At 46.0% G+C, this 60001-nt stretch overlaps 1 protein-coding gene and 1 long non-coding RNA gene across 2 annotated transcripts; one reads left to right on the top strand and one right to left on the bottom strand.

Annotated features, from left to right (window-relative positions):
* Positions 1-2625: 2625 nt before the first annotated feature.
* On the top strand, positions 2626-22430 carry LOC119377378 (histidine ammonia-lyase; the record flags this gene model as incomplete). The annotated part of the gene is given in 14 exon segments (XM_037646873.2): positions 2626-2652; positions 2885-2959; positions 3081-3153; positions 4021-4087; positions 4172-4209; positions 5295-5420; positions 8979-9118; positions 11493-11540; positions 11649-11700; positions 12232-12327; positions 12695-12790; positions 14287-14426; positions 14962-15437; positions 22151-22430. Coding segments are annotated over 14 exon segments (1665 nt in total), but the record flags the coding sequence as incomplete, so codon positions are not given.
* Positions 22431-28590: 6160 nt separating this feature from the next.
* Positions 28591-33489, bottom strand: LOC119377377 (uncharacterized). Its single transcript, XR_005180807.2, has 2 exons — positions 29016-33489; positions 28591-28856 (listed from the first exon to the last, which is right to left on the bottom strand). It is a non-coding gene; the product is annotated as an uncharacterized LOC119377377 (long non-coding RNA).
* Between the last annotated feature and the right edge of the window lie 26512 nt (positions 33490-60001).

Below are 60001 nucleotides of genomic sequence, written 5' to 3'. Positions count from 1 at the left end.
CACTCGTTTTGAAATTTTGTCACGCCGAATCCTTCGATTGCTTCCTCAACAGCCTCGACAGCCACTTTTTGTGGTATGCTGTAAAACATGTCGGTAACATCCACTGAGAATGCACATATCGGGTCGCACTCTTTCAGAAATAGCACAACTTCTTCTGAGTTGCGAATTATGAACGGGTCTTGCACATCGAGTTTTACCAGGTGTTCTTGAAGGTACACCGCGAGTGCCTTCTGCCATGTGCCCTTGTCCTCAACAATCACCCTGAAAGGTGAACCAGTCTTGTGGGTTTTTGCCGTAAAGAAAGGGCTTAGCGTGGACGCCTTGCTCGCCCTTACTTCCTTCGCTGTTTTCTGTAGACCTGCTTCCTCACACAACTTTGCAGTCACGCTTTTTTCTTTTGACAGCTTCTTTTCGGTGATGTCATGGATAATTTTGAAGTTCTTTCGCATGGCTTCTTCAGCTCTGGAATCGTAATCATCTTGATTCATGACCACGAACTCCCCTGATTTGTCTGCCGCCAGCAATTTGTGTTTGTTTGACTTCAACCATTCAATGGTTCGTTTTGGATTTTGTTGCCTACGGTGGCCTTTCAGTTTATCGAGCGCCGCCTTTGCACATTCCATTGCGTCGCCCACACATTTTTCTTTGATATCCTCTGGAACCTTGTTGCTCAGCTCGTGAGCAACCGTGACCAAGTCCACCGGGTCAGGCTTTGGTTCCAAGGCGAACTTTGGCCCCTTGTTTAGGAAGGCTTCAACATAAGCAGGCAAAACGTGCCCCGTCATGTTTACTGCGTTTTGAGCCTGTGTTGCTCGATGGGTCTGCTTTCTTGGTAAGAACTTCAAATGCAAGGACCACAACGTTTCACTTTTTCTGTGTGCCAAGTCAAGGAAGAACTTGTAGGTCACTGCCGATTGTTTAGGCGCTAGGCAGCTTGCACATGTGGCCTTAACGTTGAGCTTGAAAAACCTTATCTGTCTCCATGCCTCGATTCTGAGCATCTTGCACAATCTTCTACTCACAGCCTCGGTCGGCGAAAGCCTTCCAAAAATTCCTCCTACCGTTTCGGGCGCCACACCTTTGTTGAGGGCGTACGTCATGGTTCTGGCTCTGCAGCTTGCTTCAGCAATGTAGTCGATGAATACACACACACGAGGAAGAGGCGGTAAATGATTCACAGGTAGGCCCGATGAACTAGAAATGTACTTGAGAAAAACTTGGCAGTGGGCTAGTTGGTTAAACATTATCGATGATTTTTGCGCAAACTTTACAAAAAGTGACTGGGGACAGAGAAGGACCACACACACGGCACATATGAGCGCAAACTAACAACTGTTTATTAGAACTATGGAAAGAAATGTATACGGTGACCCACGCATGCGCAACGCTGCCCTAGCTACGACGCCCCCTGCTCTCCTTTATCATCTTGATTTCCATATCGGTGAGCGCAATAGAAGGCGCGCTAATACACTTGCCCTCTGCTGCCGTTCTGATAATGAAGGCCTCGACGACCTCTCTTTTGGTGCGCTTGCTCGACGTGTGCAAAATGTCCGTTTCTTCAAACAAAGGATGACACGTGCACCTGCTGCAGTGTGTCGCCAGATGCCCCGGAGCTTGCAGGAGGCCACAATTGTGTCTATGTTCCTTCAGCCTTTCATTGACACACCTTCCCGTCTGCCCCACGTAATGAGCTCCGCAGGACAGTGGAAATTTGTATACCACGTTTTTCGCGCACTCGACGAACCTATTTGCATGTTTGGTCAAACACACTGCTTCCTTGTCCCTGTCAGAGTCGCCGTTCACTTTTGCGCATAGTCCGATGAGCTTTCTCGGCGCAGTGAAGACCGTCCTCACGCCGTACCTTGCCGCAACCTTCTTGATTCGGTGTGCCACCGTGTGCATGTACGGCATTGTAATGAAAGGAGGCCTTTTGCCATCTTCTAGAAGTTGCTCCTTTGTATGCCTTTAACCACTTTTTATGCATGTTCGTGCGTGTGTTTGTATGTGTGGATGTATGCAAAATTGAAAACACTTGCAAAATTGAAAGTTTTCGAGAGGGGAAGGTTGCCCCCCCCTCCCCCGGCTACGCCAGTGTCTGGGTAGTTCTTGCTGCGCTATCGTGTGAGGGTCTGCACTAGTGTACCAGGCCGGGAATTATCTGGCCAAACAGCTTATATATGTCTAAACACAACCGCCATATTATTACAACCTGTCGGCGCGGGAGGTGCTTGTTTCCCCGAGGGAACTAGCCATTATTTGAAAGGGCAGGCACCATCTAGATATGGCAACTATCCAAATTACTCTGTTGTACTCTGCTGAAGGGCAACCTGGTTGAATCTTACTCATACTTGCTTCCATGACTTCCAGAAACAGTGGCAGTTGTCGCTAGGAGTCGCCATTAAGGCTATTTCGACGCAACTTCGAGTCGCCAATTTAAAAATATCTGTTTATAGTACGTGATTTCTAAATAGCTCCGTCCCGGAACATTTCTAACAAAGGATATTTTCAGGTGGTAGTGTAGGATTCCTGCGATCTTAAACATTTTGTGAGACAGCGCCTAAGCCATCAATGAAAGGGTGTATATCGAAAGACTGCTGCTAAGATTCCTTCACATACAACCACAGCCCTGGAAAGTTCAAGCCACCAACACAGGTACGCTAGTCATTTTCTATACGGGCTTCTGCCAATTTCCTCAATTCATAAACCGGCTGCGAGTGAGCAAGACGAGCAAAGTGCTTTATTTTAAAAGTTCTTTTTTTTTTAAACAGGAACGAAGTGCGTTTCGCATGGATTAATCCGCGAATATTTCAGTGCCATTCAGTCTGAGTGGGCCTATTGTCAACTCCTTTCATACGTTTATTTCCTCTTGCGTTTACTTTTTCAGATGATCACTATAGATGGAAACAACCTTACTCCCGGCGTTCTCCTCGAGCTTGGCAAGGGGAATTACAAGATTCAGGTGCGTACATAAATACGCTTCTTTTCATTTGCGTCGCCTCTGAAGCGAGGAGGTTGGGACAGTTCGCGGTGTCATATTATTGCTATCATTTATCACTGACTGCTGTTATTTTTACTCGCAGCTGAGCAGCGACTCTATCGAAAGAGTCAGAATGGCCAGAGAGATGCTGGAGGCCATTCTGAAGGAAAACAAAGGTAATTTGATAGCTGCGGCCGCATTATTTGCATTGCACAATAAAAAATGTCGGAATATGCGTTAAATAATTATAGAATAATGTTTTGAATTTTAAGGCGTCGCATGCCTCGTGCGCGTGGATTCTCATCAATACAAAATAATTGTGGCGGAAAGTCGTAAATGTCATGTACACAGCGGCCCACTGTTAAAGGGAACATGGTAGCGCGTGGCATCCGATCGGTGCCAACGCTAGCCGGTGGCTGCAACAAGTTTCGCGCAGGCGCAGAGAGCACTGTCGGTTGTGCTCTTTCGTCGTGCTGCCGCACTCCGAACCGTCGCGAAGCAGGCTGTTCATGCGACGAAAGCCCACCGCACCCGGTGCTCACTGCGCTGGTGCGAAACTCGCTGCCGCCGGTCGACGGTGGTGCCGAGTGGATGCCACGCGCTACAATGTTCCCTATAACAGTGGACCGCTGTGTACGTGCAGAATGAATATGTGTTCAGTCGCCGTTCCGCAGAGGAGAGTGATAAGACAGCTTGAGCCTGTTCATATTAACCTATTACCGCATATTAACCTATTACGCAGCATGGTACAACAGAGATAAAACTGCGTTGTCACATAAGAGCGCATGGAGGTCGAGCCTTTGCAGCGAATGTCTTCAAACTGCTCGAGTTCACACAATTTCATTTTTGATCTCGCTTCGTGAGAGATTCAAAGCGCACACTCAAGCATGGGTACCCCGCAGCGCCCAATAAAATGCAATAACCGTTCTAACCGTTCTAATTCGAACCAAATGCTCTTGGAAAACGGCAGCCTGCCAATTTTTTTTACAGTACGGATGTCGAGAAGAAAACATTACATATCAACTTTTTTTTTTTTTTTTCAGTGGCATACGGCATAAACACGGGCTTTGGAAAATTCGCCCGAGTAGTTATTCCTGACGACAGCCTCAAGTAAGTAAACGACAAGACTGCGTTCTCTCTGAAGTTTTCATTCCAATGAAAAATTCTTACAAGCATTCCGTTTCGTCTCCCTAGGGAGCTGCAAGAAAATCTTGTTCGGTCGCATGCGGCAGGTAAGGTCACATAAACTCTCTTTCCCACTTTCGTGGTTTTCACTATTCTGAATTAAATACGTGCAGATTCATATTTTTATTAGAACACGTTGATACTAACTGCTTTCATAGACTAGTTTATTAGACATTTGTTTACATTTTCATTTTGCAACATTACTGGATTGCATCATTCATTTTGGCTTGCCTTCTACAGATCAAATTTAGCTGTGAATAATCAGACTTTCACACGCGGTCACGTTCATAGCTGCAATCGCAGCTATGAACGTGACCGCGTACAAAAAACAACGTACGAAAAAAATCCCAGAATGAAAATGAATGAAGGGGCCCTTATTTTGATAAGTTTTCTGTCTCCTTCCACGTTTCTTTATCATTTTTCCCCCAACGTAGAATGTGAAGCCTAATCCCTCATTCTCGCCCGACGCCATTGGATGCACGCGCAAATTTCAACGCGGCGCTATAGAGCGTTCGCGAAGCACTTGTCCGATGCTCCGTGTCCAAGCCCGCTAGGTGTTTGCTCGTGTCTGAGCACAGCCGCGGTCGATCAAAATGAAGAGTTGAAAACGCGGACTGCGTCCGCCACAGCCATTGATTAAATAATGGTGCAAGTCGCTCGCGGAGATCCATGTGTGCGGTGCTTTTCACTGGTGCATCTAGAGAGAAACGTGGAAATGAGCACAGGTCATCCTGAGGTAATAGTCGTCTAGCTACTCAGACGAAAGGGGAGAAAAATAGGGGTATGACGGCGAGAATAGGCAGTACATAGGATGCCACTAAATACAAGATAAGAAAGAAGCGGTCGAGGCGGTCCTGATCACTGCAGCGATCCTCAAATCTGTAATGTGTCCCTCTATCGCGCAATGAGAAGCGATTCTGCAGAATTGGGTGGTTGCGGTTTTTTCTTGAAACTATAAATGTTTCACTCCTACACTCTATAGGTGTAGGTATCCTCACGGTTACATGACCCGAAAGGAGTCCTCCGTACGAATTGATGCAAACGTGTTGTAATGCTGTATCGTTTAGCGCCTGACACCACCTGTGTGCGCCCAGTCGCATCGACAACACGAATGTATCTTTCCCTTGACCAGGAGTCGGCAACCCTTTGTCTCCGGAAAAGACGCGCATGCTGCTCGCCCTTCGCATCAACGTGCTCTCCAAGGGATACAGCGGCATATCCTTGGAATGCCTGCAACAACTTGTGGACGCCTTTAACGGTGACTGCAGCCCTTCATTTTTTTTTTTACCCTCTTCTACTCCACGAGTCAGTCGTGGGCCATGCCACGTCACGTTCGGTGACTGATGCGTCACGATATTCGCGGTAGCTGTTGACTAGGGGCGCGCACAGTTTGAATTAGCTGAACACATTGGTCATTACGGACGCGGAAACGACGCATGCCAGCCCATGAGGGCGCACGTGTGGGCGCAGAGATGCAGCAGACGAGCAATCCCGGCCAGCCTATGGCCGAGTTTTGTATACAGTTCCATAAATGTTGAGGTTGTGCAGTCGTTTTTATTGAAAAAGACCCCAAGAGTAAATATTTAGTGAGTTTTTTTTTCTTTTCCCTAAGAGTTCCATGTTAAAAATTGACGGGCTTCTCCGCATTTATGATGGTAATATCATGCGACCTATGACTTCATAAATTCGGTCATTATTCCTTGAAGCTTATCAGAGGGAAAAATCAATATTTACAGATAATGAGGTTGACGGTACAAGAATCGGGCTATGCCACAAATCTTTCTCTTTTTTTTTTTCTGCACGAAGAAACTTATCTACCTGCCTTATAGAAGAATGGTTACAAAATATTTAACGATCACGAGTTCAGCCCACTCAGATATTGTCTAGACGCTCCTTTGAGTACTAACTTTCAGATCAGCCAGCCACAAAACGGACGCGCGTCTGGATAACCTGGCTGCCTTTCCCCTCTTTTTGTTTCAAGGTAGACTATTGCACAGCAAAAAATGGAGTCACGTCGCCGCTATGACAGCTAAAAAGACTGATGCAGCAGCGGTCCAGGCAGTTTAGGATTTGGAGGAATACTTGCATATCCTTATTAGTGTGGAAACTGTACATGCTGCTGTAATATAAACAAGGAGAAAAGACCAACACTCAGAAGATTATCATATGCTCGCTTCACCGCAATATACAAGATGTGTATTGCTGCAAGGTATTAGTCACAAGGCGAGCATGAGCCATATAGTTTCTGCGATTGACAGGTGTCAAAGCATCATTGCAAACAGAAATAAGAGCCTAACCAGAAAACCAGCAGCCTAACCATTAAAAAAAGGAAAAAACGTCGTTGCGAACGAGAACTTTTGCTTTGCGATTGCCTGCGTGCACCGTACATTCTATCATCACCCCAATTTACTATGGCTGATACTCCACCGTACTGAATACTTAAATGCTTTTAAGGGCGCAAATAATCACAGAACGCGTTGGTCTAACGCGGGAGCAACTGTACGTATACGCGCTAGCATTGATCGCAGAACATGTATCGCGAGCCCGCAAGCGCTATCGGAACGCTTCACCGCAGTACATACACACGCATTAAGGTATAGCTTTGCAAACGGCATACCGAAGACAGAACTTCAGCGGCGTCTCCGACATGGCTACATTATACCGTGCGCATATTGATTAGCCAAATAAAAGTACATGTCTTCCTCATCAAGAGAAATGGGCTTTTAGAAAAAATGCCGAGCTGTCAACAACACATAAGTTTAAACGCACGCGTGGCGGCATCGATACGTTTAACCAATAATAAGGAAAATCGCGCCAGTTCCACAGTGAGAACTGCACAAACTGCGGAGCAGAGCTGAGGAATACTCCGTTGACGCTCGGCTTGTGTTTGTCCGAGTCGAAGCTGCGAGTTCGCCTGTCTTTGTGGGCGCTCAGCTTGCGTCCGAGGCTGAGGGGCATCCGCTGGCGTTTTGCCTCTGCTTCTCTTTTCCGTGGACCTGCGTCTGCTGGCGTTTCGCTATCGCTTCGCCAGCTCGGGCCCTTCGGCGACGCTGACGGGCAAGCAGGCGCTGGTGCTCCAAATGAGCAGCCTGCTCGGCGTCCATGGAGAGAAAAGAAACCTTCATTTTTGATGCCCTCTCTTGACCTATTTAGCATCGTTGGTAGAACGCATTCGTATGCTTCAGGTCAATTCACATTGGGCAAGCATCAACGCGTGGCATAGTGTTCAAGGCACTCGCTTTCGGATCGGTGGGACCCGGGCCCAAACCCCGGCCTGAGGAAGAAAACTTGTACTTTTATTTATTTTCTTTGGTGCACGCTAGATGATTCCTATTTTGGTACTTTTTTGAGTGTGACGCCAAGCGACGACATGAGACGACAGTTCGGGACCCTAAAGTGCTCTGCACTTAAAAAGTGCATCGGTGAAAAGAGCAAGAGGGAAGGACGTCCGCGGTAATATGGAAAAGCTGTTGGTATGTTTGGTGCGACATATTTTGGGTCATAAACGCTTCACTACCGTGTAAGCAGGCGGAATAGTGAACATTGGCGCAGTTGGCGCAAACTGCACTTGAATGGGCACAGTTAAGCGCAGAGAGCTAAATGGTGCAAATGTCGCATGCAGTTGGACCACCACTGCTGATGGGGACTACGAATGAAGTACTGAGTCAAGTAATTTACTTATCGGTGTCATACCTCAAGCGCATACCTTACGTAACCCATGCACCACGCGGTCCTCAGCAGTCACACTTTTATTTACCTAATAAACTGAACATTTTCACTTGACGCACTCCTCGTGCAAACCTTGGGGGCGTGCTGTGATGTGTGCCCACAACGATACACTCTCATCCATTTCCTCGTAGCCAGCGCCATGCGTCTCCGCTTGCCCAGCAGAGCATTACTCCTTCAGCTCTGGCTTTGCAAAACGTTGCACAGTCCGCCTTTTCATTTTCCTGTGCTGCCCTCTACCGGTTCGATAGGGGGCGGGGACGGGGGGAGCTTCGCGGAGTGATCCGGGACAATCGGCCCCACCAGAACAGATGCATCTGATATCGAAAGGCGTGCGAAGACACTACCACTGCGTTTCGCGACTTTCCCGCCAGGGGAAGGGCGCATGCGCCGTGGCAGCGTGAGAAAGGTGGATTGCCCCTTAGTATGTGGACTAGCCTGCATTTAGACAGGAACGCCCGATACCTCGGCACGCAGCTCTACCAGTCGGTCTGGTTTTCTCGCTGGGGTGTCGTGCGTAACGTCAGCACCACAGCATCATAAGTGTTAGGGTTTAACGTCCCAAAACCACGATATGATTATGAGGGACGCCTTAGTGGGGTGCTCTGGAAATTTTTACTACCTGGTGCTCTTTAACCTGCTCCTAAGTCTAAGTAGACGGGCCTCTAGGATTTCGCCTCCATCGAAATGTGGCCGCCGGGGCCGGGACCCGACCGCAGCATCAGAACAGTAACGAGGGTAATGAATACATCGACTTACAGAAATGGCGACGCGGCCTTCTGCATCATTACTGTTCGGCGAAAAAAAAAAGAAAAAAAAAAGACTTCTTCGCTTGCAAGTACCAGGGGGACCTAAAGTGTGTATAATTGCTGTCGTACGCATGACACGTTTGAATAACGGCTCAGAGCCAATTCTGCTTGTTTTGCGAGCACTTTTTTTTTAAGCGTATGCATGGTATACTCGCACCGACTCACATACGAACATGCATGACGCGACGATGTTGCAGAGGTACCGCAGCTCGTTTACATTGGAACTGCAATGCTACGCGCGTGAGGCGAATGCATTATTGTTGTGTTCACCTGCGATGCAGCATCCTGCCTTTCGTGGGTGCCTGAGCAAGGCACAGTTGGCGCCAGCGGTGACCTAGCGCCCTTGGCTCACCTGGCACTCGGCTTGATCGGCGAGGGAAAGATGTGGAGCCCGGAGACCGGCTGGGGCGACGCACAATACGTGAGTAGGAAATTCCTACGCCTCACCTTCTCCTTTCGTCTCCAATTCTGCTCGCCTTCAATGTCCGTTCATAGCGGGCCACGCGTTGACCGATTAATGGCGAAAGCATGTTACAGATTGGGCAGCAGGCCCTTAAATCCTCTCATCTTTTTTTTCTCTCTCACACACACACACACACACACACACACACACACACACACACACACACACACACACACACACACACACACACACACACACACACACACACACACACACACACGCGCGCGCGCGCACACGCGCACGCACACACACACACACACACACACACACACACACACACACACACACACACACACACACACACACACACACACACACACACACACACACACGGGAGAGCGGCGGGGCAGTTACTTGTAGATATTTATTTGTTTACTTGAGGCAAACATGAAAAGGGAAAAGTGGACGGAAAATTTTACCGACGACTACGATACACCCGATGCGAAATTTTAGTGCCGCTGTTTAGGCATTCTGAATTCGCGATACTGTCACGTAGTTGTGACGGTGAAGAACACGAACTCAAGCAGGTAAACATGAAACACTTTAGTGGGCGAACCTATGCCAAGAAAAAGAAGCAGCGCTCACAGTGCATCGATAGCGTCGAGCACGATCGTCGGTCGTCGATAATACGATCGTTGGTGAAACGCGTCCACTTTTATACATGCAGGATCGAAGGTTCCAGCATTATAGTTGATAGTTGGTGCCCGCGTTATTTCCCGGATAAACTCGACTACTCGCGCCGTGCGCGCTATCTTATCAGAGAAGAATGAGCTCGCAGTGAAATGCAATGCATTGGCGTAGATGGCTGTACAGAGGCCAAAAGTCTCTCGAATAATAATGCGCAATATATAAACGTATTAAAAATATCACTATGGCTAGTGAGCTCAGCTGTGTACATTAATATAGATATTGATGTACTGAGGCAAATAATTTGAGAGTAACATGCGCAGATGTAGAGTTGTTTTCCACACATAGTCGGTCTTCAAGGCACATTCCTCTTTCAATCCTTGATGGTCATCAGGGCTGAACAAAGATACTTTGCAATTGTATCGAGATACGATGCAAGATACCAAGATGATAAGTATTGAACATACAGACCCTTATGCTTTATTGACTGGGACGGGCTGTGGCACTTTGTCAGGCATTAAATTGCCTTTTTGTCCACCCTGCCCCATATCTTACATGTGTGATCAATGTACAGTACACATACTCTGTCACTGATTGATGATTGAATGAATACAAAAGGATACAAGATACTAGCAGAATAAATGTATCCAATACGATACATGTCGTTTCTATCTCAAGATACTTCGCTACATTACTTAATTCCTCAATATAGCTCAACTGTAGGCGCTGTTGCAAGTTTCCCGTTGTTTCCTTATCGCAAACTTCTCTCCGACAATCGGAGCTTTCTCATGCGCTAAAGACATGAACGGGGACAGAGAGAGACGTTGATAACTGATTCCATCTATTGCGCTCGTCGCATTGCCTTAATCGCCAGCAGAAACGGTGAACAGCCTCCAAGCAGCCTAATGTATCGCTCCCCCATAGGCCGCATTAATTTCGAATATCCTCTACTTACACGTGAAAATGTTTTCGGCGTTCCAACAGCATATGATATTGCCGTTGCGCAGCAGTCTGCAGGGTCTGGCGAATTTCATAATATCAGTGCAGGTATGCTGAACAATCCCCAATGTTTGCTTGCTGTGTTTACAAACGGCACGATGTGCCGATATTCGATTGCGATCACAAACTGGGTTAATTTTTACTAGGCGTTCGCTTCTAGCTTCGAATCAGCGAAATCCACGCTGACTAGACAGCAACCTGCATGTACTTCGGTTGAACCTTTGCATCTGATTTATCTCTGTCTTTCTATGTGTAATAAAATTTATTCCTCGAAGTATTCGCCAGTCGACACATTCATAGCAGTAAGGGCAAGTGGGAGAAAGTGGTGTGTTCCCCACTTTGACAGCGAACGGAGGCACTTGTCCCCCACCTTGGGCCTATGTGGCTGAGTAAAAAGACCACCTGTAATGTTATGCCGCAGAGACGGAGGAGTGCAATGCTATTGTCTCATCGTCTGCGGCGTATCTAGGAAAATACTTCCAAGTATGAAAGAAAACACAGCTTTCGTCAACCCTCAGCTGCAGCTGAAAGAGACCTGAAGTATATTGTTGCGGCCAATCTTCCTTCTCAGTGTGATAGTCACAGTAGTACGAGAAGCAGTAACGTGTTAATAACGCAATGCTTCTTGGCGTAAAACAAGAGAGCAGTAAAGTTTTCTATTGCATGCAGTACTAAATAATAATCTATACTGCCGTTCTTTTTGCAGGTGCTAGAATCGCACAAGCTAAAGCCGATTCAACTCAAGCCGAAGGAGGTACGTGAGACTATATTTATGGTCTTTCAATTATGTGGTGGTGGTGGTGATAACAACAACGCAGTCTGAACATTATAGAAGCTAAAGACGTGAACATGTGTTGCGCAGGGTCTTTGTCTTCTGAATGGCACTCAACTAATCACATCCATCGGTGCTGAAGGTAAGATAATGGATGTTTATAGCTATACTTGCCGACAACTTTTGTTGGTAATGAAGCGAAGGCTATACAGAGCGAAATTGCGCGAGTGCTATATATATATATATATATATATATATATATATATATATATATATATATATATATATATATATATATATATATATATATATATATATATATATATATATATATATATATATATATATATATATATATATATATATATATATATATATATATATGCAAAAGTTTCGAAATAGAAAGAGAGAGATGAAAAGCGAGCGAGAGCACAATGTGGAAGAAAAAGGAGGAGAGAAGGACAGCAGGGTTGAAAAGGAGGGGGGGGAGTGGACAACAACACCGGTCTTCGATGCACAGTATGCAGCTACTTGCATGACGTCGATGTGGTAACTACGCTCAAAATCAAAATTTCCGCCCGAGAGCAACAAACCTTTACTTGGTCTTGAATATGTCGTAGTCATTAGCAGGCGCAATACGCATGCATAATTCTGATGGTGTTTGTGTTTTCAGCCGTGCAGCGCGCCACCGTACTGAGCCAACAAGCGGATGTGGTGGCGGCGTTGACATTGGAAGTCCTCAAAGGAACAACCCGCGCGTTTGAGAGCGGTAAGCTTTACACTGACCTGAAATATTTGCACTCGCACATTGTGCGCGATAATCTGTAAGAAAAAACACCCGGGAGTCGTGAAGTGCTTTGTAACGGTTCAGGTATGTGGGAATTCGAATGAAGTTTGTAGCACGCAATCGCTGACGATAAGTATACAGGGCGAGACAGCTATGCCCACTTTATTTGCCACTATAGTGGCAACTAAAGTGGGCATAGCTGTGCATAGCTGGGCATAGTTGACATGGCGATCTAGCTGCGCTATAGCGCAGCTAGATCGCCATGTTCACCTCCTGTGCAGGCAAACTATATCTGCAAGTCATGTACTATCAAATCAAATCAACTCCTTCTGCGTTCTTTCCATTGCAGACATTCAGAAGATTCGGCCACATTGGGGCCAAAGTCTCGTCGCCAAGAGGCTGCGCGCCCTTCTTCACTCGGACACATTTCCCTCTGAAATCGCTGGTGAGAACGTAACAATGAAATGAGCTAAGACGCTTTGCTTAGACATTTGAGCATGCTATCAAAACCTGTTGATGTGCGATGGTTCCTGCTAAAGCACTCTGCTAAATCTTTATACGCCCAATATCGTATATGTACATAGTGCTTCTGATTATTTTTCTCTTTTTTATTATTTTATTCGTTCTAGTTTTTCTTGTTTTGTGTGTTTCTTCAATATAACTATCATGTTGATGGGATAGCCGGCTCTAATGTAGCCTACCTTCGTATGTTTTTTTTTTTCATATATAAATTTAAAAAAATGCTAACGATTACTTGCAAGCCGAGTGTTGCCATACTCCCGTCCCAGCACTATTTTATTGCGAAAGCAAGTGTATGGACAGTCTCGACGTGTTTTTGCCGTCGCCGTCGCCGTCATGTTCCTCCCGTATGAAGTCCAAATTGATAAGGTCCCCCCTCGCATCGTATGTTCTACCGCGGGTAAAAGCGTGCGAGCGGGGGCGACGAACGCGGCCGAAGCAGAGATCAAACGAGCCGGCCCATTTTCGTCGCTCCGAGGGTGCACGCAATAACATCACCCCGCTCGAGAGGCCTGCCGTCGAAGCAGACAGGAAACGCCCCGCCCATCTTTAACGCGCCTGAAAAGAGGCGAGGGGGGGGGGATGTCGCAATTTTGAACCTTGAATCTAAGGACGCGGTCGTGAAAGCTGGCGCGCGCGCTATGTCTACAGCCATCACAGCGGTCGGCTCGTATACCCTTCCACGTCCTGCCCTCTGAACGCGAAGTGATTATGCGGAGAGCATCTCTCCCTGGAGCGGCCGTATTCCCTTAAACCATTGTTTTGTAGTTACTGGAGATCGGATACAAAACAGTTAGCTGCCAGCCTCACTTCGTATAACACTACAATTTGTTGCTATCGCATTCACTGCTTCGCCCTTGCGGTGAAACTGTGACTTTTTTCAACACGTCATCTTACACCAACAAGGTGTAATGGGGAGAGATAACTAGGAAGCAAGCAGTCGCACCCTCCTCTCCCCTTCGATATTTCCTACATACACATAAATGGCGCTGTATTTTTTTACCTACAGGCCACTCGAGATCCACACAATAGGCTAGCATCCCGCTTCACGTCAAGTCAAATTACTGTTACGCCGTATAAACAAGTAATTTTACACTTTATTACGCTTTGTACACGAGCAGTGGCACCTACCAATTATCAGGCATTGCCCAAGAATACCCAGTGATCAAAACTGTCTACAAGGCAAGACAGCAACCGCAAGGAGGTAAGGTAGAGAGGAGGTAGTGCAGAGGAAAACAAAATTTCGCTTAAATACATTTTTTGCTCTTTTGGCACGCTTATCGTATCCATTTCCTGTTTCTCGCTAGTGCATTTTCTTTCCTTTTCTCTTTCTCACCGCCTGTTTCGCCAACTTATAGGCACGACCCGCTGTAGAGATTGCATCATACAGGCTTAGTACACTGGCCTGTGTTTGCCTTACAGAGAGCCACCGGTTCTGTCATCGTGTGCAGGATGCCTACACGCTGCGATGTTGTCCGCAGGTGCATGGCATTGTCCATGACACCATAGACTTTGTCCGCGGCATCATCACTACTGAAATGAACAGCGCCACGGACAACCCCGTATCCTCTTGCGGCAGCAAAGGTCCGTTATCATGATGGCAGGTAAACTGGGTCTAGATCTGTGGCGTAGGTTTCCCGTTTGTCCCCGGGAAGGCGGGCAGGGAGTGGAAGCCTGACATTATCGAGAGTGAGGTACAAATATCATTGTTGTGATCAAAATTGGGAAGTTTATGCAAGATTCACTTCAACATTGTACTACATGTCTATAGAATGAAATGCAGCGGCTTATTAGGGCAGGTGAAGTATGTGCCCGGGGAGGAGGGGTGCAGACCCCGTGAAGATCACGTGACATGATCACCTAACTTATGCGAACGTGTCGTGGGGTAAAGCTGATGAAGGCCGTGCGCGACGCACAAAAACGCCAAGCAGGCGACCGCGTGCGGCCTGCTTGCGTGATACTAGCGCAATCGTCCCAGCCAAGGGTCAACTGCACGTGCGCTTAGCGTACAGTAATACGAATGTGCGGTAAAGGCTTGGCTGGGGTGGTTACGACAAAGCAATCGCAGAACATCGATCCTGAACTGCGCGTTGTCAGCTGGTGTTCTGCGAAAGAGGAGAGATCATCTCTGGCGGCAACTTTCATGGCGAGTACCCGGCCAAGGCGCTGGACTATCTGGCCATCGGCGTGCACGAGCTGGGCAGCATGAGCGAGCGGCGCACTGAGAGGCTCATCAACCCAGCGTACAGTGAGCTGCCGGCCTTCCTGGTCGCGGACGGTGGCCTCAACTCGGGCTTCATGATCGCTCACTGCACGGCGGCCGCGCTGGTCTCCGAGAACAAGGCGCTTTGCCACCCTGCCTCAGTGGATTCGGTGCCCACGAGTGCTGGAACTGAGGACCACGTGTCCATGGGCGGTTTTGCGGCGCGCAAGGCGCTCCAGGTGGTACAGAACGTGGAACGCATCATTGCCATCGAGCTGCTGTGCGCGTGCCAGGCCATCGAGTTCCTGCGGCCGCTCAAAACCACTGCTCCCCTGGAGGCCGTCTACAAGCTGGTCCGCATGTTCGTTAAGTGAGTGACTGCTCAAAGCGCGAATTTCTACATATACGGTGACAAAACAATGTTTGCTGCGTTAACCTCGATTCGACATTATCTTGCTGTACACAAACAATTCTATAATGCGAAGATACGTCCTAAAGAGTGCCATTCCGTCACTGAGAGATTCGGATAATTAAGAACATTATCTTTAATTTAGGGAGATTTTGATATAGATAAAAACAATGCGTCCCATTTGCCAACGGCAACAGGAATTTGCTGCTAATAGGAAGGAAAAAAGAAAGCGAAATCCTACAAGCATTTTAACTGTCTTTCTTCCCTGGACACCAGAACTACTGTCCAAAGGTCATGAAAAAGGGCATTTGCCCGAAAAATCTAAACATTACAGCTAAATCCCAATGCATCGATGATTAACATTTATATAAATTAATTTACTGCACGTACTAGCCGTCTACATATTGCAGCCATCGAGTTCGCAAGGCATGTTCGTTTGGAGCATATTATAAGGATGGGACCACATTTTTTTAGATGTGCATTCCCAAAACGATTTTTAGCTTCACTGCATTCCGTTAAAAGGTAAGTAAAACAAAGTAATTTTAGATGCTTGATGGCTCTTATCACAAAACCGGTGCTAATATGGTCCAAGACCGAGGTCTCAAACACGCGGCTCGCGGACCTTTCGACAACGGCCCGGCCCGCACGTGGCTGTTTTCGTTTCATTTTTTTTTTTCTTAATAAGTAATCCACGGGCCTTCAACCCACAGTCGACAGCTGCCCACACCAGAAAGAAACTTGGCGGGCAAGGCCGACGGGTGTTTAAGCGAGCTAGTTTAAAACTCTGGCAGTAATTTGGTGCTTCACAAGGAAAAAGTTATCTGACATTGCTAAATGGTAGTTGCATTATTTTCCCGACTATTGTGATTGATAACACTTCATTCGGGTAAGCTACACAGACGTGACTGGTCTCAAGGATTTTTTTTTTTCGTGAGGCACCGCATGCGGTCACCATTTGTTGAAACATAACCGTGGAACAAAAGCTCCATATTTCAGAATCGGAGTCCAGATTTTAGTCATTCTTGAGAATGGTATCGACATGTTTCTCGATTCCTGACGCCAAATCCCCTTCAGAAATGACCCACATGTATGAGATTTGGGAAAGGCCTATTAAATGGGCAACATTAGCGGACATTTCGTTCCAGCCCAACACCCCCCCCCTCCCCTCCCACTTCAACCTTTCAACCTTCTTCATTGTTTCGGTCCTTGCGGGACAAAGTTTCGTGCGGCCCGCTAGCTGAGGCGAGTTTGAGACCCCTGCTCTAAGAATTCTCTTTGACTCGATGTGCCTTTGAACTCACACGAGTTAATGTAAGGTATATATATTTGTACATGTGCGCATACATATTTGTATTTACGTATATAGCCTACAAATGATTATATATATACAATAGAACCTCGGGATAACGAACATTGATATAGCGAATTATCGGTTATAGTGAACGAAATACAAACTTCGGTTGGTCACGCTTCATTTCAGTGACATTTATTATTATTATTATTGAATAATGGAACCGTAAACGCGACAGCCGCCGCGATATCGTCTGCAACGAAGAAATATTTGGTTAGCGCAAGGCTCGAAACTCGAGAGGTAGCATGACAAGCAAAATAAATATTTAAATACAATTCACAACAACGTTTCTTTAATGTGGTTGTGACGTTAAAAATTTGGTTAAAAAGCTTGCGCGAAAAAAATGTAGGACAAGACGAAGAATGCTACAGCTAGGGCAAGCGCTAACAACTGAGCTTTTATTGAAGAAAACGAATATACATACAAAGCAAAAATAAAACACGTCTTCACCACGAACACAACCAAAAAACCTCAGATGAGCGCATCCAGGTGCCTTATCTCAGCCCTGTTTAACGAGAGAAGAGGCTTTTCCACACAGTTATCACTAGCTTTCAAAATTAGGAAAGCTTTAACAATCTCCCATGCCGTCTGGTCCCCATGACGTGTGAGCACTTTGACATCAAATAGGAGTAGAGTGCAACAGTGATGCTACCGCGGACTTCTGCTTTGGAGCAATTTTTGGAGCAGCAAAATTTCCGTTTTGGAGCACTTTAGAGCAGCAAAATTTTCATCTTGGAGCACTTTGGAGCAGATAATTTTGCATCTGGGAGCACTTTGGAGCAGCGAATTTTACATCCTGGAGTGCAATACAGAAGCATATTGCATTAACATTCAAGCACCTGAGTATTATTATGGGGCTCTTATGAAGGCTAGAAATATTTCGATTCATTGCAAATCTCATGGAAAAAATCATCTCAGGAGCATAGGCGTGCACACAGGGGGGGGGGGCGGCCCCCCCCCAATCACCTAAGCGGGGGGGGGGGGCGCAAAATGTGCCCCGTACATTGACCCTTGCGAAAGCAATTATATGGACACTCTCGGCGGATTTTTGCCGTCGCCGTTGCCGTAATTTTCCGTATAAAGTCCAAATTAATAACATCACCACGCGCATTCCAGCCGCGGGTAAAAGCTCGCGAGCGCTGGCGACGAACGCGGCTGAAGCGGAGATTAAACTAGCCGGCCGTCTGTCTCCGCCGCACGGACAGCGCATGAGATAACATCTTCCCGCGTGCGGGCCTGCCGTCGATTGCTGATCAAACAGAGAGGAAACGCCCCGCCCGTCTTTCGTAAGGAGCATGAAGGGACACCAGGGGAGCGGAAGGGGGGTGGGGGACCGCATCTTTCGAAGGGCGCAGTCGCTTGCGCGCGCGCTATCTCGAGGCATCAGGAGACGGCTCGTAAAGTTGCTGTGCTCTCAACGCTTACTTCGCGTTTAGAGAACTCAGAGCAAGAAAACGCTTCGGTTCCTGGAGGGGCCATATTCCGTTAAACCAGCGTTTTGTTGAGTTACGCGAGATCGGATCCAAAAGAGTTAGCTGCTAGTCTTACTTCGTTTCACAATACAATTTTTTGGTATCGCATTCATTGCTTCGCTCTTAAGCGAAACTGAGTTTTTTTAACCGTTAGATATTGACCCCCGAAAGCGAGGGGCGGACGCGTAACATGGCGTAGCCGCTTCACTGTGGGCCCGCTACTGACAGCTGCGCATTTGCGGCTGCTCCGACCAGGAGATATGATTTTACTAATGAGATGAGATTTTTAAAAAAGCAAGCAAAAAATTCGAATTGGAACCCTAGCACGTGAGCTCGAAGGGCAGCGCCTTTTAGGGGGTATTTACCGCAGAGTGATTACAAACTCGGACGTGCTGGCGGAAGGAATTACGAAAAAGCTGTTCTGGATGAAGATTCATGAATAAAGTATATCTGAGGAAAAGTGTCAACGCGTTTCCACCGTTCGCGTGCTCTTCCATAAACGCGAAGCAAGGAAAATTCGATATTGTCCCATATATATCTACTGCGAGCGATTCCAGATTTCATTCCGCGATGTCCGGAAACAGAAGTGACAGACATTTTAGCGGCACTCATGTGGTTATTACTGAACATTGCTTTCCTTACGTTCCGTGCGACGCTTGAAACGAGCTATCAGCAGCGTTTCTGGAACAGACGACGTCCGCCGATGAATCGCCGTCGCACTTTCTCGCTACCGATAGGCCTAGACGTCACGAGCCTCTGCGGAGAGCGCGTTTTGCTGTCGAGCCGACTTGCAGAACAGAAGCTGCGTCGTCACCGTGCATGGCATCGTGGCTTACTCGGAACGCACGCGCGAGCGCTATTTATTCAGCGGAATAATTATTGGTCCATGATTGCGACTTTATTGGCAGCCCCAAGATCGAGCTGCACATGTTCTGACGCGCCGGCGGTGCGATTGCCGGTGATAGACGCCCCCAAACCCGAGACTTTGGCGCAGTTTGGCGCAAATTTCGTCGATATTATCAGGATGGCGCAGTAAATACAATTTGGCGCACTTTGGCGCAGGAGTGGAATCACTGGTGCAACTACAAACACTGCAGTGCAGGGACAAATTCGAAGAAGGCTGACCTTTCAGAGATAAGCTATGGTCTCTCAAGCGGTCGTTCAAAAAGCGGCCTGTCTCTCCTATACGTATATAGGGCTCCGTGTTTTCGGAGTTTATTTTTCTTGAAATTCGGAGGCTGTTTTTCAGAGTTTATCTTTCTGGCGGTAGGTCCAACAGACTTTAACAGGTTTATCATTCTCGTCATGGAGGTCTAACAGACTTGCGACAAGTGATGTGAAGCAGGGCCGTAGCCAGGAATTTTTGAAAGCCTTGACTATTTGAGAAAAACGCCTATTTTCATTATTTATTTTCGGTAAAACACCACGTATCATAAAAATTTCGGGGAGGGGGGGGGGGGGGGCGCCCACCCAGCCCCTGCCTACCTGCCTATCGCCCCTGCCTACGGGCCTGATGTGAAGACCTCAGACAGGTCACATCATTGACCGAGGCATGACCCATCTGTGCGATGGGTGAAGTCTACGAGATACTGTTGACGTGAGGTAAAGTTTATATCGGCCAAACTGGCCGACGTATCGATGACCGCTCGCAACATGCCCGTTCAATAAAGAACGGAACAGGGTAATGTTGGCCGCTAAAATCGGAGTTTATCAGATAAATACGAATTGTCAAAAATTTTACCGGCGAGTGTCTATCGGATTTTTTCGGATTTATCCGAATACACGGAGCCCCCGACTATATAACATTTACCGCACGTGAAAGACACTTAGCAAACAACTCCCTTTACCACACTCTGATAGCCTGTCCTAGTGCTTGACCTTGCACTCATGCCACTTCTGCGCGGTCCTGCCACCTTCCTTTCAAGAGAAGCGCATATTAGCCCAGCTTATTCTTTGCCGAAAACACAACGTCAACATCATACCTCGCACCAACCTTCTTGAGACGATGCGAAACACTGTGCGAGAAAAATTTACCGGCAAGCGGCTTCTTCTCGCGAACCCTTTCATTTTAAACCGAGCCTTTCAGCTCTGATTTGAAGCTGCCAAGAATCCTTTCACAGAGGCGGCCTAGATTACTAACAGGATAATGCACCTCTCGGAGCCTAGTCAAACTGCTTAGTGAAACTTTCGCCCTACAAGTGCAGGCACTCATCATGTATTTCCAACTCGCCCAGCAATCTATCCTTCTAAGTAGTGCGGACTTGGCCAGGAGACTGAGTACTACTTGGAGAAACTCGCTGAAGCAGCAAATCGTGCGTGGACACTGTGGAAAAATTCAATCCGCACAGCGCATGCGTTTTTGTATCTAGGATTTTTGCGTGAGGATTGGCGATTTGTTGGAACCGATTTCTATCACTACTGTTACAATGAATATCGAATATAACGAACTAATTTATGGTCCCCATGCTACTTCGTTATAACGAGGTTCGACCATGTATGTCAGACCCGTAGCTGCCCCCCCCCCCCCCCGAAATGTTTTTTTGATACATGGTGTTTTACCGAAAATGAATAATGAAAATAGGCGTTTTTTCTCAAATAGTCAAGGCTTTCAGCAAGTGCCCCCCCCCCCCCCCCCCCCCCGAACAAAATTCCTGGCTACGGGCCTGATGTATGTAGAAGCTCGGACACACAAAAACTTAATCCTGTGGTTCTACACGCCTAAACCACTAAACGTACGAGGCACGCTACTGCCGCAGTAAGGGACGTTCCAACCTTTGCACCCGCCGTAGATTACCTGCAGGATAAGGCGCACGGGCCTATATCAGTGCGCACGGAGCGGCCGTGCATCAATCCACCATAGAGCTACACGGATCACCCTTGCATGCTTTCCCCAGAATTACAGTACTCGCGAGGGCCGCGACAGAATCCATCTTATCATACATGCAGTTACGAAATATCGCGGCGATGAAGGACATGAATAATAATAATTGTTGGGGTTTTACGTCCCAAAACCACGATATGATTATAAGGGACGCCGTAGTGGAGGGCTTCGGAAATTTTGACTATCTAGTGTTTTTTAACGTGCACCTAAAGCTAAGTACGCGGGCCTCTAGCATTTCTCCTCCATGGAAATGCGGCTGCCGCGGCCGGGATTCGATCCCGCGACCTTCGGGTCAGCAGTAGAGCAACATAACCACTAGATCACTGTGGCAGGTGGTGAAGAATATTCTCCTAGAGTTTGCGCTATCGCATACTACTACTACTACAACTACTACTACTACTACTACTACTACTACTACTACTACTACTACTACTACTACTACTAATAATAATAATAATAATAATAATAATAATAATAATAATATCTGGGGTTTTATGTACCATAACCACAATACGATTATGCGGCGGCTCCGGAAGTTTTCACCATCTGGTGTTCTTTAACGTGCACTGACATCGCACAGTGCACGGCCCTTTAACATTTCGCCTCCATCGGAATGCGACCGCCGCGGCCGGGATCGAACCCGCGACCTTCGGGTCAGCAGCTAAGCACATGTGTCCTATCGCAATGACAGTTCGAAGCCACCCGAGTATATGGGTACAGTGTGCGAACAGAGCAGAAGAAAGCTTGTCCATCCTTGAGAGGTGACAGACAAATCATTTGTGAAGCGAATCATTCATAATAATAACCAGTCGTTTAGAAAGGTGAGTGTCCTATTCAGTGTAGTATTTCTTGCAAGGGAACTCTGAAAACTAATAACTGCTTTTCTAATGTGGCAGTCACGATTCTTTGCATTAGACAGTTGCAGTGCTAGTGCCAGGATGGTTGCATAGTAGGGCTACTCTGTTTCAAGATGCTGGGACAAGGACCGAGTGATGGCGCCCGACATTGACGCGGCCACGGACCTGCTGAAACAGTCGCGTGTTTGGGACATTGTCAAGCCACACATGGACCACTACTTCACAGTGCAGGAGGAGGAGACACGAATGCCTTCACCGACGACATCTGAAATCAGCGTGGCAAGCTCAAGCAAGAAACGCAAGGTGGACAACCACGACTACTGAACGACAGGCAATTCTGGCAATTGCACTGGTAATTAGCAAACCTCGTTGCTTTCAGTTACTGTCGCAAAATATGGTTGCAGATGAATTAAAATGAGGGAGTGGCCTCATGTGGATGTAGTCATGAAGGAAGGCATGTACACAGTAATAAAGTTACCGACATAATACACCACAATGCATGGTGATAGACGTTCCTGATAACATGTTATAGGGCAAGAGGCTGCGATTACATTGGCCTACGCGTGCACTTCGTTGAATTAGTACTGTACTCATGCACTTGGTTTCCTGAAACTATACTGTGCGCCTTCAAAGAAGATATAAGCAAAGCCCATATTTGACAGTGCGAATGCAGAATAAAATGATATTTGGTTACATAGCTGTATCCATGAAATTGTAGTATTTGGTCGTGGGTCAATATTTTCTCTTACGTTGCATAAAAGGGGCCGTCCAACACTTTTCCAAGTAATCATCGAATGACGTATCGGAGTTTATTGCCTCATGGATCGATTGTCGCCACATTTCGAATCCGTGAAGTACGAGCGCAGTTATAAGAATTTGTTGGACGCTTTAAGCACTTTTCCTCTTTAGTCTCGACGAGTGAGCTGCAAGTTCACCGATGACGCGGAGGGAGAAGCTACGTCAGCGCGTGTCATGAACTTGTCGCTTCCGTGGCAGCCATGGCAACTAGTTATGCAGCAAAAAAAGGCCCGATTGTGCGCAAGTCTGGCCGAACTCTGAGTGTACCCGGTGCGCACTGGTATTGTATTGCGTCAGCGTGACCGACGGATAGTACTAGGAGCCAAATTCAAATAACACATTGTCAAGCGTATTCAATTTAGACACCAAGCGATGTCTGGCAAAGCGTCATGCTCGCGAGTCGTGTAAAAGAAGAGGTTTAGGAAACAACGATATGCATATCTCTGACTACCATAGGCGTGCGCAGGGTTCCCCTTCAGGGGGGGGGGGGGCGAAGGTTCATCGCAGCGCCCTCTCCCCCTCCCAATTATGTCAATGTATGGGGCTGACGTCGCCCCCCCCCCTCCCCGAGTCGCAGCGCCCCCCCCCCCCCCCTCCCTATTATGTCAATGTGTAGGGCTGACTTTGCGCCACCCTCTTAGGTGAATAGGGGGGCGCCAATAACAATAGCAGCAATAGACCAATAGCAGCAGCCGCCTGCAGCCTCAAGGAGAGTGAGGACGAGCCTCTATATGAAGAGAGGGCGCTTCAGAAAGTGGCAACTTCGAGCTCTGCTCGTGAACTCTGCGTGCCTCGCATGACTACAAAATTTGGCTCTTCATAACCTTGTTTGCTGTTCGTAGAATGGGTTTTTCACCAGCCCCGAGGGGCGGCTTAGGATTCCTTTAAAAAAAATGTGTATAAAAATTACCACTGAGACGATGAAATAACGGTAGGGTATAAGAAATAACAGCTTAGCAGCATGGTGTCGAATCGTAGTGCAACTTGTGACATAAAGCTTGCTGAAATTTTGAAAACTGAGAAACATGATCAACTGCTCTTACACTTTCTGTGTGATGGGCTACATGTCAAAAACATATCTAGGTCAAAGTGAGCTATCTCGTAATCGCATCGTGGCCCTGGCATACAAAACCTCAGAATCTATATAATACAGGCAGTTGTGTCTCGTGCATAAGCATAGTACGAACTCAAAATCGCCTGCTGCAAAAAGACTGCAGATATAAAAGAATGTGGTCGTATTTTACTTAGCGACATGTACACATGATTTTTTTTTCATTCAATGTTCGCAGTTTCACCTTTTAAAAAAGGAACTCACATCGCAGTCATTAAATAACTTTCAAGCTTCATGTAATGCAATTCATTAATGGGAATAATGCGCAGAATACCATTTTCAAGCAGAGAACAGTAAATGCAGTAAGTTGAAGTTAATACAGCTGGCAACAAAAATACAATGTACGCATGTATTATGTATGTAACTTTTATTTTCTAGAAACTTCGAACCACTGTGCCCTTCACTATTTCTCCGCTTTTAAGACCACCTACCCACGCAATGTCAAAGAGCACTTGCCTCCCCAGGAATTTCTTCTCCGCTTTTTACTCCGGTTCTTTCTTTCTTTTTTCCCTTTTCCTTAGTTGATATGTTGCTTAACTGTTGGTGTCATTCCCCTTTGCGGGCTACCTACGGCGACGCTCGATGCATGTGTCTGCCAATGACTTAATCCATTAAACACCATCCTGGAATTAACAATTACTTCTCGAATTCAGCTGAAAATCACTCCCTCTTGTCTCTACAAATGATGCCATATATCCAAATTCATGGCCGTTGGCTGGTTTGAGCATCGCGGCACGGCCGCCTGGATCGGGGCGCGCGGCGGCACACCGCCGCGCATGATCATCCAGGCGGCCGTGATCGCGGCTGAATAGTTACTGCGCCCGCCGTGGGAGGCCGCCACGTGCCTGCGCGCGCTCTCCCTGAAGGTTAGCCGCGCGTTCAAAGAAAAAAAAAATAAAGAAAAAGTGCCCAAGGACATGACGCGTGCGTGACGTAAGTTCTTCCCCCTCGTGCCATCCCTCTCTGCTTTGCTTCCAGCGCGTTCGTCGGAACGAGAGGAGAGAGAAAGCAATGACAGCGTACGTGCGACAAATCTCTCTACCTCCGCTCGTATCTGACGGATTCTAAAAATGTTTGCAGGGAAGCCATTCGATGGTAACTTGGAAAAGAGTTGCAGGGCCCTTTTAAGGCGAATTCGGCGCCTGGACACAGGCTGTGTTGCTGGCCGGTTTTTGCTGACATTTGATGCTCACCATGCTGCTACATGCCGGCCTTCAGTGATGCTGGTTTTTGCGATCACTTAAAAACACGTGCAGAACTCGCTGAAAGCCTAACTTAAAAGACAAACAGCTGACTTACTGCTTAGCTTACTCTATGCTAGCGTGCCTGGATAGCCGAGTAGTTACGAAGCTCGCCTTCGGACCGTGGGTTCGAATCTCGCCTCGCCAAGAATTCCTTTCTTTCTTTCTCTCTGTAATCGTTCTCTCGCCCATCAGAGCTACTGCATCCCACGCCGGACAAATCGGCGCACGTGTTCTGGGAGAGAATCAGAAGAGGAAGAAGAGAGCGCGCGCCGGTTCATGATGATGATAATTTTCTATCTACGGCCCACGGCAAACCTCCAGCATAACAGCTCCGCTGTAACTGCTGTAAAATAGGTTTGCATTTTGTAGAGCATGACTATCAAAGATTATGGCTAATAGAGCAGTTTCTGTCAATTTTCGAAATTCACGATAGATTGAGTAAGCGTGACTTGATAGGGACATTGAAAGAAAGGACACAGCGCTGTGTCCTTGTCTGTTTTCTTTCTATGTCCGCTTACTCACTCTATCATGGATGCTGAACAACAAGCCGGCCAACGTGTTTTATCCGAAATTCCGCTTCGTTTCTGACACAAACAGCTTGATTTCAAAGTTTCACTACTTGAACACTTCTTTATTTATTCTGTGAAGAAGAAGATGCGCCTCCATCCAGCAGCATCGCCAACGCTCGGCTCGCTCGGCTCGTGTTTCGGATCGCCGCTGTGCCTCTGGACGCTTCTTCTCGCTTGCTTGCCGCTGACGACCATTACGTCTTTCAACGACCAATAAACCTCTTCACATTTGGTGGAGGTGCTGTTCATCCCCGTCGCTACACCCTGGAGCTGCGTAGCCGGACGCTGCCGCCGATCATGACTGACCACGCAAACCCACCGGCGCCTTCGTCCCTGTCCGTCACCTGCACCGGGCTTCCTCGGCTCCGGGACCCAAAGGTCTTCAGCGGTGCAGATGAGACCGACGTGGAAGACTGGCTTGACCACTACGAACTGGTGAGCGCGCATAATAAGTGGGATGACCCCGACAAGCTAGGCTACGTCATATTTTATCTGACTGGCGTCGCCGAATTGTGGTACAACAACCACAAACAGAACATCCCCACATGGACCGTCTTCAAGACGTCCTGCTCTGAAGTATTCGGTCGACCAGCTGTCCGCAAGCAGCGCGCAGAGCAACGCTTGCGCGTCCGCTCACAGCAGACTGGAGAAAGCTTCACAAGCTATATTGAGGACGTCGTCGACCTTTGTCGACGTGTCAACGACACCATGCCCGAAGCTGACAGGATCAAACAAATCCTGAAGGGCATTGACGATGGCGCTTTCCAAATGCTCTTGGCTAGGAATCTGGGCACAGTTTCAGAAGTCGTCAGCTTGTGTCAGAGCTACGACGAGTTGAAGAAGCAGCGCGCTCTGACTCGGCAGCCTCCACGGGGTGGCGAGTCGCTGTGCAGTCTCGACACCATGCCTGACCATTCGACGTTGCTTCAGCAGGTTCGAGACTTCGTCCGCGAGGAAGTTGCCCGCCAACTTTCCTTAATGCCTTTTACTCACGAGCCTACCACCCGTCTGCCCACCCCGCTCCGCACTGTTGTTTCGGAGGAGGTTGCCCACGCTGTTCCCCTTGCGCGCCGCGAGCCGCCTCCATCCAGCCCTGTTCACTACGCGCGTGCATCGGAGCCTGTGGCTCCGATGCACGCTTGCTTGCCGCTTGCTTGCCGCTTGCTTGCCGCTTGCTTGCCGCTGACGACCATTACGTCTTTCAACGACCAATAAACCTCTTCACAATTCCTTTTTTTTTAAATGCGTGTGTAAGAGAGGTTGCAGTTATTATGAATTGTCATACTTGAGCCACACTGCTTTTCATTTCTGTACACTGCCATGGCGCTCCCAAAGTACATGCAGCTTTGTGCTAAAAAAATTATGTGTTGCAGGAAAGTACGTTACATTAAAGGTATCCCCCCAAGCATGGAAACATTCATTTTGTGAAGGAGGTCCTAAGGGTCAACATTAACCCATATATGCCCAGTGTCCTACATATAGGACGCTTCTTTGATGCACTCTAACATCGCTATTTCTTTAGCTGATGACTAGCGCCACCTACAGCACATCAAGCAGGTCTCATTCTCAACGTGTGCAAGCATAGACATCGCTTGCTTTTCAGGCTGCCACGTGCCGACAGCTTTCTCCGGGCAAACGCGTGCTTTTTGTGAAAGACGTCATGGAGAGGAAGAAGTGCGCGTGAAATGCCGAGCGATTTATCCGGGAAAACGCGTGCTTTGCATGAAAGACGTCATGGAGAGGAAGAAGTGCAATGTCGGCGTGCACGTGAAATGTTTCAAGGCTTACCACACCCGCACATAGCACCCCTAATGCCCAGTGTAACAGTGTTGCGTTTGCCTGACAGTGAATAAAAACTTGTGCTTTCTTTTGAGGGTAGAAGTACAGTTTTTGTGAAAAAAAAATATTTATTTTGTCATTTTTTCTGAGTTTGGGCATATATGGTTTAATTGCCATGTGGAAACCCTACAATTTATAAATAAACTTTAAGTATTTAATATTCCTACCAATCTGAGCAAGGTATCCCTGCAAGCTGTCTTTCAACTCTCCCCACTTCACTCAGGTGAGTAATCCGACAGGTTTACCATCCAACGTAATCGGGTTTAATTTAGTCATGCTGTTTCATTAATTTAGCACTTTTAATAGAGTACGTGATAAAATTTGCTTGCCTGTAGAGAACAGTAACAAGTTACAAAAAAAAGACAATTTAATGATATGGCATGCTTCCTAAAAAGAGAGTTCATCCAGTGCAAATACACCTGAAGGAACACAAATGACAGGCAGGAGCATGCAGTCAAAACAATGCAGTCAGAAATGTTTATCGTCACAACTAATATACACATTAGGTGCGCTCATGCAGTTTTCCACTTTCATAAAGTTGGCTTCTTCAACTATTTCTCTCTCCATTTAAGTTTTTAGGTTTCTGTTGACACATGCATTTGTATATCCTCCACTGGCATGACAAAGTAACATTCCTGGTGATTGTATGCATCTGTCATGCTGCAGCTTGTCAGCACGGTACTCTTTATTTTTTCCCTCTCAAAGATGAAGGTAGAGTTGTTCATCTCATTGCATTAAAGGCACAAATGAAAATGACTTTGTGGAAATGCTTGCTTTGAGTGCATGCTATGAACTACATATTGGAATTATCGCCACTAAAGTAATGTGAAAAATGTGTTGGAAGTATAGCCGGGAGGACACATTTAGTTGTAAACAACCAAAAGTTGTCAACACTCATGTCAATGGACTATGGTGTGCTCAAGTATGTGGGACGTGGCCATAACTACATGGGCTATGTTATGGGGGTGTCCTGTGGCTTGGGATACGAGACATTTTTAAGTCCTTGTAGCTATTTTATTCCACTTTGGCACATAAAATTTCTGAGAATGCATTTCAGGAGATTCGGTGTAAATAACTGTCTTAAGAGATGCAATGGGCTCCTTAAGAGCTATTTAAATTTTTTCAAAGCTCTTAGATGGGCCCTGAACCATCCATGAAGCTTGGCTTCCTCATTCATGCTATGAGCACAGCATAAATGAACACAAAGAGATTGCATAACACCACAAATTATATTTAACACATGGATACACAAAGCTTACTGAAAAACCAAAAAGACGCGTACCATCAAGGAAAAAAGTAAGGACGCCCTTTCTGTCCTGTCCTTACTTTTTTCCTTGATGGTACGCGTCTTTTTGGTTTTTCAGTAAGCATGTACCAACTAGCCCAACAAAAAGTTCTATTAAGATAGACAAAGCACAGACCATAAAACGAAGCCTTACTACTGCGTACGTGTGCCACTCATGCACCGACTGAGATGCTCCATTTCTTTGTGATGTCAACAGAGGCAGTGTTATCACTTTTTAAAGCTTCCAAGACTAGTCTATGTTGCGTTTTATGGTTCTGGCTTTGTGTGTTAATTGCAGCCGTGCAGTGCTGTGTTTGTAGCATCCACATTTTTTTTGTTTCTTTCATATTGTGCTTGTAACATAAACAAACACTACAGTTCGTTACAACCCACAAAAAAAAAATACAAGCTCCATCTACAGAACTGCTGTGTGCTTGCTATTCATCTGTGTAAGAGTTGTGGCAGCTGGTTTCCATTCAAAGCGTAAGTACTTTCTCTCTGTTAATGTATATACTAGGCATATTTGGAATGAAAAGCTTGCCATCCCTGTCATCACTACTCGGCCAAACATTAAGTTTGGCTGAGCAGTGATGCCAGAATATCTGATAAAATTTGTCGGATGTTCCAAGTTTTCATACTAAAACCAGTGACACAAACATATATAGGTATGGCAAAACTGACTGTCCTAAACGTGCAAAAGTGCTTGACACCATAGAAATGAGAAAATGCAATTGCATTGGAGCATCTATGCAAATTCTCTCTCGGTGAGACAGCGATAGCTGTGGGCAGAGTTCATATTTTTTTTTTTTTGAAGGTTGTAACCAACTATAGCAACCAACTACCTGCCAGCATTACATGAAGCTTGGTGAGATAGCACATTACGCAAGTAGAGCATGAAGATGTAACCAAGACACCGCCAATATGTGACATATAAACATTGTCTTCCCTCTTTTTAAGGAGGGGGCTCCTCCTAACCATTTTTTTGTATTTCTTGCCAGCTGCCAGCTGAGGTCTGGTGGTAGCAGCTGGCCGCCTATAGATGCCAGCTATTTTTTTTTTTAAACACAATATACTTTTGCACACCATGCCATGCATGCATGCACATTGTTTCAGATCATTCAGTGATTTCAATAAAATGGGACAGTGCTAGCTAACACATCCCATCTATCCAGTCACTGCTTTTTTTTTCTCTCTCTCTCAGACAACTTTGATAATAAAACAAAAAGAGCAAATGCAGGGCATTGCTTCCAGCACTACCCTCACAGAGGGAAATGGGAACATCATGAAGGGATGGTGAAAGTGAAAATTGGACTCCTAATATATCATTTCGTACTTAGTCATTTAAAAAATTTATTCTTCAAGAGGAACAATGCTTGTTGTGCCACGTTTCTAACGTCACCCCCCCCCAAAAAAAAGTGTTCTTAGGTCCTTTTAAGACACATGCTTCTTTATGAAAAACTTAGCGTAATATGACATGGTACAGCAATCATGGTAGCATAATAATGAAGTGCATACCACACTGAGGTGCTAGAGGGCACAGGTGGCTGAACAAGACACACAAGAGAACTTACAGCACACAAATAACAAACAACATATCTGATGACAAGCAGTAACATATAGTGTTTCATGAAACAGCTATTAAAAGAAAAGAGGATTATTACAGTGCGATGAAATCAATCATATTATTGGCCAGTTTCATGACATACTCAAAATATTTTTTTGACCACATTAGATCCCTTATTTGTTAAGATCATCACTGAAAAGTTTTATGTACTTATTTTACAGCACACTAACTACAGCAAAAGATGCAGAGTGCATTCAGGAAAACCCAATACAACTAATCCAAGCAGGTTACTTGCTACGTAACTAATATTTTCAGACTGTGAACTACGCCTGAAATATATAAAAAATAATGTGATTGTACACTTGGACATCGGGACTAAAGTCCCTCCCTTCAGGCATGCCTCTGAGGAAAGTAGTGTGTGCTGTGAGCAAGTGAAAAGCGTAGGCTTGCCCTGTTTACTCAATTGCCTGCTTCTCTCACAACTGTGAAGATGGAGAGTTGGAATGTATTGTGTTATATCAGAGATTGTATGGAAGTGATTTGACTGAAACAACAAACAGGCGGCTTTCACAAAAGTTTGCTTCTATATTGACACAGTAATGAGTTAGAAAATTTGCACAAATGCTTGTGGTCATAGCTCATCATTTAGAAATATACTTGAATAGCCTTCCATCTATAGCTGTGCAGCACTGGCAACATGTAATGTTTTCAGCTGCTGCCCACAGTATGATAGGATCTAGTATGTACCCAGCCTGCTTTTGCCTAATTTGAAAAAATCACCTTCTCTGCAATGTAATGCACATTGCCTTTGGAAAGCAGCTTATTCAAAAAGCACACCACTGCACAAGGGAAGATCTTAGTAACTTGTAAGATGGAAAGGAAGTATAACCTGCTTAACAAATTATTGCTACACATCTATTTCTTGACTGCTTTCTTGAACAGATACTAATTCCGCACCACTTTCCATCCACATAATCTTTGATAAGAGACAGCACATCCTGGCTTTCCATTTTAGGAATTGTTGAGGCAGTCCAACATGCGTTTTTTTTTAATACGTGAGATACGGCTTATGGGGGCCACCAAGCTAACAGTCGAAGCATCAACTTTTCGTTCTTATGGCGCACAAGCACACCCATTTTTTTTTGTTAGAAACACACCTGAGAGTGCCACAATCCCAGAGCACAAGTGCATGGTCATGCAATTTTTAAGAGCGAAGCTTTTGTTTGCGAACCTCCGCTGCTATTACTGACTGAGGCTGCTGCCCCTAGGCGAATAGTTCCCCAACCGATCTCTGATAGCTTGAGGTAGTGAACCTCTGACACCCCCCATCCTTGAACACAGCTTTTCGCAAACTTCCCCGGATTTCCCCGATCATGGCTGCTGCTCCATTGCCGAATAGATTGCACTGCGGTCAGCTTGCTCTCACTAGTCATAGGGGTGGCAGGTCATACTTGGGGGTGGATCCAGGTGCCTACATAGGGAGGGGGGGGGAGTACAAAGGCTGACGTCGCCGCCTCAGCAGTGTTTTTAGAGGGGTCACACATATTTACAACAGCCCAGAGAGGAATATGGCGGTGCCTAAGAAGCCTTCACTGGATATGTGCATAGGGAACCAGAAAAAAAGCGGAAAGATGTGGAGAGAGGTAGAAGGCGGGGACAATATTCTCTTTCCATTTTTTGGGCAGCGGTAGCCGGGGCAACCTGACAAAGGAGGTAAACGACAGGCACTGAAGGGAGGGAGAGGAGAGGCTGACACAGGCTTTAGGGAGGGAGGGGGGGATGATCGCCTCTAACGCCCCCCCCCCCCCTTCTGGATCCGCCACTGCTCATACCTGACTTGCATAGTGCCACTTCCAGTCAGCCAAGTGACACTTCTGGCTTTGAATTAACTTCCTCTTTCCACTTCTGGTCATAGCCTAGCTTAGGGATGCCTCTGAGATGAGTTCAGTCAGAAATGATCATCTACATTGTAGACATCTTACATGATCACATCGCGTCATGCGCATCAGAGCACTGGGTGAAAGACAAAGACGCACAGCAGCTTTGCTGTATGGAGATTCTAATAGGGCATGTTGGATCTGCTGCATTTTTGTCCAACATTTTCCGGGCTTTGTTTACAGCCTGAAAAATTAGTTACATGGCCAATAACTTGTTGTAAACAGCTGATTCAGCAGAGGGTGAGTGTGCAACTTTTGCAATTGCTAAACTACACTCAAACATATATTTTGTACTTTTCAGTATTAATCTTAACCAATAAGTAGACTAGTCTAGGTAAAAATTATTTTCGGTATTTCGGGATGACTGCCAACACTGAATGGTGTCACATGGCAGCAATCTTCCATTTTGTATGTCATTTGGATCAAGGTATGTGAAACTTAGCAGTGTGGTGGTTCTGTCCACATAAAAGATTGATGATGCATATGTGCACCTTAAAGGGCCCTTTGAGCATTAAAAAAAACCAGAGATCTTAAAGCTGTGTCTACAGCAGCACTACAAACTTATGTACCGCAATAACAGCAGGCTGCATGTAAAACAAGTACAAATCAGTGTTCACAATGTTGTGGAATCTCCACACAGTCTGTGCATCACGATGTGCATTCTTCAGGAGCCTCCTGTTCGTCTTTGCTATCGGATGATACCGAAGGCAACTGATACTGGAGATCTGTGCAAGCAACTACAGTGCTCCCCTGCTGTGCACTGGACATAAGATCTTGAGATACCTCGCTGGTGTCAGCTAAAGTGAGCACAAGGTTTGAGCTGCCAACAGTTTGCTGAACAGTTCTAGGTTGAGGTTGAACAAATGCTTGCTGGCCAGAAATCATTACTGGCACTCCTGTTGTTCCCAATTTCTGCAGCAGAGTCTTCGCTGGAGAGCACACAACTGAAGGACTGCTGTTTGTGGCCAGGGACACTGGGATTCCAAGAGTACCAGAGCTGTTGAGGACCATGGCAACCATTGAGCTGCTTTCTTGTTGGAGAAACGTGGTGCTACTGTTCTCCACAGTTGTTAATATTGTGGTGCCATTCTAGAAGAAAATATTATTAAAAATGTAGCACTGAAATTGGGTTGTTGATACAAAAAACAGTGTCTTGTGTAACATACCGAGGAAAAAGGAAATGGAATTTAGGGCCTAATTTTTCTTTGTTAGACACTACATTAATGAAAACCATCAGACAATTAAACCAATGAAGTATAGGGGATGTTAGTTGTAGCACCTGAGGAAAAGTGATTATGGCTTCCTAGGTAAATGAAAAAACAAAAAACAAGAACTACAGCACTAATATGAAATAAACAGCTCCAGGCACATAATATACTGTTCCGTCTATAAACTGTTACACATTATTATGCAGCGCAAATGTGCCACTTGGGCTTATTAAAACTAAAAGCATACCAGGGTGTCTACCGAGTTGACTTTTCTAAATTCCCTGAGTTTTCCAGGTTTTCCCTGAGTGTTTTTGCTAAAATTCCCTGAGTGAAGCAGAACTTTGTTTTATGTCAAGATGGGTAGAGTCCATATCGCTCGGTGATGTCACTCTCTAATACGCACGTTAGAAAATAAAAACGACTTAATCCCATTTGAATAGTACATAGAACAGTTAAACCTCAATATAGCGAAGTTGGTAAAAGCGGCAACTCGCTTCGTTATATCGAAACTTCGTTAAACTGAAATTCGACCTTTCATGCAAGGCATAGTAACTGAAGGATTAATCTTAAACTGAAAATGCCACAAGAATGCTCAACTAATATGGCAACATGAAAAAACTTTTTTTATTTTTTGCGTGAAAAAAAAATCAATTTTGTTGAGCGTGAAGTGCAGCAGTCACAGTTAAATGCCTTGCCGAGTGGCACATGTATATACGAAAAAAATGCGGGTTTAATGCACTGTGGAATTGCGTTTGTTCTGCTGCTGCGGGTTGTTGTCAAATCCTCGCGCGTTGCCCAGAGCAATGCAACGCCTTTGCTACCATGTTGCCCAGCCGAACCATTTGCTCTCTATGAACGCAAAACATCGAAAACCATCCCACGTTAGAAAAAAAAAAGAGTCAAAGTTTCACCACGAGAGCAAAACAATAAATCCGATAGCAACAAAGAGGAATTTTATATGAATATAGGCTGGCAGCTCGCTCCTTCAGAAAACGCAGCCGCTGCACTGAGAGAAGTGCCCTATCTATGGCTCAGGGGCGGATTCAGGTACCTAATGGGGGGGGGGGGGTACAAAGGATGAAGCCCCCGCTCAGCAGTGCATTTTGGTGGGTCACGCATATTTACAACAGCCCAGAGGGGAAAATGGCGGTTGTAAATGTGCATAGGGAAGCAGGAAAAGGTAGAGCGATGAGAGAGGTAGAGAGCAGGGACAAGATTCTCTTTACCCCTTTTGGGCAGTGGCAGGCAAAGCAACCTGAAAAAGGGGGCAAACTCAACAGGCAGCCTGACAAAGGAGGTGGACGACAGGCACTGAAGGGAGGGGGCGGGGGCTGGCTTAAGGGGGGAGGCGATCGCCGCTACGCACCCCCCCCCCCCTTGAATCCGCCACTGCTATGGCTTCAACGGAAGTTTTGCAATTAGAGCACAACACCTGCAAAGGTATGAGCCGTGCTGATACCCACTAAAGATACCGCGGCACACGCGACCACGCCCGCTGGTACAAAGTACGCACTTCCTGTCGGATTCACGCAGCCCCCCCCCCCCCCAACCCGCTGGCTCCTATCTCCATGTGCCCATCGCGCGAACGAGACGGTCCCCGTTCGTCGGCAGCGCTCGCGCGTTTTCACTCGCGCATGGAGCATACGACGCGTGGGTGATGTAATCGCGATTTGGACTTGATAAGGAAGATCATGGCGAAGGCATAAAATTCGCGTCGGAGTGTCTGTACAATTGCTTTCGCAAAAAAAAGCAATATAGCTGCGGGCTAAGATCTCATGAAAGCACGGTAACAGCCTGAATTACGGCACATCCGATTATGGTGGAAACGTTACTGTTTTCCGACATCGCGCGCCGAATCGAGCCAATGGGACCCGTGCTGGAGTCGCGAATTTCGGTCGCCGCTATGCCTTGGCTCTGAAAAGTTTTGTAATTCGGCTTTGTAGCAAACATCCACGTGATGTGGCTGGTAATTGCGAGCTGCAGCCCCCCCAAAATATCGGTCGACTGCCTAAAACTTGTTTCAGCATGTGCCCTCATCGGGAAAAAAAGAAAAAAAAAGCTTTCACTTGCTGTGAGTTACGCTAGCTCTTGTCTGGAAATTTATTCTATTCTTCACGGAGTCCTAAATAGCATATTTGAAGCTCGGGATCCGAGCGAGTGAGCTCTCCGATAACAGCCAACAAGCGTCGTCTTTTTTCTCGCCGATCGGGATGGCTTGCCAGATACCAGCCTTGTCGAAGACATCCGCTTCCTGAACGATGGCGATCGCTTGCAAGATAACTCAAGCTCGTTACATCTACTGCTACCGCTTCTACAACTAATCATGCTTGTTACTTGACACGCGGCGATAACAAAAACACCATATTGGGCGCTAACGCACAGCACGCGCGAGAAAGAATACAGAACTACACCGCGTAGTCACAGACCACCCTGACAACATTGCGCGATACGATGTGTCGTGGTTCATGGTTCCCGCATGCCGCGCATTAGCCTGACTCTCTCCCACTCCACCGCTCCGAAGGCGATGACAGCATCGAGGTGCGCCACTTCCCCGCAGCCGCAGCGGCCGTTTGATTTGAAAAATGCGTTCACAAAATATCGAGCCAGCGCTACCGCGACTTTCGTTGCCTTTCAATAAAGTTACTGTGGATTTTCCCTGATGGGAGCACAATTTCCCTGAGTTTTCCCTGAGAATTTCCAGACTACCCAAAATCCCTGAGAATTCCCGGTTTTCCCGGTCGGTAGACACCCTGCATACGAACAGCCACCAAATTCTACACAATAGCAGAGGCTTGAAGGTTGTTCCATATCCCCCTGTCTGGTAAAGAGCAGCAGTGGTTAAAAGGCCCAAAAGGGATTACCCACTTTGAGTTCCCAAACTGCCCTTTTCTTCTGGCGGCAGAATGACTAACATCTGCTTGCTACATGCACACATCACAACAGTGCTGATAAATTGGCTGCATCAGTACTTTAAGTGGCTGCAGAAACTCTGCAGGCGCTGGCACAAAGCCTAGTTACAACACCTTGAAATAGCACTCTGATTGCTCTTTTATCTCAACCTATATAGGCTGTGTGCGGTAAGGGTAAAAGCACAGAAGAAGAAGCATTAGAAGTCAGTCTGCACCAGTGCACCTTGGGGCGCATCAAATTTGGGTGAGAAGTACGGTTTCTGCCGGCGTATAATCGATGGTGTGTCGGGCATGTTCTTGTGTTTACGTGCTCTTCCATGAAAGCGCCACAGGATAACTATGCTAGCATTTCACATCTTGTCAATTTTCTGAAACTGCATGTATACAGTCACTGTTAAATATTGCCAAGGTGACCCTTTAGCATGCATAAACCTATGCTATACATTGATACACAAAATGTTAACAGTGAAGAACTTCAGACATGCCAGCATATTATGTAGTGTCATTCTGCCTATGAATTCAGAGGGAATGTAGCAGTTCTAACTAAAAAAGAACAAGTAACATCCTATTCAAAATGAAGGAAAACCAGGGGACACAGAGGATTGTACGTTTTCCTTCATTATAAGCACAATACATCATAAACAAAAGGAATTTGAGGTCACTGCACCTTTTAATGCTTCTGACTGCACATGAATACAGAATAAAGGACTACTGCAGCTTACTAAAATGCTACAGTTCAAGAGTGTGGTGGCTATGAAGTGCTAAACATGCTACTACAGTAGCACAATTGGAGTTTTTGATGACCTAACTGGAGTTTTGGCGAGTCACACATAATATCCCTCTGGTGTGTCCTGACCAACCAGTCAACTGCACACCTTTAAATCTTTAATTATCAAGCTTGACATACATGGTGCCACCACATTTGCTATCTGAAGAAGCAAGACTATACTTCTCCTGCATTGATCTTCCTCAACGCTATCAATTCTACATATAGGAAATGCCTTCACTTTCAGTTTCACAGAGGAGTAGCCATTGTGACCCAACAATAATTTACTCAGCGGTGAATGTGCTGACGGACCCCTCATCTTGGAATATTTTCCCTTCAGGTTCCAATCAATTATGTCGATCTGGAGTGTAGTTCTAGTTGTCTTAAAAGGCTCACCAAGACAAAGGGGCAGTCCCACTAAGGAGAAAGCATGTACACTCAAACCTCGTTATAATGAACACGGATATAACGAATTATCGGTTATAACAAAATAAATGAAGAATAGTCTTGTCATAAATACAGTGCTACAAATAAACATTTATAACGAATTTCGGATGTAACGAAGTTATTTTAGTGGCAGATGTGACTTTGTTATAATGAGGTTTGAATGTAGATTCTGGTCTGCGGACTGTCAGAGATAGTGGCTGTTTCAGTGAACTGATGACCTAAGCCTGTGAATGGTCTGCTGACGATGGCCTGTAACATGTTGCTGAAAGGCTAGGACAATTTTCTTGCCATACTGGGATGACGTGACAGCCCTATTCAGGTTCTGTCCAAATCGCACTCCACCCTTGGTGCCAGTGACAGAGTGCTGCTTGATCCTTAATGTTTTGCCAATTCACAGGTCGTTTTATATGTAGTATAAGAAACCTTAGTGCACACCTTTCCACACATGAATACGGATTTATAGAGTGCAGATGATAGCCATAGCCTCACAGTGGCGCTCTTCTTTACATTGGCATATACAACCACTGTTCATTGCTTGCTTGAGACATTGTGGAAAAAACACTGCTTTGACCTGAACCAATGCCTAAATGTAACAAAACACACATATTTATGTATTGTTGCATCACTATGAACCATGTTGGTATTATTGGGCAGGCCATTTTTGCAATGGGCAAACGTTATACAGGCTGTTACTATCAATTTTGCCAACTGCCGTTACAGTTCATATTCCTTGTCATACATACAATTTTGGTGTTCTATGATGCTAAACAACAACATGCAGGATTGCTCATGCTGAGAGAATTTCATTTTTCTTGCAAAAATGCGCATGCTTGTACCAACATTAGTGACATCCAAGAAAGCCGGTCCTTTTGCAGCTTATGGAGCGTGCCATGGCCCAATGCCTGCTTATTGGAGGGCACTAGAAGTATCTTGGAGATTCCATACTGCACCAACTTGACAATATACCGGGTATCCCAGCTATCTTTAGCCAACGGTTAAAAAATACAATATCAAAGGCAGGCAAGTGAAATCAGTTGCAAACTGCTGACAGCCACCTTGCGCACTACAGACAATTTTCTTGTAATTAATTAATTTGCTAATAAGGATTATTTAACTAAATTGCTAAATATTGACTTTAGGCAAGAAATGTGACTTGCAAAGTTCGAGAGCGTCTTCAGAAACCCCCATTGCATTATTTGCGATAAAGAAAGTCTCACATATACCATTTTTTCCACGCTGCAAAGAAAGCCCGCAAAACATTAAAAAAAAAAACCATGTGACTAGTGCATTCGCGCGCAGCAAATGTGCTGCTCTCAGCTGTGGTTTGAGCGAATGCTGCAGCTACGACTCGCTGGCTCCGTTGCAGCGGTAGGCTGATAAGTTGACGGTGGTTTCTTGGCCCGCGTCAGCCAGTTGGCGAGCGTGACAGTGCAAATTTCACTCGCCTGCCTCTAATATTGCATTTTTTAAAGTTTGGTTAAAGATAGCTGGGACACCCGGTACACAAATCTACTCATCTATAGAGTAGCATTTCACTCAGAGAAGCAAATGCCAAGTGGACTTGGCTGCATTCCTCCACAGAAACAGTGATGTTGACAATGCGCTGCCTCACCACATTTCACTACTTGTACCGGAATCTACACTGCAATGACCACTGGATTTAAATTGGAACAGCATTGGCTAATTGTCTGCGTTTGCCTTTTTGTCTATGCTTTGTCCAATGTCAGGCTGTTAACACTTTCGTGACCACGGAAAAATTGGTTGTTTTTGGCTAGTCCAGGAAATATTTTTTTTCCTGCCACAGAATATAATTGATGCTAACGTGTAGGGTATCAAATTATAGAGGAAGAATTGGTCTTTCCAACAGCATTAATACCAAACAACGGATTGATTTCGAATTCAATAAAAAAATTATCAAACAAAGAAAAATGCATCAAAAAGAAAGAAGGATTCATAAAAACATCAATGCTACTCTGCAATGGTTAAACATTTAAAAAAATCGAAATATACATTTTGAACGCAAAGCCCTTGTAGAATAATAGTGGAAATATAAGCTCTGTAAGTGCACAGATTATTTACATAAATACAAGAATATAGGCACTAGTACCCATCATGCCACCGCGCGATGCAGGTTCTCGACGCGGTGAAACAAAGGCTGGCTGCGCATGTTTCGGGAAAAAATTTTTTATTTCTGTTCAACTTTCCTAGCATAGTTTGCAGTTCTGGTATTTTTCAATTTTCCTGTGTATTTGTTGAAATGAACAGTGTAGCCTGTTCCAAATCTGCGAAAATCCATAATTGAACCCTCATCTGACCATTTTCTCGCTCATATGCTGCCGAATACCATACCGACCTTCACATTTCACCATTTTCTCATCCACTGAAAGGTTCCGACGGGGTTAAAAGATAGCGTAGAAAAATCGTTCATGTGTTGCAATAGAGAAGACACGGGGTGAAGATTCTCGTGGGATGCGACGGTCGTCTTCTTCAGATCAGAGACACTCAAGAAGCCTTGAACCTTTTCCGTGGCATCAGTGACGGTGGACGAAGGCCTGGAAATAAGTGTCGTCGACACCAACACCAATGCAAGCGTGGGACTTCAACGATTACCATGTACACATGGAGTGAGCTTGCTCACTCCATGTGTACTTGGACATGTGTACTCCATGTGTACTCCATGGAAGAACTTGCTCATCTTCTCTTCAGTAACCTCCCTCCATAAATCCGTCCCTCTCACTTATGCTGGCTTTTCGAAAGTATGCATCCCCGCATACTTATTTGTGTGGTTGCATATCTCTCTGACAACTTCTGTGGTAAAAAACAATGCGAAGACGCCGCCGCGCACCACACCGGAGCGTTGGGTCAAAGTGTGCTCCGTGCCGTCTTCGCGAAGAGAACTGCGCTCTTGCTACAGCCGGTGCCAAATGCTCCCGCCCGAACGAAGTTTACACCTTGCAGATAATAGCTGTTATTTTTAGAACACATCGGATAAGTTTACATCGACGCACGGCAGCGATAAAACGACCCGAGGAGAAGACTAAACTTACGGCGGATAGCTGCTGATGTTCCGGGGAGGCTTGACGCACTTTCGCCGTCCGTACTGAAGCCTGGCGAATCGAAGTCGTCTTCTGTGTCTGTGGTGCTACCATCATCCAGAGATTACCGCTCATATTAATCGGAATCCGTCGAAATTCGCCGTTTCTGTGGAGCACCGGCGAGCAGCGTTGACGCGAAGTCCGAAACAACGAGTGCTCACCTACCCGACTGCGAACGAGCTTTAAAAATCTCCCCGCGGTGGAAAAAACAAACTCGCAAGCAAAAGTGATAAAAAACATGTTATTTTATGCTTTGTATTGCGTTAGCTGTCCAGAACCGCTCATAGAGTGCCAAAACTTGATCTTGAAGTTATCGATAACATACTATCGATGGGAATAGGCGCGGTCACGAAAGTATTAAGCAGAATAAGCATCTTTTCCTTGCTTACCAGTTTGACAAACTTGCCAGTGCTGCCGGGCATGAGGTTGTGCACTTGCCTCCTTACCACTGCGAGCTAAATCCTATAGAGCTTGTATGGAGCCAAGTCAAAGGCTATGTTTGGTGGATTCATGAGCCTCAGTATCTCTATGTGGAGTTCTGATTCCAAATTTACCAGATACGGCTTATGCGACAGCTTTAAGGTATAGAAATGCTTGTTTGCAAAGCGACACTGGCAAATTATCGCTGGATAAATTTAAAAACTTCGTACATGTAAGGTATTGCTGGAATAAACAGCGGTGTGCATCGTGACAATTCAGGGTGTCTGCCGAGTTGACTTTTCTAAATTCCCTGAGTTTTCCAGGTTTTCCCTGAGTGTTTTGCTAAAATTCCCTGAGTGAAGCAGAACTTTGTTTTATGTCAAGATGGGTAGAGACCATATCGCTCGGTGATGTCACTCTCTAATACGCACGTCAGCAAACAAGAACGACTTAATCCCATTTGAATAGTACATAGAACAGTTAAACCTCAATATAGCGAAGTTGGTAAAAGCGGCGACTCACTTCGTTATATCGAAACTTCGTTAAACTGAAATTCGGCCTTTCATGCAAGGCATAGTTGCTGAAGGATTAATCTTAAACTGAAAATGCCACAAGAATGCTCGACTAATATGGCAACATGAAAAAACTTTTTATTTTTTGTGCGAAAAAAAATCAATTTTGTTGAGCTAGAGGTGCAGCAATTACAGTTAGATGCCTTGCCAGAGTGTCACATGTAAATACGAAACAAATGCGGGTTTAAAGGGGTCCTGACACAAAATTTTCGCCCCGCGTTTTTTTTTTTTTTTTGCTGCAATGTGTTGCTGGGGGCCTGTCAGTCACAACATGACTGACAGGCCCCCAGCAACACATTGCTGCATCGTTTGCTACATCGTTTGCTGCAGCGCGCGACAGATAATTAATTACAAGCTCCTCATTACCGACACAGCCTCAGTTTCGGTTTGATAGAGATCCAAAAACGACAAGCCGCCGGGTGCAACTATCACCACCTAGCGAGTGAAACGCTCGGTCACGTGAGCACACAGAACAGTGACGCATTTCCGCGTGGCCTGTCGTCGTTGGGCTCATTGTCGTCTGACGGCGACGATTTTCTTGCGGCGGGGATGGAAGGAATTTTCGACGTGGCGAATCACTTCAGGTTTCACCCGCTGGCGAGGAGCGATTCGTCGGGAAGCGCGTCAAAACAGAAATGGCGGCTATGACGTCATCATAACTTGTACCGGCTGAAACGATTACGTAGGGGAAGTAGGGGAGTCACCTCGGGTCACCTCCGAGGGTGTCAATGCACCAGGTGCGGCCTATAATTCTGGATCGCGCTCGCGAACGTCAAAATTCATATAAAATACCTTCCAAGCTTTATTCGCTGTCGATATTTTGCAGATGGTACATGCACGTACACGGGAATCGATCCAGCAGGCTATCTCGGCCGCGAAATTTTGTGTCAGTACCCCTTTAATGCAATGTGGAATTGCGCTTGTTCTGCTGCTGCGGGTTGTTGACAAATCCTCGCGTGTTGCCCAGAGCAATGCAACGCCTTTTCTACCATGTTGCCCAGCCGAACCATTTGCTCTCCACGAACGCAAAACACCGAAAACCATCCAACGTTAGAAAAAAAGAGTCACAGTTTCACCGCGAGAGCAAAATAGTAAATCCAATAGCAACAAAGAGGAATTTTACATAAATATAGGCTAGCAGCTCGCTCCTTCAGGAAACGCAGCCACTGCACTAAGAGAAGTGCCCTGTCTATGGCTCAGGGGCGGATTCGGGTACCTAAAGGGGGGGGGGGGGAGTGTACAAAGGCTGAAGCCCCCGCTCAGCAGTGCATTTTTGTGGATCAGCATATTTACAACAGCCCAGAGGGGATTATGGCGGTGCCTAGGAAGCCTTCGTTGTAAATGTGCATAGGGAAGCAGGAAAAGGTAGAGCGATGAGAGAGGTGGAAAGCAGGGACAAGATTCTCTTTACCCCTTTTTGGCAGTGGCATGCAAAGCAACCTGAAAAAGGGGGCAAACTCAACAGGCAGCCTGACAAAAGAGCTGGACGACAGGCACTGAGGGAGGGGGCGGGGGCTGGCTTAAGGGGGGGGGGGTGATCGCCGCTACGGCCCCCCTCTTTGGATCCGCCACTGCTATCTATACTTCAACGGAAGTTTTGCAATTAGAGCACAACACCTACAAAGATATGAGCCGTCTGCTGATCCCCACTAAAGATAGTCGCGGCGCACGCGACCACGCCCGCTGGTACTAAGTACGCACTTCCTGTCGAACTCACGCAGCCCCCCCCCCCCCCTAACCCGTCGGCTCCTATCTCCATGTGCCCATCGCGCGAACGAGACGGTCGGCTCGTTTCATCTCTGCTTAAAGGGACACTAAAGAGCAAACGATTTTTTTCATATTAGTAAGGTACTCTTTCACGATACCAAAAACAGCACTCTTGCTGCGAGAAGACGCTTAGTAAGCGAGAAAACGCGCAAAAACAAAATGTGGGTGCCGACGCCACCTTGAAGTTTCCGCACCATTCGCCGTGACGTCACATGTTTTGACGGCGCCTACTAGGGACTACGTAGTCCCTAATCGGTAAAAATGAAGTACATTGTCCTGTGAGGGGGCCATAGACTTAACATACCAAGTTTGGGGTAATTTTGCTGAGCCAATGGCGCCAAAATACGATAAATACACTTTGAAATCCCTGACGTCACGCGGGGAGATTTCGGCGCGAAATTTAAAATGAAGCTTTGAACGATTTTCTCCTCCCTTAATAAACCTATGACGGCGAAATTAACGACGTTAGAGTTCTCAGAGCACAATTTATCGATCTAAACCGATTCATTGTTTCTCTTTAGTGTCCCTTTAAGCCCCGTTTGTCAACAGCGCTCGCGCGCTTTCACTTGCGCATGGAGCATACGACGCACAGGGTGATGTAATCGCGATTTGGACTTGATAAGGAAGATCATGGCGAAGGCAAAAAATTCGCGTCGGAGTGTCTATATAATTGCTATCGCAAAAAAAAAAAGCAATATAGTTGCGGGCTAAGATCGCATGAAAGCACGGCAACAGCCTGAATTACGGCACATCCGATTATGGTGGAAACGTTACTGTTTTCCGACATCGCGCGCCGAATCGAGAAAACGGGACCCGTGCTGGTGTCGCGAATTTCGGTCGCCGCTATGCCTTGGCTCTGAAAAGTTTTGTAATTCGGCCTTGTAGCAAGACATCCACGTGGTGTGGCTCGTAATTGCGAGCTGCAGCCCCCAAAAATATCGGTCGACTGCCTAAAACTTGTTTCAGCAGTGCCCTCATCGGGAAAAAAAAGAAAGAAAAAAGCTTTCACTTGTGAATGGGCCCGTTAGTTACGTTAGCTCTCGCCTGGAAATTTATTCTATTCTTCACGGAATCCTAAATAGCATCGTGAAGGTCGGGATCAGAGCGAGTGAGCTCTCCGATAACAGCCAACAAGCGTCGTCTTTTTTCTCGCCGATCGGGATGGCTTGCCAGATACCAGCCTTGTCGAAGACATCCGCTTCCTGAACGATCGCGATCGCTTGAAAGATAACTCAAGCTCGTTACATCTACTGCTACCGCTTCTACAACTAATCATGCTTGTTCCTTGACACACGGCGATAACAAAAAAATTACAGCATATCCACGGGTGAATGATGAAGAGCTTGGGCGAAGCTCCTGAAGCAATCATGGTCTCGGGATTCGCTTCTCGTTGAGCCCGTTTCGCAGCGGCGTCCTTGGCGCGCACCGTCACGGGATCCGCCTGGCTGCCGCCAAGCGAGCGCCCGCCGCTGCGCATCGTCCATGCTCCGCCAACGATCCGACACGTACGGCGACGATCCAGGAGAATGTGAGAGGCGCTCGCTCCCCGCGCATCCCCGCGCAGCCCGCGCAGCAGTCAATCGGAGAGCAGCAGCACTTCCAGCGTCATCTAGTGTCGATTCACACAAGCGCCATATAGCACACAATTCTATTGGACCAACGCCATCTAGGAAATGAGACGAGAAATGGTTATGACGACACAGGTTGTGTACAGCGCCATCTAGAATATCGTCCCTGAAATGCAGTTTGTATGTACTTCTATGAGACAGCGCCATCTGTTGCATCATACGGGAGATCCGTTTACGCCGGACAACGGAGACGTGACAAGGTTAGACTAAGAGGAGCTACGCCCCTAAAACACCATATCGGGCGCTAACGCACAGCACGCGCGAGAAAGAATACAGAAACTACACCGCGTAGTCACAGAACCCCCTGACAACATTGCGCGATACGATGTGTTGTGGTTCATGGTTCCCGCATGCCACGCACTTGCCGGATTCTCTCCCATTTCACCGCTTCGAAGGCGATGACAGCATCGAGGTGCGCCCCTTCCCCGCAGCCGCAACGGACGTTTGATTTGAAAAATGCGTTCACAAAATATCGAGCCAGCGCTACCGCGACTTTCGTTGCCTTTCAATAAAGTTACTGTGGATTTTCCCTGATGGGAGCACAATTTCCCTGAGTTTTCCCTGAGAATTTCCAGACTACCCGAATTCCCTGAGAATTCCCGGTTTTCCCGGTCGGTAGACACCCTGCAATTAGAAGTTTCTTACAGCAGATTACGCGGTCAAATTCCACGAGTGAATTTTTATTTATATAATGCTGGTCTCATGGCGTCCCCGGCCGTTGTGCAAATTTTGCAATCAATTGAAACAACGGACCACTTCCTTTTATTCTGTCGCCGATATTACAATTAGAAAAAACGGTACCTCGTAGCTCCACTTCAGAAGCTATGATTACAATAAGTTACTGTTTTTATATTCAGAGGGTTGTCTGTTATGCTGTATTCGGTTATATAAATTCGGTTATATAAAATTCGAATATAAAAAAGATTACCGCGATGGTTTATTTTTCTTTCCCTTTTCTTTGTTCCAAATCCATTTTGTCTAGATCGATCTTTTGCATTACTTCAGATCTAGATATTTACTACCGCGAGGGTTATCTCTTTCATAAATTCCATCTGATAGTATGACCGCTTGCTCATTTATCATTTTCATTTACTCGATGTTTACTTTTTAATCCAACTTTCTAGTTACCCTTGGCTTCATATGTGTTTTTTTTTTTAATTATCCATATTGTGTGTAACGAATTTTTTCTTTCAAGGAAGTAACACCAATCGACATTTGCTGGTTGGTGCGCACCGCATGTCACTCCGATATATTCTTTCTCGCGTGCATTCCTTCACGAAAATCAGTAAAAAAGGAGAGGAAGATGAGAAGCGTACGAACTTGAGCTTGTTGGTACACATTCATAGTAAAAAACAGCGCGAAAACTACAAGGACGAGACAGCGCTAGTCCTGTTTCATCTGTCTCGTCCTCGTAGTTTTCGCGCTGTTTTAGGGGCGAAGCTCCTTAAGGCGGCACCCGTTCGTCCCTCGTAGTCGTCGTGGTCGTAGTAGTGAGTAACAAGTCTTACGCTTTGACCTCCAAGGTGGTGCCGGTGGGAGATTTCTCCTGTGCGTTGTTGAAGAATAAAAAATTCGCAGCGTGCGCGTTAACTAAAAGCCGAATTCTTCTGTCTCTCATTCCCCATTAGCAGCCATTGGCATGTTCCAGTAGGAAACGTTAGTAGAAGTAGAAGTGTAAGTGTTAGCTAAAAGCCGACTTCTTCTGTCTCTCATTGCCATTAGCAGCCATTGTTTACCTCCAAGGTAGTGCCTGGTGAGATTTCTCCTGTGCGTGATTAAACAATAAAAATTTTGTTCAAAACGCCGTTGATTGATGAAATAAACCAACGAAAGACGCCAGATGTTTTGTAAAAGCAGAACGAAAGAACGCCAGATGTTTTTCTTAAAGTGTAGTAGTAGTACTTGTATGTAGCCACCTCGCCCGATCGTCAACGGGCGAGGTGGACCGGCAACGGCGCGAGGACCCTGCCGTACGAGAGTTAAATCAGACTAAAAGACATACTTTGCGGGCGATACACTCTAGTGAGCTTTCAACTTTTCGTCTTAATGTACATGATAAAGAAATTATTTCTGCGAAAAACGCAAGGCACACCTTCAGCAATATATTTGGTTTTGGGACGCTAAATGGAACCATGAGGCGATGCGAAGCCGGAGCACTTGCACGATCGCGTTCCGTTGGCTTTCGTTGGGCATGCTACCGACCTGGCGTCGTGGAACGCGCGTCCTGTCTTCCCTCTAGCCTTGCCTTTAATTCGCACAGGGCGAGCGGGGAATGCGGTCGCTCTTGGCGCTCTTTCGCTCGGGAGCGGACTTCTTCCTTGCATTTCACCGATCACAAGTGATAATGAAGGGACCACGTAAACCAACAGTACAATAAAAGTTTGATGTTTAATATATACACGATGTTTCACACTCTTTATATTATGTACTGGGCGCATTTCACGGAAGAGTTTCACGGTTTACAGATGATTCCCTCCGTAGCTTCGCCCCACTCATCATCATTCACCCCGTGGATATGCTGTGATTTTTTTATTAGGCGAGGAAGATGTTACAGTGTGCCCTTTTTTACTGCACTCGCTAAAAGAGAAAAGGAAAAAGACGATTAACGCAGCAAACTGTTGCAAGCTAATAGCGCGAGACTGGTTTGCCGTACATGAGCGGCGCTACGCGGCACGTCGTCTGCTCGACTCCCCGCGCCTCTGCGTACAGCGCCCCTTGCGGCATCGGCGCGAATTGGGGACCGGTTTTCGCGGCCGCTTTTCACACCTCCCCATTCTAGCCACCCTACCGTTGCTCTTCGCCCTACAGGGCGTGGTCGCCTTCGTGCGCTTATCTCGAGGAAAGAAGGGGGCCAGGGACTCCGGAACCGGGGGGGCAGTGGGGGCCATCGCCCCCACAGGTTCAAAACCAGTGGGGGCATGCCCCCACACTCAAAGCTGCTCCTCCCCCCTCTCGCCTTTTTTTCTCCTGGTACCAACCGTGTGGCTAGAGAGCCCTTTTGACTAGCTAGTGTGCTCTCTTCCTTCAACAAACGAAACAAAATCTTCTGGAAGCCTGTGAATCTGACACTCTATTTGTCGGTGATTTTTCTACGTAAAAAGCACTGCCTGTTTTCGTCTGGTTCAACGTATCTTCTGTCCTGAAGTGGTTCTCGAGGAGGTAAAGGCCGGTACTCTATTCTGCAGCTCTTGCAGGAGCACGTCTAAGCGCTACGACCCTAGGAATATGCCTCTCGTTCTCTCCGTTTTTCCTTGCTCCTAGCAAAGCCTATTAAAAGCAATCAATGATAAGACGTTGGTGTAAACCCACGTGAGCACGATTTTAACCATGAACCTATCCAGAAACCTTTTTCTGGGGGCTCTTACCTCCCTTTATCGCTGTTCTTTCGCGTGTTTGTATGCGCGCGCGTACAATACACTGTTAGGAATTGGGGTTTTTCGTGACGAGGAAAGCCGGGAGGCTGGCGAGCCGATTATGCCGAAGATCGGACTTATCGCTGAGGAGCAGAGCAAAGAGGCCAAACGTTTATGAAAAACGTAACAACGTTTATAGCAGGTAATAGCAGGTAAATAGCAGGTAATAGCAGGTAATAGCAGGTTATAGCAGGTTATAGCAGGACAGAGCCTGCCAGCACGACCAAGTCGGCTGGGGCGTCTCTCTAACAATAGACCAGCCCGGTCTTAAATAAGGCATCCGTCCATTGTTTGATCTGGGACAAACCGGTACGAACAGCACGACGGTTTGGAACCCACCCCACCGATGGTGGACAACTGGTAGGGCAGCTCGCAGGGTTGGCTTTTTCCTTGGTTGCAGGTGTTGACAGGGAGGCTGTTTGGTCCCAGGTGTGGAGCAGCCTTTCCATCGTCCTCAGGAATGCCGCTCTCCGTAGCTGGGTAGCTTCGAAGGACGTCAGTCGAAGTGGCCGGCTGAAACGACTGGATTTCAGACAATGCATGCAGGGCTAAGTCCCTGCCTCCAGGTGGCAGGTGCGGGCCCCTTAGCTTGGTCGCAGGGTAGACGCTGACCGCGATGCCGTGAACTTCCAACGAAGTGCAGGTGCTTGTTCGCTTCCCCGTTCGGTCAGGTGCTCTGGCACAACAGCACCCCCGCCACAAGACAATGCATCCAGAGTTCGAGCTGTCAAACGCAGCTCGGATGATGCGATGCTCGTTGACCATTGTCAACTGTGGTCGTACAGCTCTTTCCTCAAGGAGTGACCTCCATGGCTCAGCAGCGGTTCACTGGAACTGCCAAGAGGCAACACAAAGCCAAACCACTCCGGCCAAAGCAAGTGCCCTCCAAATGCTGATCAAATCGCCAGACCAGCATAACAGAACAAAACATTTCCTAGAGACTACGCTAAGCTAAAATTAAAACATCACGAGCAACGTATCTCAGGAAGAATACCAAAATGAGGACGTGCCTCTAGCTAAGTGTCAGTACGTGACACTGCTAAAACCAATCAGAATGTCTTCGCGAGCGATTCTCAATGGTGACATCGGCGGATTAGGGACGATCGAAGCAGCTGGGGGAGACTCAATTTTGCCCCAAAACTACAAACACTTCACTAAGTGCTCCCTAAATCGTGCGCCTTGGCACCACTCGCAAGCGTTCTAAATGTTTGTCAACAAACATTTCAAGATAAACAACACTAGCCTTTCGCTAAAACGCTTTCCCTCATTGCACTTGGCAAATGAGTATTACATAAAGAAAACAAAGCGCTTTAAACTCAATACGAAATAAAACTGAAAATTAAACTCACGCGTTTAACACAAAGGAGAAACTAAAATTATACTGACGCGCATACTAACACGTACTGAAAACACGTAAGAAGGCATGTTAAACAGAGGCTTTTCACATTCAGTGAAAAGTCGATACTACACTGACGCGCATACCAACACGTACTGCAAAACACGTAAGAAGGCATGTTAAACAGAGGCTTTTCACATTCAGCCTTCATCTCTGTAAACACAACGAACAGCACTTCTCACACGTCGTAACGCTCGCGCTTCTAAATACCAAAACAAAGGTATCTTAATCGGAGGCTCTTAACGCTCAGCCTACATCGTCGTTAAAACAATTCACAGCTCTCTACACGAGCGCTAACGGTTATGTTTCTAGCAAAAAAAAAAGACAAACAAAGTATCTAAAACGGAGGCTTTTAACTCAGCCTACATCTCCTTCAAAACAATTCAGAGCTCTTTACACTAGTGCTGACGGTCATGGCTCTAAATATTAAAAAAAAGAAACAAATAACCAAACAAACATCTCAATGTCTGCTTCTACGATGAGGAGGAAATTAAAATTTACAAAAACATTGACGCATTCCTTACTCATCAGCAGACGACCACATGTAAGCACATAAATTAATTACCAAAATTGGATACAAGAGAAAGCCTGTATCCGTCATTGTACTTGCTTATCTCCCTACGGCACCCCTTCAGACGAGCTCTGGGGAGACGCGCATTCCACCCTTTTCGAGGGGTCCGATCTACACAAAGGGACAGGGAACAAACCTGTTCGACACACTTAGTCGCGGCTACCTTTGTACCGTGGTCGCCGAACTCAGACAAACCGGCATACCAGCGGTTTTGTCTGTCCATTGTACCCCTCCGGTCTAAGCCGTTACCCTTTCGCCACTGTGGGGGACTTCCATTGTCGCTGTTCAGGTGCACGCGACACCTTACTGCGCTCCTGCCCCGACTAGGCCGTAAAAACGTTGAGACCAGGTGAAGACTTCGACGTCTGAATTTCCCTGAAATTCTTTTCTTCGCGACGCGCTTCACGCCTAATCTCAGTTTCCGCAGGAGTCTCCACTTGAGACTTTTTCCAGCAGGCATTCTTGGAATCTCCTGCCTGACCTTTCTCTTGCTGGGCCTCTTCGTGACCTGAGGCCTTGCCTTTAGCTTGGCGTCTCGAGAGATGACGTCATCGCGCTTGGCCACTTTGGTGTGCCTGACGCCAACTCTAGATCTCCGCAGCTGTCTCAACTTGCATCTTTTCTTAGCGGGCCTTTTCGATTTCTTAGGCCCAACCTGGAGCTTGGCGTCCCGAGAGATGACGTCATCGCGCCTAGCCACTTTAGTGCGCTTAACGCCACTCGTCGCTCTCGCGTTCTCCTTCACGCGTTTTCGCCGACGCCTTTTCTTTTCGGTATTGCTCGGAATGCTCGCAGCATCGGCACTCGTACTCGCAAGTACGCCGTATTCAATTTGCTTTGCCAAAGCACGAGACGGCTCAACTAACTGATTCTCGGGGCCGCGGCTAGGTGTCTGTGCGTCTGACCTAACGTTAGTCCCGACACGCTCTAAGTCAGCTAGCTCGCCCTGAGCTGTCTCAATTCGTGGCGGTGTACTAATGTCACGAGTACAACCTTTTCTTTGGCCTTCGAAGTCGGCCTTCTCATCACTATGACGCACTTCGGCGTCCTGCGCCTCGCGACTGGCCTCGGCCTCAAGCGCTTCGCGGCTGGTCTCGGCTTCTAGTGCCCCGCGACGCGCGTCTTCCTCAAGCGCATTACGACGAGACTCGATTTCTAGCGTCTCACGACCCGCCTCACCGCTGTCTTTATTGTCTCGACTTTCACAGTCAGCGGGACGTGGAGCAGCGAAGTGGCGCAATAAGGCATCTTTGGCCTTATTAAAGTCTTGCGCTTCCTCAGCGGATAAGCACTCCAAACGCATGCAGTTTGGCGCGGCAGCAAACGTGACAAGCCTCTCTACCAAAAGGTCTTGGCTAACACCAACATCTTCGCAGACCTGTTCAAACCTATCAAGAAAAGACACAATGTTCTCGCCTGTCTCGAAGATCTTGAGTTGGCATTGTGCTCGCTGCCATTTCAGCGCCTGAATCTTACGATCAATCTCTTTCATTTTAAGAGCATGTTCTCGCTGCCTCTCTTCGCGCCTTTCGCGTTCTTCCGCCTCTCGCTTTTTGCGCTCCTTTTTCTCACAAATATCATCCCAAGTCTCGTCAGCTTCCTCGACGGTCACATTCTCCGCCCTCATCACCTCGAGAATCGCTTGCTTTGTTTTTGCGGACCCGGCGGAAATGCCCAAGTCCTCACAAATTTCAAGGAGCTCCTGCACTAGGTATTTCTCCATCGCGATCTCGTTCCTCGTGATGCCTTGCTACAAAATTTACTCTTACTTTAAAACTAATATCGTGGTTTAAAGTGAGTAAATGAATCAAACAAAAACACAAAATTCTCTCCTAGCAACTGCCTGTGCTAGAGAGGTCTGGCGAAATGACCAGTAAACGTTGGGCACTCACCCAACCAAAGTAGCTGACTCCGGTCGAACTCGTGGCTGCGGTCGAGCCGTGTCGTGGTCGTCCTCGAGCCTCGGGCCTGCAGGGATCTGATCCAACTTTCCAACCGTTGAGATGAGGTAGCGTATCCCACCCAACCAAAGCGGCCGACGTCCGTTGAACTCGTTGCTGCCGTCAAGCGGTGTCGCGGTCGTCCCGGTGCCTGCAGGGATCCGATCCGGCTTGCCACCGTAGGGTAGCGTATCCCAGCGCTGCCAACCACTGTTAGGAATTGGGGTTTTCGTGACGAGGAAAGCCGGGAGGCTGGCGAGCCGATTATGCCGAAGATCGGACTTATCGCTGAGGAGCAGAGCACCTTATGAAAATGAATGTTGAGTTTCTAGTGTCGACTTAATGCACTCCTAATGTGTCATTAGCCAGGCATTTGACGTGCATTGCCTAATGTCGTTTAGCGATTAAAGCACATTGAGAATCAAATGGCAACGCACATTAACCTTGCCTAATGTCGTTTAGCGATTAAAGCACATCAGAGAATCAAATGGCAACACACATTAACCTTGCCTAATGTCGTTTAGCGATTAAAGCACATTTGAGAATCAAATGGCAACGCACATTAACCTTGCCTAATGTCGTTTAGCGATTAAAGCACACCAGAGAATCAAATGACAACACACATTAACCTTGCCTAATGTCGTTTAGCGATTAAAGCACATCAGAGAATCAAATGGCAACACACATTAACCTTGCCTAATGTCGTTTAGCAATTAAAGCACAATAGAGAATCAATGGCAACGCACATTGGATTTCTGGTGACTGCAGTGGCCTGATTTTCTTTGTCATGGCTAATATCAAAAATCATCCCCAACATGAAGCAGCACCATATGTCCTTCAAGAAGAAATCCTTTGTAAAAGTGTTAATACAGCTAGTGATCTGTTAGTCTAGCTTACATATCAAGTTCCCGGGCATATTGATGAAGCCTTATATAGTGCGCCAGAATGTTGGTATCAGAGTAATGTTGAGGTTTTACATGCCACTGACGATCGGAGCTTACGCCATTATTTGATGGCGTGATGTCCGACTCCGTGCATGATAGCGCAGACAGAGAGACAAAGAACTTTAATGAAGAAGTACTGAGTGACTATCTGGGAGGACCCGTTGGATACATGAATTTTGCGTGCCATGTAGATGTTACAATTTATACGGAGGGAAAGAAGTGGAAGTTCAAGGGCTCGTTTTTTTCTTTGATAGACACAATATTATGGAGAAGTGATCCATTTATGCCAAGGAAAGTATAAGGGATATTATTACTAGTAATTGTAATGCTCACATTTACATTACAATTACTACTAGTAACATCTCCTATACTTACCTTGGCATCATATGCCTGTTAGTTCTCATTAATATTTTATGCGGATGAATTTTTAAGCATGTTTCATGAGATGAATCAGGTGTTTGACTTTTATTATGTAAGATGCATTATAAATTACACTTGTGTAACTTCGATTATAAGTAGTATCTTGTGAATAGACTGGAAAAAGTGCAAAATCAGCAGCTAGATTTCTAAGTAATAACTGTAATTCGTTTTCAAGTATTTCAGAAATAAAAAGGACATTGGCATTCTAGCCATTAACAATAAGAAGGCACTAGAACTCCGGCTGAGATTTCGTCAAAGTATTCATAATAATAATAATAATAATATAATAATATAATAATAATAATAATAATAATAATACTGTACTAATACTCATAATATCCTGAGAGCTCGGACCGACGTCTCGCTTCGACAAGAGCATTAGATCACGAAATATACTGCAAACACGCATCAAAACAAACACTTCTGGTAGTTTGTTCTTCGTAAGAACAATAATAGTATATACATTTTAAAAATACGGAAGCGTTTCCTAACAGTCTATATCGTTGCAATAACTAATAATGAAATCTTTCGGTTCCCTATGATAACGTCGATATCAATAACATGACGTGTGTGGAGTTATTCTTCCCAGGTATTGAGTGACGTACTTATGGTAAATTTTGTACATTTGTATAACCCGCATCAATTGCGTGTTTTTTCTTCTTTTTCTCTATGTGTCTTGTACACAATATGTCGCTACTTGTGTTGTGTTGTGATCCATGTCCCTTTCTCTGCCCTAATGCCTTGTGGCGTTGTAGGTAAATTGTAAATAAATATAAATTAATTAATCCCAGTGCCCGTGTACCCTAAGCTTACTTGTACAAACACGTATGTGCGTGAACCACTTCCGTTTGCCGACGCGACCTATGTAACAGTAACAATGCTGGTGTCCACTTTCAGGCTTCGAGTAAAACAGTTTGCCACGAGAAAAAAAACATGTGCGCCAAACGAAATGCGACAGTCTAAAACACTTAAAAGACGCAGGGCCGCGGAAACGCCCACGGAGGCAGCGTGCATGCGCCGCTGCGCAGCTGATTGCCGCGGCTGTGAAGTTGTGCGCCCGGTCGCAGAGATGGCGCTGGCGCGGCCGTGTTGTGGACTGTAGTTACAGTGACACTGTACTGTAGTGTAGATAGCGGAAGAGTGGCAGCCGGCGGCTGCGCGCGCAGAAGTATAATTAACCTTACGAGATTGGCGCCATAGTAGCGTGCGTTAGTGCTAGAGAAGTGTATCGGTCTATCTGCGACGGCTGCGGTGAATCGCGCCTGTGCGCTGGTTCTCACGATCTCGGTTAGCAAATCCAGCGGCGTGGCAAGACAGTCGGGCGTGCTGGCTACTACATTCGCGACGTGATAGATTACACGTAATATCGCGATATAGAAACGCGGACGCCGCTGCGCCCATATTTCACATTAGGAATGCCATAATCGTCGATGAATTTTATTTTAGTGCAAACCCCCTTCATGTACCTTTAGGTTCGAATAAACAAAACGAACGAGGGGGTCAGAGGTTCTGGAGGGAGTGGTTGAGAAGTGAGGCCTTTTGTTAAATCTTGAGCATCTGGAGGTGTAGCTTGCGAGCATTGGCGTAAATCACGGGGGAGTCGGGGGGTCCACACCCCTTGCAAGTGTCCCCGTTTGGGATTTAACTTTAGAACTCATATATTTGAATTACTTGACAGTTAAGTACAGCGCATTCAACTTTTTGTAAAGGCTGATTATGATTTAGTGTGTACCTTTGTGGAATACCCCTTAGTTGTGTCAGACTATAAAAATCGGCAAAAGTCGCTGGACCGGTTCAAATTATTATTATTATTATTATTATTATTATTATTATTATTATTATATTATTATTATTATTATTATTTGTATAACCCCGCATCAATCGCGTGTTTTTCTTCTTTTTCTCTATGTGTCCTTGTACAACAATATGTCGCTACTTGTGTTGTGTTGTGATCCATCCCAAGCAACGCTGGCCCGACTGCCGACGTTTGGCTGATCACTGGCAAATAGCCGGCAGCCGACTTCACTGGCCACCAGGCATCCGAAAAGGGTCGGCCGGAGGTGCGCTGCCAGCTACGTCGGCACAAGATCTGCTGCACGATTCGTGCCACCGTCGGTGGCCAAGTGAACGCCGAGCGCGCCAAACACTTGTCGGCACTAGGTCGGCTGCACGATTCGCACCACCGTTGGTGGCCGAGTGAACGCCGAGCGCGCCAAACGCTTGTCGGGGCGACAAGTCGGCAACACGTCGTGCCGGCCTTGGTTGCCGGCAGAGAATTCGAACAGCGTGTATTATTTTAGGGCAGCATAAAATACACTGCAGGAAGTGTAAACAACTCCTACAGTGTGATTTTTTAAACATTACAAAAATCACCTGTGACACACAACATACTTGTGGTCCTTGAGCTGATTACACCAAGTGATAGAGATTATTTGTGCGAACAATCCAATACATTATTGACTAAATAACAAAAATAATAGCGAGTCATTACATTCGTGCATGGTTTCTCCAGGCGTGCGTATCTAGATTTTTTCGAGACCATCATTCGCCAAGTGGTGCGACAGTATTATATACATGGGCGTTAAACTAGGCTTTTGTCGTTGTTCGATGCTTAAAACGGATTCTTACAAAAATAAACGTGACTGAAGCAAACAGTGAATTTCTACCTCAAATTTGATGGCATAATATTAAATCGTAAGATTTCATTCCAATTATTGCAAACTCAGTGGCTACAGTTAGTCAGTTGCAGTAGGTAAGGCAGTGTAATTTGAAGGTCATAAATGAACTTTATTTAGATAGGCGATTATTTATTTGCTTTTTCATGCAAGTAATGTCACCCGCTTGCATTAAACCGAGCTCACATAATACATTTATGTCATTTCTGAACTAAAACGGCCATTAAAAACCATTCTGTATAACTTAAAAGAAGCATCGTCTGTATACAGACAACATGAAGCATGAAAATTTTTGCGTGCTGCCCGAGCAGCGCTTTCAGCCAAACAGTCTGTGGATAGAGAGACGCAATGTTTTGTTCTAACAGCTAGTCCTTATTATGTAATTTGCGCAATGGAATGAGTAAACGTTCTCATCTTTCGCTGACGGATAAGTCAGGCAAAACGGAAATCCCATATATGCTATGTGAAAAAAACTCATCAAAAGGCGTGGCCGCAATGTAAGATTTTAGTACCAATACACGAATAATATATAAACAAGAAATATTATTTCAAGGTTGTTAGAACGAACACATAGCGATGGCATCCACGGAAGACTCGTGCTGTGGAAAATAAACGCAGAAGGTGGAAAAGTGCGGGAAAGAGCAAAGAGGGGTCGGCCTCAGGCCAACATAAAGGAACCGCGCGCTGCTCTACAGTATAGCTAGGGAGCGTGGAGTGAAAAACACACTTAAAAAAAAAAAAAGCAAAATAACATGCGCTACTGCGGCCCGCGCCCCGGAAGCTCCCGGTGGGGAGAGGGAAACTTCTTTTTTTCTTTTTTTCCGCTGTTCTCCGGTTTTCTTTCTCAGCGTGGAGCCGCCTCCTCTTTCGAAGAAGCCGCACATCTGCAGGCCCGCCGTCAGTGCCCAGCAGTGCTTTTTGCCGCCAAGATAAGAAAATGGGACACGTCCGAAACAGCACCACTAAAGACTTGCGTTTGTCAAAATTTACGCGTGTACGTCTAGGTAGTAACAAGTTTGAATTAAGTTAACGCGAATTTATCTTTTTCTTTAATGTGCAATGTAGTTACGCCTTTATCTCTTACAGATAATAAGCTCATATTCCTCGATATGCCTATTTGAAAAGTTTCTGTTATCCCATCACTTTGTCAGAGGTCGCCTTGCATATGTTTGTGACATTCATCATTTTAGCACAGCATTTCAAGTAAAAATGAACCCTTGTTTTTAATAAAAGACAAAGCAAGTACACCGTAACCTACATTATAAAGAAATTAAAATAATCCCAACGATGCACTGCCTCAAGATCCGAAATAATGCCAGTCAGAAATCGCATTGTGATCATTTTATACGTCTTGAAAATACTAAACAAAAAGATAAGCAAGCGAATATGATGCATGGAAATGCATGAGAAACATTCCGCGGATTTGTCTGATCTTCTGACTCATGCGTATAAAAGAATCGCATAATGGAGCATTTGCGGCGGGTAATGCGCAACGCGCACTGCTGTTCTGTTGGAATGTTAATAAAATGTTTACTAGTTCTGTTATTTCACAGAATGATAATTATCAATGGGAGCAACACGTGCTTAAAACTGGACGCTGTATCTTTATATTTCTGTGATTCTATGGAGGTTGTAGCTTTATATTTCAAGACGCGTTAGACAAATGCATAGCTAGTGCCTCGCGGTAATCTGCCGTCGTCGGTGCCTCGCATGCAAAACGAAAAAAAAGTAATAAAATTACATTGCTAATAGTAGACGCTTCACGTGCCGTTGACGATATGTGTGGCTGACTGTAGAGGGTGCGCAACGTAAGCGTACCGTACGTTTTCTACACATATGAGAACTTAATTATCAAGTCCCTTGCTGACGCACCACATGGGACCAGGTGCACTGCTCGACACCGTTAGATTGATTTATATATTTGTCCAGCCTTGCATCGGCTGCATAGAGTGATGAGGATTTGTCAGCAGAGCTCATCAATCTAACGCCGTTGTTATCGAAAGCAGAGCAAAATAACGCGACGTGGTGAAAAGTATTCGTCTCTGATCGAGTGACAAGTTGAACACTGGTCAATTTTACTTTGAAATTCAACATTTAGGTTTCGAGCTAACAAGCGCGAGCGCGTTTGGGCAGTATGTTGAGGAATAAGTCATGTAGTGTAGCTACAAACGCGATGACGGCCTTTGGTCAAACAAGGAAAACCGGCTAAGGGATAACATCGAGTTTTGCTCTGAACTGACTGAAGTTAAGCTATTAATCGGATGCTGACTATACATGCGATGGCCATAATGATGAGCGCATGCATTGGCATCAATATGGAAGTTGGAGTTCTTCGGCGTTGTGAAGAATTATTCGATCGGAGAATATCGTTAAAATATTTTTATAACCTTGAGAAATCGCAAGATTTGAACACTCTGGAGATCAATGTATTTGCCACCAGGAAGTACATAACGGATAAGAAGTGCAATCACGCGAATTTATGTTTAACGTGGCTTTACAATGGTCCATTGTGCCGCGGTATAGAATTGACTGAAATAGTTCGCAAATGGCACGTTGATTGTAACCGACCATATACATTACACCATCTATTAATAATAAACTTTATTGAAAATGAATTAATTCATTCTTTCTCCCATCGGAAAGGTTTTGGCTGCTTTATAGCGAGACCAAAAAATATTAATTTCGTCACACGAATTGTGCGAAATAGAGTTCTCGCGGACTGTACAACTTTAATGGAAAATTTCAGATACGTGTTTCAGGGGCGCGAAAGCTCTAACTGAATATATGAAAAGCTGAATTGCGAAGTGATCTTAAAATCTGGCGTTCTTGTAGCTTATTACATGTCCATTTGTCTAAGAATGACGTCGCATTTGCAGTTCTGCTCCAATCAATAACCCCAGCACTAAAGTTACATGTTTGCTGTGCCTCAGTTTTCCCGAATCCAGCCGAATATTTCTGATGTGCACATTAAGTATGTGAATAAGAAAAGGTACAATTGCGGAGTTGGTTAGGATGCGGAATTTAAATGTCGAAATTTTTCACCTGTTTCGCAAGAAACTTCAGAACCTTTAGCGATCGGGCCGCTGAGAATCCTCCGCCGCATTGTCATGAGCACCTTTAAAGCCTTATGATGGCCTGTTATGATGAAGCACTTATATGCTCAATGTACAGTGGTACGACGTGAGTGCTTTTCAAGTGTACCGAGCGTTTACGGTTTCTGCTCGAAGCTCAAGAAAATGTCCGCCTTTGCATGCATTAGACGCAAAGCATTTGGTTGAACAACATCAATAAATGGGAATAAATGCGAGTACCGAGCAGAAATTTAATTTTGATCCTGATACTATAGCGCGCTAATCTCTATTAAAATATCGATGATTTTGAACTGTCCACCGAACTGTCCACCGCTTTAGCACGGTCGTGAATATAAATATATTTTTGATCTGATA

The sequence above is a fragment of the Rhipicephalus sanguineus genome, unplaced genomic scaffold, assembly GCF_013339695.2.
Source record: "Rhipicephalus sanguineus isolate Rsan-2018 unplaced genomic scaffold, BIME_Rsan_1.4 Seq443, whole genome shotgun sequence".
NCBI lineage: Eukaryota > Metazoa > Arthropoda > Arachnida > Ixodida > Ixodidae > Rhipicephalus > Rhipicephalus sanguineus.
This window is presented reverse-complemented; position numbering and strand designations above follow the sequence as displayed.